The sequence below is a fragment of the Chiloscyllium punctatum genome, chromosome 52 (assembly GCF_047496795.1).
Source record: "Chiloscyllium punctatum isolate Juve2018m chromosome 52, sChiPun1.3, whole genome shotgun sequence".
NCBI classification, from domain to species: domain Eukaryota; kingdom Metazoa; phylum Chordata; class Chondrichthyes; order Orectolobiformes; family Hemiscylliidae; genus Chiloscyllium; species Chiloscyllium punctatum.
In genome coordinates this window covers 35,786,963-35,859,051 of record NC_092790.1, presented here as the reverse complement: position 1 = coordinate 35,859,051, position 72,089 = coordinate 35,786,963, and the positions used below count along the sequence as shown (strand labels likewise).

At 46.4% G+C, this 72,089-nt stretch overlaps 1 long non-coding RNA gene across 1 annotated transcript; it reads left to right on the top strand.

The window, feature by feature from the left end:
• The first annotated feature begins 35,711 nt into the window (after positions 1 to 35,711).
• LOC140470859 (uncharacterized) lies at positions 35,712 to 59,969 on the top strand. Its single transcript, XR_011956762.1, has 3 exons — positions 35,712 to 35,847; positions 50,556 to 50,683; positions 59,721 to 59,969. It is a non-coding gene; the product is annotated as an uncharacterized lncRNA (long non-coding RNA).
• Positions 59,970 to 72,089: the final 12,120 nt, after the last annotated feature.

Genomic DNA, 72,089 nt, shown 5'->3' with positions numbered 1-72,089 from the left:
CTGCAGCTAAAATGTTCACAGATGGAAAGACAAAAGCGGTTTCATGATGAAAACACACAGTGCCTTTTCTTTTTGCTTTCCCTGTTCGCCTCCTGGTGAGGATTCAGTTTTCTCACTGTTGCAGCAAGTGGAGTTTTCCTCGTCCCATTAATCGTGGGGTCAGCCTTCCCGAAGCAGGGAATGAAGTATGGAGCTGGCAATTGATCAAGTGTTGTCCCATACTTAATGCAGAGGACCTTTAAACAAAGCACTGCGAATGCTGGAAACCTGAATTAGAAACGGAAATTGACAGAGAAACTCGGCAGACTTGGCAGCATCTGTGGAGTGAAACAGGTTTAATGTTTCAGATCGACAGAACCAGACGAGTTATGCATTTTATTCTTTTAATGTCAGAGTAATTGTCAGTTTTATTTAGCAAATCAACATATTAAACAGAATATTATATTAGCCGAGAAATGTCAACTTTCTGAATGTCAACCGACCTTTCCGGGTGTAATGCTGATTCCGTTGCCTTCAGCTGGTGAAACGCTGATCTTCAATTGTTCTTTTTTATTCCACTTTCTGTCAGTGAGCAGCCATTTTAAATGGAGAGTTTCTATTTTCAGGATCTCCCTCAATATGTTTCTCTACTCGTCTATCATTTCCTCTGTGTATCCACCTCACTCTCTCCCACATGCCCCCACTCTCTGCCTATCCATATCCCTTATTTTCCATTTCTGCTCTTTGAAAAGTCTGACATTCGGAGATAGTTTGAGAGTAGACCTTCTAAGCACAATTGCCGAAAGTGTTTGGTGCATTAGGCAGAAGGAAATGGGTCTGTGTGGGTTACTCTATGGAGGGACAGCATTGGGCCGAAGGGCCTGTTTCCACACGACAGTGAATATAACCACAATGTTCAAAACTTATTCGTGGCGTAGGACGCCAATCAATGGGATAGGAATCACTGTCCATCCCTATTTACTCCAGAGATTGAGATGTTGAGTTACTTTACAGAACCCTGGAAGAACTCAAGGTACAGCCATTATACTGTTCGGGAGGGAGTTCCAGGATCCAGACCCAAAAGCACTGTAGGAGCAGCGAGATATTTCCAACTCAGAAAGGCGTGGTCCTAGATGGGTGATTTGTGGTTACAGTTCTCTCATGTATCTGTTGCTCTTGTCCTTCTAGAAAGATGCGAACAATCACTGGGTTGGTCTGGGTCGGTGTTCTGTGAGGAAGCAGGAGTTAGCTTTCAAGATAACTCACAAGAAGAGAAATAAATCTTCATTTCCTGAGTGGGAATTGTATCCCGGACTGGGCATTACAAACTCAGACTCCGAACCAGTGACCCTACTGAAGCTGACAGTAACACTTGTGACCTGATCTGTCCAGACTCTGTGTATGATCTTCACGTTATCATCATCTTCAGCAGCAATGTTTCTCTCTCTAAGTTTCCAAACAATTCATATTGCCGCCCTGGTTTCAATGTGAAGAAAGTGGAGCTGTGCTAACCTGATTTACTGCAGGAAGGTACAGAACAGTTTGATACTAACAGCGGCTCGTTTTGAGGCGTTGATCTGCGGTGATGGGGCGGCCCCAATAAATCCTTCGTTCAAATCGTCTGATTCCAAATTCCATGTTGGAAATGACCAGAGGTTTCTCGCTGAATTTGTTCAGGATCTTGACTGGAAGTGACATTAAATCCAAGTATGAAAGTACATTTCAGTGGAGTGCATCATAAGATACCGCCGTGACTGTGAATAAAATGCTGGAGACGTCCAGCAGAAGAACAGGCGACACAGAAGCAGGTACCTGAGGACAAATGTATTTGCTTTGCCATTGAAAGGCCCTGTTACACAAAGTGGATTATCTTTGCTGGTTGATCACCTTATGAATGTTGTTTCCCAGATCTCCATGTTTACATCACATATGGAAAGGTGTCCAGCGTGTGTGTGTGCATCCGGCTAGTGAAGCAATAGATAAAACATCTGACTTTGAATCAGACGATTGTAGGTTTACATCCTACATGTCTCGAGTGTAACGTGTTAGTTCAGCCAATTACATGTTGTCAGTTGCTATTTCCTTCGGTTCTTCCGAGCTGCAGGGATTGGATCAGTGTGTATTCAAATGGAATGTTGTTTTTGGGTCCATTACAGCTCAATGTCAGACAGGTGTATGGCTGGTCCTGTTTTGTCAGGTTCTGAGGATCTGAATGGTTTGGATCAGTGTGTTGTCGAATTTAAAACTTGCATTTAGGTCTATTGTCCATTTTAAATTCCAGCTCAGCTCCACATCTCTCATTGCCTGTCAAACTGGCGAGTGTTCCACCTTAAGCTGCCTTTGTCAGAGAAGCTGTTGTGTGGACCAGAGAGAGGAAGTGAAGCACAAGGAGCTGGTATGATCCTGAGACATCTGTTCCTCCCGGGATATGTTTCTGTGTGTCTCTCTCTGTGGGTGAAAATGGTCCTCAAGGTGGTTACAACACAGTGTGACCATGTCAAACCTCAGTCCCATTGTCGTGTCGTTTAAATTCACAGTGAGAATCGCGTTGATATTTGCTCTGGAAACATCAGTACACAAAACATTTTGTGCCAAAACTAGAAACTGGGACTGGAATACATGGATGACCGATGAGCTACAATGTACGATTGGCCGAATGGTCCCTTCCCACTCTGTGGAAGCTCGAAGGCAAGGAGGACCTAGTCTGCAGCAAGACTGATCAGAAATGAAAAGGCAAAAGTGTTTTCATTCTGAATAAATGCAGGGGCGCCTTCTGCCTTCCCTTGGAGTCTAGTAGCCAGCATTTGGCGCTCTCGCCGCCGTGACACGGGTTCTATTCCCGGTCAAGGAATGCGGGCTTTGTTCTGCACACACATCGTGGTAAGAATATTTCTGACCACTTTTCCAAAGTTGGCAGATCATCGGTTTTGTGCCAACCGTTTTAAAGTTTAACAAAAAACCAAGAAATGCAGATGTTGGAAATCTGAACCAAAAATAAGAATTGACGTGGATACTGAATAGTCCTGGCAACATCTTCAGTACGGGCCCCCGTTCATGCTGACAGTATCCAAAGCGACCTGAATTGTACACACCCTTGCGCCTGTCCATCCCTTCATAACCACCTTCGGCAACAAAGTTTCTCTCTTCAATTTTGCAAACGCTTCATATTATCGCCTTGGGTTTCAAAGTAAAGAAAGTGGAGCTGTGGTAATCTGATGTTGGTCAGTCGGTGTAATGCAGGAATGTACAGAACAGGTTGACGCGGGCAGAGACCTGTTTTGAGGCGTGAGGTTGCAGTGAAGGGATTCCACCAATAAAAGGCGCTGTTCATCTCGTCTGATTCCCCATCCCGGGATTCAAATTAACAGAGGTTTCTCGCTGGACTGGTTCAGGATCTTGACTGGAAGAGGCCATGACGCAAGGTAAGAAAAGATATTTCACTGGAGTGAATCAAAACATCGCGGAGTGACTGTGAATAAAATGATGGCAACTTCCAGCAGAGGCGCAGGCGATCCTGAAGCAGGTACCTGAGGGTAAATATGTTTCCTTGGGCATTGAAAGACATTGCTTCACGGAGTGGGACATCCGATGGGAAACAGTGACGATAATTATTTTTACTGATTGTTCACCTTGTGATTACTGTTTCCCCCGATGTCCATGTTTCCATTTCATATCGACTCCCTGTCGGACCTCCGGCTGCCGCTGGGACACTGACATCATGGATAATGGCTCTGACTTTTGGTGGTTCGAATCCTTCCTGATTTGTGTGCAATGTGCTGCAGGGATTGGATCAGTGGGTCTCGAATTTGGGAGTATTTGTACCTCAATGTGCGACAGATTTTGAGGAGCTGCAGACTTTGGATCAGTGTTTTTTCAAATTTGAAAGTTGCATGTGAGACAATTGTCTATTTTAAATTCCAGCTCATCGCAATGTCTCTCATTGTCTGTAAAACTGGCTTTAGTTACACCTAAAGCTGCCTTTTGTCGGAGAATCTTGCGTGAGTGTGCGTGTGTGTGTGTGTGTGTGTGTGCGGGGGGGGCGGGGGGGGGGGTGGGGGTTTGTTCTTAAGTAGGTGGAGAGTGGAACTGAAGCACAAGGAGCTGGTATCATCCCAAAACCTCTGCCCTCCTCCCCCCCACCTCCGGGCATGTGTGTCTGTTAGTCACTCTATGGGTGAAAATGTGAATGGGTTGCTCGACGGGATTTCACTTCAGTATGACGGTGTATAACTCACTCCCCATTGTGGTATCGTTTAAGGTCATATGGATAATTTTTTCTGAATTTTGCTTTGAAAACATCAGAACACACAAGGTATCATGTCAAAGCTGGACACTGGATCGAAAACAGATGGCTATCTGATGATCCATACTGCACGACGGGCCGAATGGCATTTTCCTCGTGTGTTAAAAAAACCCTCAAAGACACCGAGAAACTAATGTCTGTGCGTGTCCCTCCCTCGCTGTGTGTGTGTGTGTGTGTGTCCCTCCCTCGCTGTGTGTGTCCCTCACTCGATGTGTGTGTGCCTCTTCCTCGTTGTGTGTGCGTGTCCCTCCCTCGCTGTGTGCGTGTGTCTCTTCCTCGTTGTGTGTGCGTATCCATTTCTTGATGTATGTTTGCATGTCCCTCCCTTGCTGTGTCTGTGTGTTCCCCTTCGCTGTGTGTCTGTGCGTGTCCCTCACTCACTGTGTGTGTGTCTGTGTGTGCGTGTCGCTCCCTCGCTGTGTGTGTGCTTTTCCCTCCCTCGCTGTGTGCGTGTGTCCCTCCCTCATGTGTGTGTCCCTCACTCGCTGTGTGTGTGCATGTCCTCCCCTCACTGTGTGTGCGTGTCCTTCCCTCGCTGTGTCTGTGTGTTCCCCTTCGCTGTGTGTCTGTGCGTGTCCCTCACTCACTTTGTGTGTGTCTGTGTGTGTGCGTCCTTCCCTCACTCAGTGTGTGTCCCTCCCTCGCTGTGTGTGTGCTTGTCCCTCCCTCGCTGTGTGCGTGTGTCCCTCCCTCATGTGTGTGTCCCTCACTCGCTGTGTGTGTGCATGTCCTCCCCTCACTGTGTGTGCGTGTCCTTCCCTCGCTGTGTCTGTGTGTGTGTGCGTATGCATGCCCCCCCTTTGCTGTGTGTGTCCGTGTCCCTCCCTCGCTGTATGTGTATGTGTGTGTCCCTCCCTCGCTGTGTGCGTGTCCCTCCCTCGCTGCATGTGTGCGTGTCCCTCTTTTGCTTCGTGTGTGCGTGCCCCTCCCTCACTGTGTGTGTCCCTTCCTTGCTGTGTGAGTCCCCTCCCTTGATTTGCGTGTGTGTGTCCTTCCCTCGCTGTGTGTCTGCATGTATCCCCCTCACTGTGTGTGTGTGTGTGTGTGTGCGTGTGTGTGTGTGCGTGTGTGCATGTGTGTTCGCGCGCGTCCTTCCCTCGCTGTGTGTGTGCTTGTCCCTCCCTCGCTGTGTGTGTGTGTGCGCGCACGTCCTTCCCTCGCTGTGTGTGTGTGTCCCTCCCTCACTGTGTGTGATTGTCCCTACCTCACTGTGTGTGTGTGTGTCCCTCCCTCACTGTGGGTCTGTGGGTATCCCCCTCACTCTGTGTGTGTGTGTGTGTGTGTGTGTGTGTGTGTGTGTGTGTGTGTGTGTCTCCCACGTGTGTGTGTGTGTGTGTGTGTGTCTCCCTCGCTCTGTGTTTGTGGTCCCACTCTCGCTGTCTGTGTGTGTGCGTGTTCTTCCCTCACTGTGTATGTGTGAGTTACCCCCTTGCTCTGTGTGTGTGTGTGTCTTTTGCTGTGCGTGTGTGTGTGTGGCCCTCCCTTGCTGTGTGTGCATGTGTATCCTCCTCGATGTATGTGCGTGTGTCCCTCTCTTGCTCTGTGTGTGTGTGTGTGTGTTTGTGTTTGTCCATGTTCCTCACTGGCTGTTTGTGTGCGTGCCCCTCTCTCGCTGTGTGTCTGTAATTTTGTGCTTTCGCATGTGCGTGTTCGTCCCTCGCTGTGTGTACGTGTCCCCCTCTTGCTGTGAGTATGTGTGTTGCTCTTGCAGTGTATGTGAGTGTCCTTCCCTTGCACTGTGTGTGCGTGTGTGTGTGTTGTGTGTGTGTGTATGCATGTGTGGCCCTCCCTCACTGTGTGTCACTCCCACAGTGTGTGTGTGTGTGTGTGTGTGTGCGCGTGTGCCTCTAGCTGTGTGTGCGCGTGTCACTCCCTTGCTCTGTGAGTGTGTGTCCGTTCCTTGTGTGTGTGTGTGTGTGTGTGTGTGTGTGTGTCTGTCTGTCTGTCTGTCTGTCTCCCTTGCTCTTTGTGCATATCCCCATCATTGTGTATCTGCCACGCCCCTCGGTGTGTGAGTGCCTGTCCCCCCTTGCTATGAGCGTGTGTCCCTCCCTCGCCATGTCTGTGCATGTCCCCTCTCACTGTGTTTGCGTGCCCCCTCTCAATTTCTGTTCACATGCCTTCCCCCTCGCCATGTGTCTGCTTGTCCCTCCTTCCCCGTGTGTGTGCGTGTCCCTCCCTTGCTGTTTCTGTGTGTGTCGCTCTCTCGCTCTGTGTGTTTGTGTATACCCCTCCTCGTGTGTGTGTGTCCGTCCCTTGTGTGTGTGAGTGCGTGACCACCTTGCTGTGTGCGCGTGTCCCACGCTTGCCATGTCTGTGTGTCCTCTCTCACTGTGTGTGTGTGCCCCCTCTCAATTTCCGTGCACATGCCCTCCCCCTTGACATGTGTGTGTGTGTGTGTGTCCCTACTTCGCGGTGTGTGCGTGTCCCTCCCTTGCAGTGTATGTGCGTGTCCCTCCCTCGCTGTATGTTTGTGTGTATTCCCCTCAGCATAATTCTGCGTGTTTGTCCCTTCCTCCTGTGTGTGCACGTCTCTCCCTTGCTCTGTGTTTGTGTGTTTATGTGTGTGTGCGTGCCCCTCCTTTGCTTTGCATGTGTATGTCCCCGTCCCTTGCTGTGTGTGTGTGTGTGTCTGTGTGTGTGTGTGTGTGTGTGTGTGTCCCTCCCTCGCTGAGTGTCTGCCTGTATTCCCCTCACAGTGTGTTTGCATGTCCCTCCTTCGCTTTGCGTGTATATCCCTCCCTCGGTGTGTGTTGCATATATCCCCCTCACTGTGTTTACATGTGCATATCCCGCCCTCGCTTTGCGTGTGTGTGCCCCCTCTCAATTTGTGTGTACATGCCCTACCCCTCGCGGTGTGTGTATGCGTGTCCCTCCCTCGCTGTGTGTGAGCGTGTCCCTCACTCGCTGTGTGTGGGCGTGTCCCTCACTCGCTGTGTATGTGCGTGTCCCCTCCCTCACTGCGTGTGCATGTCCTTCCCTCACTGTGTCTGTGTTGTGTGTGTATGTTGTCCCTTCGCTGCGTGTCTGTGCGTGTCCCTCCCTCGCTGTGTGTGTGTGTGTTTGTCCCTCCCTCGCTCTGTGTGTCCCTCACTCGATGTGTGTGTTCCTCTTCCTCGTTGTGTGTGCATGTCCCTCCCTCACTGTGTGTGCGCACGTCTCTTCCTCGTGTGTGCGTATCCCTTTCTTGCTGTCTGTGTGCATGTCCCTCCCTTGCTGTGTCTGTGTGTTCCCCTTCGCTGTGTGTCTGTGCGTGTCCCTCACTCACTGTGTGTGTGTCTGTGTGTGTGCGTCCTTCCATTGCTGTGTGTGTGTGTGTCCCTCCCTCGCTGTGTGCGTGTGTCCCTCCCTCATGTGTGTATCCCTCACTCTGTGTGTGTGCATGTCCTCCCCTCACTGTGTGTGCATATCCTTCCCTCGCTGTGTCTGTGTGTGTGTGCGTATGCATGCCCCCCTTTGCTGTGTGTGTCTGTGTCCCTCCCTCGCTGTGTGTGTATGTGTGTGTCCCTCCCTCGCTGTGTTTGTGTCCCTTCCTTGCTGTGTGAGTCCCCTCCCTCGATTTGCGTGTGTGTGTCCTTCCCTCGCTGTATGTCTGCGTGTATCCCCCTCACTGTGTGTGTGTGTGTGTGTGTGTGTGTGTGTATGTGTGTGTGTGTGTGTGCGTGTGTGCGTGCGCGTCCTTCCTTCGCTGTGTGTGATTGTCCCTTCCTCACTGTGTGTCTGCGGGTATCCCCCTCACTGTGTGTGTGTGTGTGTGTGTGTGTGTGTGTGCATGTCCTTCCCTCGCTGTGTATCTGCATGTATCCCCCTCACTGTGTGTGTGTGTGTGTGTGTGTGTGTGTGTCCCTCCCTCGTGTGTGTGTGTCCCTCCCTCGAGTGTGTGTGGTGTCCCTCTCTCGTGTGTGTGTGTGTGTGGCCCTCCCTGGCTGTGTGTGTGTGTGTGTGTGTGTGTCTCCCTCTCGCTGTATATGTCTGTGTTTGTGTGCTTCTTCATGCGCATGTCGCTCCCCCACTGTATGTGTGTGTCCCTACATAGCTGTCTGTGTGTGTGTGTGTGTGTGTGTGCGTGCCCCTCCCTAGCTGTGTGTGTGCGTGTCCCTCCCTCGCTGTGTGTGCATGTCCCTCTCTTGCTGTGTGTGTCTGTGTTTGTGTACTTTCTCATGCACATGTTGCTCCTTCGCTATCGGTGTGTGTGCGTGTCCCTCCATCACTGTGTGTGTGTGTGAGTTTCCCCCCTTGCTCTGTGTGTGTGTCCCTGTTGCTGTGCGTGTGTGTTCGTGTCCCTCCCTTGTTGTGTGTGTGCGTGTCCCCCTCGTGTGTGCGTGTGTCCCCCCTCGCTGTGTGTGCGTGTGTCCCTCCCTCGCTCTGCATGTGCGTGTTCCTCCCTCTCTGCGTGTCTCAGCAAGTCCCTCCCTTGCTGTGTGTGTCCCTTGCTCACTGTGTGTGAGTGTGTATGTATGTCACACACTCAGTGTGTGTTTTTGTGTGTCCCCCTTCGCTGCGTGTCCCTCACTGGTTGCGTGTGTGTCACTCCCTCGCGTTGTGTGTATGTGTCTCTCTCTCGCTCTGTGTGTGCATCTCCCTCCCTCGCTGTGAGTATGCATGTCCCCCCTCGCTGTGTGTATGTGCGCGTGTCCTTCCTTTTGCTGTGTATGTGTGTGTCCCTCCCTCGCTCTATGTGTGTGCGCATGTCCCTCTCTCACTGTGTGTGTAAGTGTGTCTCTCTCCCATGCTGTGAGTGTGCGGGTCCTCCTCGCTGTGTGTGTGTGTGCGTATCCCCCTTCGCTGTATCTGTGTGTGTGTGTGTGTGTGTGTGTCCGTCCCTACCTCGCTGTGTGTGTGTGTGTCCCTCTCTCGCTGTGTATGTGTGAGTTTCCCCTACTTGCTCTGTGTGTGTGAGTGTGTGGGTGTGTGTCCCTCTTGCTATGCGTGTGTGTGTGTGGCCCTGCCTCGCTGCGGGTGCGTGTATCTGTGTGTGTGCGCGCGTGTGTCCTCCCCCTCGCTGTGTGTGTGCGTATGCCTCCCTTGCTGTGCGTGTCCCTTCCTCACTTTGCGTATGTGTTTCCATCCCGTGTGTGCATCTCCGTCCCTTGCTCTGTGTTTGTGTATGTGTGCGTGTCCCTCCCTCGCTTTGCGTGTGAATACATCCCTTGTGTTTGTGTGTGCACGTCCCTCCTTTGCTCTGTGTTTCTGTGTGTGCATGTGTGTGCGTGAACCCCTCTCGCTTTATGTGTCCGACCCTTGAGTGTGTGAGTGCGTGTCCCCCCTTGCTTTGTGCGCGTGTCCCACCCTTGCCATGTCTGGGTGTGTCCCCTCTCGCTGTGTGTGTGCCCCCTCTCAATTTCTGTGCACATGCCCTCCCCCTTGACATGTGTGTGTCACTTCCTTCACTGCATGTGTGTGTGTATCCCTCCCTCGCTGTGTCTGCGGGTAACCCCCTCACTGTGTATGTTTGTATGTCTCTCCCTCGCTGTGAGTTTGTGTCCCTCCCTCGCTGTGTGTGCACAAGTCCGTCCCTTGCTCTATGTTTATGTGTTTGTGTGTGTGTGTATCTGTGTGTGTCCCTCCCTCACTTTGCGTGTGTGTGTCTGTTCCTTGTGTGCATGTGTGCGTGTGTGCATGTCCCTCCCTTGCTCTGTGTTTGTGTGTGTGTATGTATCTGTGCGTCTCACTTTCTCACTTTGCGTGTATGTATCCATCCCTTGTGTGTGTTAGTGTGTGAGCACCTAGCTGTGTGCCAGTGTCCCACCTTTGCCGTGTCTGTGTGTGTTCCCTCTCACTGTGTGTGCGTGCCCCCTCTCAATTTCCATGCACATGCCCTCCCCCTCGACATGTGTGTGCTTGTCCCTCCTTCGCGGTGTGCACGTGTCCCTCCCTTGCAGTGTATGTGCGTGTCCGTCCCTCACTATGTGTGTGCGTGTATTCCCCTCACTATAAGTGTGTGTGTTTGTCCCTTTCTCACTGTGTGTGCGCGTCTCTCCCTTGCTCTGTGTTTGTGTGTGTGTGTGTCTGTGTGTGTGTCCCTCCTTCGCTTTGCATGTGTGTCCCAGTCCCTCGCTGTGTGTGTCCCTCCCTCGCCGTGTATCTGCATGTATCCCCCTCACTGTGTGTATGTGCGTGTTCCTCCATCGCTATGTGTGCATGTGTCTCCACCTCGCCCTGTGTGTGTGTGTGTGTGTGTGTGTGTGTGTGTGTGTGTTTGCGTGTGACCCTCCCTCGCTGTGTGTGCATATCCCGCCCTAGCTGTGTGTGCGCGTATCCCTCCCTTGCTGTGTGTGTGTGTGTGTGTCCATCTTGCTGTGCGCATGCGTGCATGGCCCTCCCTTGCTTTGTGTGCATGTGTCTCCCCCTTGCTGTGTTAGTGAGTGTCCCTCTCTTGCTCTTTGTGTGTGTGCCCCTCCCTCGCTGTGTAAGCATGTCCCTCTCTTGCTCTGTGTGTGTGTCCCCCTTGCTGTGAGTATGTGTGTCCCTCTTGCAGTGTGTGTGCATGTCACTCCCTCGCTCTTTGTGTGTGTGTGTGCGTCCCTTGTCTGTGTGTGTGTGTGTGTGAGTGAGTGTATGTGTGTCCCTCCATTGCACTTTGTGTATATCCCCCTCACTGTATGTACGCTTCTCCCCTCGCTGTGTGTGTGTGTGTGTGTCCCCCTCCCTTGCTCTTTGTGTGTATCCCCCTCGCTGTGTGAGTGCATGACCCCCTTGCTGTGTGTGCATGTGTCCCTCCCTCGCCGTGTCTGTGCGTGTCCCCTCTCACTTTGTGTGCATGTCCCCTCTCAATTCCTGTACACATGCCCTCCCCCTCGCCGTGTGTGTGCTTGTCCCTCCTTCCGTGTGTGTGTGTGTGTGTGTGCGTGCACGCACATATGTGTGTGTGTCCATCCCTTGCTGTGTATGAGTATGTCCCTCCCTCGCTGTGTGTGTTTGTGTATGTTCCTCCTTTGCTGTGTGTGCATGTCCTTCCCTCGCTATGTTTGCGGGTCCCTCCCTCGCTCTGAGTGTTTGTATGTGTGTGTGCATGCGTGTGTGTGTGTCCCTCCCTCGCTGTGTGTTTGTGCATGTCCCTCCCTTGCTGAGTGTGCCTCTCGCTCGCTGCGTGCATGTGTCCCTTCCTCGCTGTGTGTGCGTGTTCTTCCCTCTGTGCGTGTGCGTGTCCCTCTCTTGCTCCATGTGTGTGTGTGTGTGTGTGTGTGTGTGTGTGTGTGTGTGCATGCATGTCCCTCCCTTGCTCTGTGTTTGTGTATGCGTGCGTGTCCCTCCTTCGCTTTGTCTGTGTGCGTCCCTGTCCCTCGCTGTGAGTCCCTCCCTCATCGTGTGTCTGCATGTATCCCCGTCACTGTGTGTATGTGCATGTCCCTGCCTCGCTTTGCGTGTGTGTGTCCCCCTCTCAATTTGTGTGCACATGCCCTCCCCCTCACGGTGTGTGTGTGCTTGTCCCTCCTTCGCTGTGTGTCCCTCCCTCGCTATGTGTGCGCATGTCGCTCCCTTGCTGTGTGTGTGCGTGTCCCTCCCTCACACTGTGTGTGTGTGTGTGTTCCCCCCTTGGTGGGTGTGTACGTGTCCCTCTCTTGCTCTGTGTGTGTGTGTGTCCCCCTCCTCACTGCGTGTGTGTGTGTGTCCCTCCCCTGCTCTGTGTGTGTGTGTGCGTGCTTGGCCCTCCCTTGTTGTGTGAGCATGTGTTCCCCCCCCCCGGCTGTGTGCACGCATGTTCCTCTCTTGCTCTCTGTGTCCCTCCCTCGCTGTGTATGCATGTCCCTCCCTGACTGTGTGTGTGTCTCCCTCTCTCGCTGTGTGTGTCTGTGTTTGTTTGCTTCCTCATGCGCGTGTCCCTCCCCCGCTGTGTGTGTGTGCGTGTGTTTGTCCCTCCCTCCCTCGCTGTGTGTGTCTGTGTTTGTGTGCTTCCTAATGCACATTTTGCTCTCTCGCTGTCTGTGTGTGTCAGCGTGTCCCTCCCTTGCTGTGTGTGTGTGCGTGTTCTTCCCTCACTGTGTATGTGTGAGTTACCCCCTTGCTCTGTGTGTGTGTGTGTCTTTTGCTGTGCGTGTGTGTGTGTGTGTGGCCCTCCCTCGCTGTGTGTGCATGTGTATCCTCCTTGATGTATGTGCGTGTGTCCCTCTCTTGCTCTGTGTGTGTGTGTGTGTGTGTGTGTGTGTGTTTGTGTTTCTCCATGTCCCTCACTGGCTGTTTGTGTGCGTGCCCCTCTATCGCTGTGTGTCTGTAATTTTGTGCTTGCGCATATGCGTGTTCTTCCCTCGCTGTGTGTACGTGTCCCCCTCTTGCTGTGCGTATGTGTGTCCCTCTTGCTTTGTATGTGAGTGTCCTTCCCTCGCGCTGTGTGTGTGTGTATGTGTGTGTCCCTCCCTCACTGCGTCTCACTCCCACAGTGTGTGTGTGTGTGTGTGAGTGTGCGTGTCCCTCCGTTGCTTTGTGCGTGTGTGTGCCTCTAGCTGTGTGTGCGCGTCTCACTCCCTTGCTCTGTGAGTGTGTGTCCGTCCTGTGTGTGTGTGTGTGTGTGTCTGTCTGTCTCCCTTACTCTTTGTGCATATGCCATCATTGTGTATCTGCCACGCCCCTCGGCGTGTGAGTGCCTGTCCCCCCTTGCCATGAGCGTGTGTCCCTCCCTCACCATGTCTGTGCGTGTCCCCTCTCACTGTGTGTGCGTGCCCCCTCTCAATTTCTGTTCACATGCCCTCCCCCTCGCAGTGTGTCTGCTTGTCCCTCCTTCCCCGTGTGTGTGCGTGTCCCTCCCTTGCTGTTTCTGTGCGTGTCGCTCTCTCGCTCTGTGTGTTTGTGTATACCCCTCCCTCGTGTGTGTGTGTCCGTCCCTTGTGTGTGTGAGTGCGTAACCACCTTGCTGTGTGCTCGTATCCCACCCTTGCCGTGTCTGTGTGTGTCCTCTCTCGCTGTGTATGTGTGCCCCCTCTCAATTTCCGGCCATATGCCCTCCCCCTCGACATGTGTGTGTTTGTCCCTCCTTCGCAGTGTGTGCGTGTCCCTCCCTTGCAGTGTATGTGCGTGTCCCTCCCTCACTGTATGTTTGCGCGTATTCCCCTCAGCATAATTCTGTGTGTTTGTCCCTTCCTCCTGTGTGTGCACGTCTCTCCCTTGCTCTGTGCTTGTGTGTGTGTGTATGTGTGCGTGTCCCTCCTTCACTTTGCATGTGTGTGTCCCCGTCCCTTGCTCTGTGTGTGTGTGTGTGTGTGTGTGTGTGTGTGTCCCTCTCTTGCTGAGTGTCTGCCTGTATTCCCCTCATTGTGTGTTTGCATGTCCCTCCTTCGCTTTGCGTGTGTATCCCTCCCTCGCTGTGTGTCGCATGTATCCCCCTCACTGTGTGTATTTGTTCGTGTCCCTCCCTCACTTTGCGTGTGTGTGTCCCCTCTCAATTTGTGTGTACATTCCCTCCCCCTCGCGGTGTGTGTGAGCCTGTCCCTCCCTCGCTGTGTGTTTGCGTGTCCCTCCCTCTCTCTGTGTTTGCGTGTCCCTCCCTCGCTGTGTGTGGGCATGTCCCACCTACGCTGTGTATGTGCATGTCCCCCCCCTCACTGTGTGTGTCCCTTCACTGCGTGTCTGTGCGTGTCCCTCCCTCGCTTTGTGTGTGTGTGTGTATCCCTCACTCGATGTGTGTGTGTCCCTCACTCGATGTATTTGTGACTCTTCCTCGTTGTGTGTGCATGTCCCTCCCTCACTGTGTGTGTGCACGTCTCTTCCTCGTGTGTGCGTATCCCTTTCTTGCTGTGTGTGTGCGTGTCCCTCCCTTGCTGTGTCTGTGTGTTCCCCTTCGCTGTGTGTCTGTGCGTGTCCCTCACTCACTGTGTGTGTGTCTGTGTGTGCGCGTCCTTCCCTCACTCTGTGTGTGTCCCTCCCTCGCTGTGTGTGTGTGTCCCTCCCTCGCTGTGTGCGTGTGTCCCTCCCTCATGTGAGTGTCCCTCACTCGCTGTGTGTGTGCATGTCCTCCCCTCACTGTGTGTGCGTGTCCTTCCCTCGCTGTGTCTGTGTGTGTGTGCGTATGCATGCCCCCCCCTTTGCTGTGTGTGTCCGTGTCCCTCCCTCGCTGTATGTGTATGTGTGTGTCTCTCCCTCGCTGTGTGCATGTCCCTCCCTTGCTTCGAGTGTGCGTGCCCCTCCCTCACTGTGTGTGTGTCCCTTCCTTGCTGTGTGAGTCCCCTCCCTCGATTTGCGTGTGTGTCCTTCCCTCGCTGTATGTCTACAGTATCCCCCTCACTGTGTGTGTGTATGTGTGTGTGTGTGTGCGTGCGTCCTTCCCTCGCTGTGTGTGTGCGTGTGTCCCTCGCTGTGTGTGTGCTTGTCCCTCCCTCGCTGTGTGTGTGTGTGTGTGTCCCTTCCTTGCTGTGTGAGTCCCCTCCCTCGATTTGCGTGTGTGTGTCGTTTCCTCGCTGTATGTCTGCGTGTATCCCCCTGACTCTGTGTGTGTGTGTGTGTGTGTGTGTGTGTGCGTGTGTGTGCGCGCGCGTCCTTCCCACGCTGTGTGTGTGCGTGTCCCTCCCTCGCTGTGTGTGATTGTCCCTCCCTCACCGTGTGTGTGTGTGTCCCTCCCTCGCTGTGTGTGATTGTCCCTCCCTCACTGTGTGTCTGCGGGTATCCCCCTCACTGTGTGTGTGTGTGTCCTTCCTTCGCTGTGTGTCTGTGTGTATCCCCCTCACTGTGTGTGTGTATGTCCTTCCCTCGCTGTGTGTCTGCGGGTATCTCCCTCATTGTTTGCGTGTCACTGCCTTGCTGTGTGTGTCCAAAATTTGCACTATCAGTGAACTGGCCATCATAAATTGACTGTAGTATTCAGGAATGTGTGGTTTAAGTAAGTTCACCACGAGAAATGCAGGGTTTAATGTACAGGTGGAGGGTTCGGTCTGGGTCAGATGCTCTTCAGAGGGTTGGAATGGACCGGTTGGGCCGAATGGCCTGTTTGCACACGATGGCGATTCTATTCAGGTTATTGTCCAGCCCTGTCAACCATCCCCGTCTCTTACACCTGACCTTATCCCCAATATTCTCCTTAACACTGTAAACTCCTCCAGACTCTAAAACACCCCTTGCCTATGTAAGCTTCTCCAGTCCTTACAAAGATCGATATGTCTGTCATCTCTTCCGGCTTTTAGAACCCTCCCTATAACTATTCCCATTTGGTACAGCACTCCCAATCATTGTTCCCTCTTGAAACTCCCATGAACATTTGTATCTCTGAAAACTCATCTGGACTGTCTCAACTTCCCTTTGACAGTTACGTGCTGAGACCTGCTCTATATCAGTGAAGTAATTAAGTCTTGGCAACACTCACTGTTATAACCTCCCTCCAGCCTTACAGCACCGAGGATCTGTAGAAGCTCTGTTCAAACCGACAGCCATCTCTGTGTCTGTAATCTCCTCCACTCCCCATAATACATTCCCTCTGAGCTCCTCTGTAGTCCACTAAACACTCCCTAACACTGTCTGTATCAGTGTAACCTTCTCCAAAAACACAACCTTCCCTATCTGTGTAAATCCCTACACCAGTCCCTATCCCTCTCAGCTCCGTCTCACAATACAACCCTCCATGTCTGTGTATTCACCTTCAGTCCCTACTCACCTCCCTATCTGTGTAACCTTCTCCATGCATTTTTGCTTCAGTCTCTTCAACTCTCCCTGTCAGTGTAACCTCTTCCAGACGCGAAAACTCTCCTCTTTTTGACTTACTCAGACCACACAACCCTCACTATCTATAACCTACTCCTGTCTGAGAAACCTACCTCTGCAAATTGCTCAAACTCTTCAAGTCTCCGTAAGCTCCTGCAGCTCTTACATCCCTCCCGATCTACCAAATCTCTTCCAGTCCCTAAACACCAACAGTCTGTGGAGACCCGACCACCATCCCTATCAGTGTAATCCTCACAGATCTCTGCAGTATTCCTGATCTGTCAAACTCACTCCATGCCTGTGCCTCTCCCAATCCAGTCCCTACAAACCCACTATCTATTTAACACCCTCCTGTCACTATCACCCCCATGTCAATGTAAGCTCCTCCTGTGTCTTCACCATCTACCCATCTCCATAACCTTGTCCAGCTCTTACACCACTATCTGTTTAAACGTCACCTTCCTCTACAACTTCCTCCTGTTTGTGCTATGCTCCCTTATCTGTGAAACTGTTTCTGACCAAAATTGTTATCCCAGTCTCTGAAATGAAATCCAGATTCCACAGACTCCATAACCCCCAGAACCTAAGCCTTCCTATGTCTATAAACATCTTCAGTCACGACTCCCCTGCATATCTCAGTTTGTTCTTCCAGTCAATACAAATATCTTTATCTCTGTAATCTGCTCAGCTCCCTAAAACAGTCCCTGTCTGTGATCCAGCCCTGGCCTACAATCATCCTTATCCCTGTAAACTTCTCTATCCCTCCCAACTTTCCCATCTCCATGAACCCCTGTCAGCCCTACAGCTCTCCACATTTCTGTAACCTCCTGTGGGTCTATGGTCCTCCCTCCCTGTGAAACCACCTCCAGTCCCCACATCCCTCCCAGTCTGGGTCCTCTGCTCCAGATCAGACCATTGCTGTCTCTGTAAACACCTGCACTCCTGACAACTCTTCCCATTTGTGTAACCTCGTTCAGACCCCATACTCTCCAGCTTCCTGAATCCTCTTCCTGCATTGCAACCAAAACCACATGTTTTTGTTAAATCCTCCAGTGCTTACCCCCTCCCCAACTCAGTAACCTATTGCAGTCTTAAGAAAGCACCTAAACTATGAAACCTCTCATTTCCCTACAATCCTCCCTCTTCAAATGCCTTCATCACCATGAAACCTCACAATTTCTGAAACCTCCTTTTGGCACTGCAACCCTCCTAATGTCTGCAAAATCCTCCTGTCCTGATATCCCTCCCTATCTCTGTAACTCCCTCCACCCTCCAGTGTCATTTTGGGGAACATGGCAGAGGAGAGAAGGTTTGTAGCGTCTGGACCATGTTATGGAGGTAGAATTCTGGGAATTACAGATTTAGTCTTATGTCAGTGGTCTGCAGATTATTGGCGAGGACTCTAAAGACAGGATTTATGACTACTTGGAAAACCATAGTTAAATTAGCTACAGTCAGTATGGGTTTGTGTTGGGCAGGTCATGCCTCACAAACCTGACTGAATTCTTTGAGGATATGACAGAATATGTTGACGGCCCATTCAGAAAAGAAGGAAAATTGGGATATAGGGAAATCTGTCTGTCTGGATACAGTATCGGATGGCCTAGAGACGACAGAGGGTGGCAGCAAATGGACAGTATTGAGCCTGGAGCTCAGTGACCTGTGGGTTTTTTTAACAATCAGCTCTGGAACTCTGCTCTCTGTGATTTTTATAAATGACTTGGATGTGGATGTTGGAGAGTGGGTTAGTAGGTTTGCCAATAACGTGAAGGTTGGTGGAGTGGTGGGGAATGTGGAGAGCTGTTGTAGGTTGCAATGGGACATTGACAGGACACAGAGCTGGGCTGGAAGTGGCAGATGGAGTCCAATCTGGAAAAGTGTGAAGTGATTCATTCTGGAAGGTCGAACCTGAATACAGAATACAGGGTGAAAGGCAGAATACTTGGCAGTGTGGAGGAACAGAGATCACGGGGTCCGTGTCCATAGATCTCTCAAAATCACCACGCACGTTGGTAGGGTTGTTAAAAATGCATATGTTGTGTTGGCTCCCCTGAGAAGCGGATTGACTGTAAGAGCCGTGAGGTTTTACTGCATCTTTATAGCGTCCTGGTGAGACCACACTTGGAATATTGTGTTCAGTTCTGGTACCCTGTTTACAGGAAGGATGTGCAAGTTTTAGAGAGTGTACATAGGAGATATACCAGGATGCTGCCTGTAATGGAGGGCAGTTCTTACGGAGAAAGGTTGAGGGAGCTAAGGCTTTTTTCATTGGAGAAGGAGGCGGGGTGACTTTGTGGAGGTGAACAAGATGATGAGAGGCACAGAGTGAGTGAATAGTCAGAGCATTTTCCTCCTGTGGCATAAATGGTTATTACAGGGTGGCATAATTTTAAGGTGAATGGAGGATGGATAAGAGGATAGAGAATGGTAGGTGGTTGGATGGACTGCCAATGGTGGTAGTAAAATTAGACACATCTGGGACATTTAATAGATTCTTGGACAGAAACATGGATAAGAGTAAAATGAAGGGTATGTAGGTTAGTTTGATCTTACAGTCGGATAAAAGGTTGGCATGAAATCATGGCTGAAGGGTCTTGGGCTGAACTGTTCTGTGTTCTGTGTTCTGTCTGGTAAACTGGGTAATAAGCTCAGATCAGTGTAAAAAGGATATGGCATTCAGGAGGAGCTAGTGAACTACATACAAAATTAGCTTGATGGTAGGAGACAGAGGGTGGTGGGAGACATGTTGTTTTTCTGACTGGAGACATGTGACCAGCGGGGTGGTGGGTCCACTGTTGTTTGTCATTTGGATAAATGGTTTGGATGGGAATATTGGTTTCCTGGTAAGTAATTGTTTTCAGTGACACTGAAATTGGTGGGAAAGTGGACAGTGAAGAAGGTTATCTATGATACAACAAGATGAACAGTACTGCTGGGATAGTGAGCTGAAGAATAGCAGATGGAGTTTAATTAGATAAAGGTGAGGTGTTCCATTTTGGTGAAACAAACCAGGGTGGGACCTGTACAGTTAATGTTCGGGCCCTGGGTAGTGTTTTCAGTCAGAGATCCAGTGACCCAGGTACACAGTAAGTGCTGCCACAGGTAGACAGGCTGGTGAAGCAGGCATTTGGGATGGTTACCTTCATTGGAGAGAGCATTAAGAGTAAGAGTTGGGATGTCATGTTGTATCTGTAAAAGACATTGATGGGGCCACCATTAAAACATTGTTGATCAGTAGGAAGAACTCATCTAGTTCACTAACCTCCTTTAGGGAATGACATTAAATATTCTTACCTGGTCTGGCCGACATGTGACTCCAGACCCACAGCAATATGGCTGACTCTGAGCTGCCCTCTCAGTAATTAGCAGTGGGGTCAAAGAACGTTGTTCCAGGCAGCGACACCCACATTCCATGAATGAATAATGAAAAATACCTATGTCCCTCCGTACCTCTGCAAATCCCTCCAGCTGCAGCAATCCGTCCTGGCTTTGTAACACCCTGACCACTCTCTGTAACACTCTCACCAACTCCATCACCTTCACCTCTCCCTGTTCCTATCGTGTCAATGAACCCTGATCGTGGCTCCCCTTCCCACAGACCTCTTCTTTCGAGCAGACTCATTGCAATCCATTAACATTTACTCCTAACACACACACACACTTCAGGATTTTAAGTACTTTTTGGTGATCTTCTCATAATCTAGTATGATTCCTTTTGTCCCAAGTGAGCGATCAGTGGGAATTTCTTGGTGAGGTTTTTACTGTTTCAATCGAATGTCCTTTTGTTGAGTATTTTGCATTGTCCCTTCAAATGTTTTCCACTGTTCATTGACAGGCACATATTTCAGTCTGTTTAACCTGTTTACCTTGGTCAGTTCTCCTCTCAAACTTATGTCATTGGCTATTTTTGTTTCTAAAGTAGCTTGTCCTTTCTGTGATTCACTTTAAAACTTTATATTTATTTAAACTGCACTGTATCACAATTTCCCGAAGAATCTCTCCAGGTGACATTACTCATTCACTAAGTTTCATTACACGGTCGCTCTGTGATAGTTATGTCCCTAGCCAGTTGCACAATGTGTTTTTCAAAGAAACACTGGAAAAAAAAACCGAACTCCTTCCAATATCAATGTTGTCCGTGTGAATGTCCCAGATTACACAAATATTGACGTTTTCCAAAATTATCACAATGCCTTTCTTAAAAAATTCCAATGAGTTCCTGTGTAATACAGTGATGAGCAATGGAATGCTGTTCGGTGACTAAATCTGTTCTGCTGCTTGTGTCCTTGCCAAGTAGTAGCCAGAATGTACATTCAGACTGACTCTACTTCATGATCTGAGGCCAAATGCTTTCTCTGTAATCCCTTTGTTATCCATTATTGTAAGCGTTGCCCATTTTGCCTGAGTTTGCACAAGATTACGAACCACTGAATATTTTATTCACCCTGTATCCATGTCTCCCTGGTGTCGAAATCTCTTTTATCTCTGAGTCACAAATCCATCGACCTTATTGCAGCAACGTTGTCTATTCAAAAAAACCACAATATACTCTCTTCCACAATTATATGTCACAAATCTATTCACTGATGTACAGTTTTAGTTAAACTCTGTCCCAACCTGTTCCTTTCTGCTTGTCTTCAGACACATTCCCATGCTGTTCCATTGCTTCACCTTTTCCCTTTGGATTTGGAAAGCTCCTTTCACCTGAACCCTGTCTCTGCATCCTCTCTGTCAGTTTAATGCCCTGTCCATAAACCTACCGACATGATTGGTCAGGACACTGGTCCCAGCGCGGTTCCAGTGGGACCATCCTAATAGATTTTTTTTTAAACCAGGTATGGGATGTGTGAATCTCTGGCTGACCAGCCTTTCTTGCCCACTCCCAGAAGCCCTTGAGCTGAGTAACTTGCTCGGCCATTTCAGAGGATAATTGAGAAGCAAACACTTTGCTGTGGGGATGTCGTGCAGACCACGTGAGGATGGGCAGATGTCCTTCTCGAAAGGACAAGTGTTTGGATTTGTTGTACATCAGTAATGGTTTCATACTTATTTGTGGATTGTTAATTATTCTTTTTAAAATTATTGATTTCAAATGTCTCCTTTTCAGATGGCGGGATTCAATCCTGCCTCCCCTGAACATTAGCTGAGGTTTTGGATACATTCTCTCGCAATAATACCACTAGGCCATTACTTCACCTGCTCACTGGGTGCTCATCCCTGAGCACTGATACCAGGGCATCATGAAGCTAAACCCATTCTTCCGACACAATTGTGTGATCCTGACATCTTCCAGCAATCTGGGACTATTACTTAATATCGCTCCATTTTCCAGATCTCTGTGGGACTCAGTGCCATTCTCCATGTGTAACCCTCACTGCATCTGTTTAATTTCCCATTCTGTCTATTTCTCTGTCTCCTGTGGGTATTCAGGAAAGTCCTGGCTCAATAGCCTTCCCAGCTGCTGGGTGGATCGTCCATCACCTCATTGAACACAGTTGGTCTGCCAGAGAGAGACAAAGGGAAAGGAGATCTGGAGCCTTCAATAAATTCTGTAGTGAGGTAAGGTCACCCACAGTGCACAGAGCAAAGAACAATGAGACGGCTCCAAACATCTGTGAACACAACATGACATAGATACAGTGCTGGAGGGGAGTACAGTACACACACACACACCCCAGGCTCAATCACCACCCCAATGTAAGTTCTGTTATATTAAAACTCACTACTCTGCAACAGTGTATCTATGGCATGTCTTGTGGTCCAGTGTCTTCATAATTTTTAATTCCTATAACAGATCCTATCGCTGTAACCTCTCCCCTTTCCGATCGTCCCTCCACATATTTGAATTGTGCTGCATTCCAGACTACCATCCCTATCCCTGTAACTTGGTTCAGTGTCTCCAACATGCCTTATCTCGGTAGTCTCCTCCTCCAATAAGGTAAAAACAAGGACTGCAGATGCTGGAAACCAGAGTCTAGATTAGAGTTGGGCTGGAAAAGCACGGCAGGTCAGGCAGCATCTGAGGAGCAGGAAAATCGGTGTTTCGGACAAAAGCCCTTCATCAGGAACAGAGGCCATGAGCCTGCAGAGTGGGGAGATAAATGAGAGAGGGGTGGGGATGGGCAGAAAGTAGCATAGAGTACAATAGGTGAATGGGGTGGGGATGGGGGTGATAGGTCAGAGTGGAGGATGGGGGAAGGTAGCAAAGAGTACAATAGGTGAATGGGGGTTGGGATGGGGGTGATAGGTCAGAGCCGAGGGTGGAATGGATAGGTGGGAAGGGAGATAGGCCATTAGGACAGGTCATGAGGGCGGGGCTGAGCTGGAAGGCTGGAGGTGGGTGAGTTGAGGAAACTGGTGAAGTCCACATTGATGCCCTGGGGTTGAAGTGTTCTGAGGCGGAAGGTGAGGCGTTCTTCCTCCAGGCGTCGGGTGGTGAGGATGTGGGGGTGGAGGAAGCCCAGGACCTGCATGTCCTTGGCAGAGTGGAAGGGGGAGTTGAAATGTTGGGTCACAGGGCGGTGGGGTTGATTGGTGCGGGTGTACCAGAGATGTTCCCTAAAGTGCTCTGCTAGGAAGCGTCCAGTCACCCCAATGTAGAGGGGACCACATCTGGAGCAACGGATACAATAAATGATATTGGTGGATGTGCAGGTAAAACTTTGGATGTGGAAGGCTCCTTTGGGGCCTTGGATGGTCGTGAGGGGAGAGGTGTGGGCGCAGGTTTTGCAATTCCTGCATGGCAGGAGAAGGTGCCAGAAAGGGAGGGTGGGTTGTTGGGGGGCATGGAACTGACCAGGCAGTCATGCAGGGAATGGTCTTTGCGGAAAGTGGAGAGGGGTGGGGAGGGAAATATATCCCTGGTAGTGGGGTCTTTTTGGAGGTGGTGGAAATGGCGGCGGATAATTTGGTTTATGCAAAGGTTGGTAGGGTGGAAGGTGAGCACCAGGGGCGTTCTGTCCTTGTTTCGGTTGGAGGGGTGGGGTTTGAAGGCAGAATTGCGGGATGTGGACGAGATGCTTTGGAGGGCATCTTTTACCATGTGGGAAGGGAAATTCCGATCTCTAAAGAAGGAGGCCATCTGGTGTGTTCTGTGGTGGAACTCGCCCTCCTGGGAGCAGGTACGGCAGAGGATTTGGGAATAGTGGTTAGGAATTTTGTAGGCGGTAGGGTGGGAAGATATGTAATCTCGGTACCTGTGGGAGTCAGTAGGTTTGTAAAAAATGTCAGTATCAAGTCAATTGTCATTAATGGGGATGGAGAGGTCCAGGAAGGGGAGGGAAATATCAGAGATGGTCCAGGTAAATTTAAGGTCAGGGTGGAAAGTGTTTGTGAAGTTGATGAATTGTTCAAACTCCTCGAGGGAGCACGAGGTGGTGCCAATGCAGTCATCAATGTTGCAGAGGAAGACGTGGGGAGTGGTCCTGGTGTAACTACAGAAGATGGTCTGTTCTACATAGCCAACAAAGAGACAGGTATAGCTGGGACACTTACGGTGCCCATGGCTACCCCTTTGGTCTGGAGGAAGTGGGAGGATTTGAAGGAAAAATTGTTAAGGGTGAGGACAAGTTCAGCTAAACGAATGAGAGTGTCGGTGGAAGGGTACTGTTGTGGCTTGGAGGTCCTGGTTATGGTGGATGGAGATGTAGAGGGATTGGATATCCATTGTGAAGATGAGGCATTGGGGGCTGGGGAAACGGAAGTCTTGGAGGAGTGGAGGTTGTGAGTGGTGTCTCGAACGAATGTGGGTAGTTCTTGGATTGTGGGATAGGACAATGTTGAGGTAGGCAGACATGAGTTCGGTGGGGTAGGAGAATGCTGAGAGAATGGGTCGGCCAAGGTGACCTGGCTTGTGGATCTTGGGAAGGAGGTAGAACCGGGCAGTGGGGGATCCCGGACAATGAGTTTGGAAGCTGTGGCTGGGAGATCTCCTCCTGAGGTGATGAGGTTCTGTATGCTCTGGGAGATGACGGTTTGGTGATTAGAGGTGGGTCATGGTAGAGGGGGTGTTCAGAGGAGGTGTCTTCAAGTTGACATCATGGCTTCAGCAGTATGGAGGTCAGTGCACCAGACTAGCACAGCACCCCCTGCTGGTTTGATGGTGAGGTCGGTATTGGAGCAGAGGAAGTGGAGGGCTGCACATTGTGAGGGTGAGAGGTTGGAGTGGGGGAGGGGGTTGATAGGTTGAGGCGGTTAATGTCTCGGTGGAAGTTGGAAATGAAGAAATCGAAGGCAGGTAATAGGCCAGCGCGGGGTGTCCAGGTGAATAGAGTGTATTGGAGGGCAGCAAAGGGGCCCTCAGAAAATAGGCGGGAGTCTTCATTGTAAAAGTAAGCTCTGAGGCGGAGGTGGTGGAAGAAGCGTTCGATGTCACGGAGTGTATTAAATTCATTCATGTGTGGACGGAGGGGGATAGAGGTGAGGCCTTTGCTGAGGACTGATCATTCGTCCTCAGTGAGAGGGAGGTCAGGGGGAATGGTGAAAACTCGGCAGGACTGCGAGCTTGGACCAAGCGTAGGAGTGGAGCTGGGGGAGGCGACGGAGCCTGTAACTGGAGTGGGTGTGGTGTTAGGGGGAATGGGGATGGAGTCATGAGCAGGGGTGGTGTTCCCCTCAGTGTTCTGGGGGCAGGGATTGTGACGGTGGGACTTGGGGGTGGTGTCAGCAGAATGCAGATGAGTGGTGTTGGTTGGGGCGGAAGTGGTGGCAAACACGGCAGTGGGTGGGCGTGGAAGTCACTGAGTGTGTGACATCAGCGATGATGTGAGGGGCGGAAGTGATGTCACTTGTGGTGTATAAGGAATTGTGAGGGACTGAAATGGCATTTACTTTATTTTAACCAATAATTTCCTGTCACAAATCTGTTTGACAATGTCGTATTTTAAATAAACTCAGTCCCTGACTGTTTCTTTTGGTCTTCATTCACATCTCCACGGTGTTCCAATATTTCAACCTTTCTCTTTGGACTTGGGAATTTCCATTCACCTCAGACCCTGTCCCCCTCCTCATCTGTGTCCATTTATAGCACACTGCATAATCTCGTAACAGAAGAGCCTATCCCAATAAAATAGCTCAGTCCTCCCTGAGTACTGGTAGTAGTGCTCACTGGTCAGGACCACTTCTGATGATACCATTGTATGATCCTGATACATTCCTGCACTCTGCTGATATCACTGTCTCTCTCCATGTGGTATCTCACACTGTGTGGGTCTAATTGCTGCCTCTGTCAGTGTCTCTCACTCTTGCAGCTACTCCAGATCCTGAGCCAACAGCATTCTCCACTCCAGAGGGAAGCAACTGCACAGGCCATGCATGGAGACTGGGAATTTCCAGATCTCTGTGGGACTCAGTGCCATTCTCCATGTGTAACCTTCATTGCATTAGTCTAATTTCCCATTCTGTCCACTTCTCTGTCTCCTGTAGGTATTCCTGATGTCCCTGACTCAGCAGAATTCCCAATTCCTGTCTCGTCCATCACCACATTGAAGACAGTTGTTCAGCCAGAGAGAGATGGAGAGTGAGATCTGGAGCCTTCAGTAAATCCTGCAGCCGGTAAGATCACTCACAGTAAACAGCACAGAGTGGAGTTAGTGGACTTTAATTCAGACCCTGAGGGGATGATGTTGGAACAATGCTGGGCAAGGAACATGAGAAAATTCTCAGGCTTCATTATCACCATCTTGTCTATAAATTCATCTGTTCCACAGAACCCTCCCTATGTCTGTCAGTTTCTCCATTTTCTGTTTCATCGATACCACTTCCCCTATCTCTATCAGCCCCTACAATCCTGCTTATCCCTGTAAGCTCCTCATATCAGTAAAACTCTCCAAGTTTCTGCCTTTGCATTTAATCCCGGGTTCTGTCACATCTCTCCTTAACTGAAGAAAAACAACTCTTCAGTTCCTTAAGCCATCCTGGTCAGTGTAGTCCTTTCCAGACCTGAAACACCTCCCTGTCTTTGTGACTTTTTTGAACTCCTACTACCTTCATGATCTCTGTGACCTTCCCGTCACAACAACAAAAAAGCTCTGTACCTTAGTAACCTCCTCCAGCTGTTAGACTCCTCCTTGTCTCTGGGCACAAAGCAGAGTGACCCTGCTTCTCTCATAAATTAGTTTCTGCATTTCTAATGATGACTATGAACTCTTCCTGTCTCTAAAATGCACTCAGTCTCTGTAAACTCTGCTGGTCCCGATTGATGTAATTTCCTTCGGTAACTACAAACCTTTATAGCTTTCGTCTATTCCAGACGCGACCACACAGTTTATTTTTATAACCTCTATGAGCGATAGAGTCGTAGAGATGTACAGCACAGAAACAGACCCTACGGTCCAACCCGTCCATGCCGACCAGATATCCCAACCCAATCTCGTCCCACCTGCCAGCACCCGGCCCATATTCCTCCAAACCCTTCCCATTCATACACCCATCCAAATGCCTCTTAAATGTTGCAATTGTACCATCCTCCACCACATCCTCTGGCAGCTCGTTCCATACACGTACCACCCTCTGCGTGAAAAAGTTGCTCCTTAGGTCTCTTTTATATCTTTCACCTCTCACCCTAAACCTATGCCCTCTAGTTCTGGACTCCCTGACACAAGAGAAAAGACTTTGTCTATTTATCCTATCCTATCCATGCCCCTCATAATTTTGTAAACCTTTGTAAGGTCACCCCTCAGCCTCCGACGCTCCAGGGAAAACCACCCCAGCCTGTTCAGCCTCTCCCTGTAGCTCAAAACCTCCAACCCTGGCAACATCCTTGTAAATCTTTTCTGAACCCTTTCAAGTTTTACAACATCTTTCCGATAGGAAGGAGACCAGAATTGCATACAATATTCCAACAGTGGCCAAACCAATGTACTGTACAGCCACAACATGACCTCCCATCTCCTGTACTTAATACTCCTACCAATAAAGGAAAGCATACCAAATGCCGCCTTCACTATCCTATCTACCTGCGACTCTACTTTCAAGGAGCTATGGACTTGCACTCCAAGGTCTCTTTGGTCAGCAATACTCCCTAGGACCTTACCATTACGTGGTAAAGTCCTGCTAAGACTTGCTTTCCCAAAATGCCACACATCGCATTTATCTCAAATAAACTCCATCTGCCAGTTAGCACATTGGCCCATCTGGTCCAGATCTTGTTGTCACCCTCTTCACTGTCCACTACACCTCCAATTTTGGTGTCATCTGTAAACTTACTAACTGTACCTCTTATGCTCGCATCCAAATCATTAATGTAAATGAAAAAAGTAGAGGGCCCAGCACTGATTCTTGTGGCACTCCACTGGTCACAGGCCTCCAGTCTGAAAAACAACCCTCCACCACCACTCTCTGTCTTCTACCTTTGAGCCAGTTCTGTATCCAAATGGCTACTTTTCCCTGTATTCCATGAGTTCTAACCTTGCTAATCAGTCTCCCATGGGGAACCTTGTCGAATGCCTCACTGAAGTCCATATAGATCACATCTATCATCTGCTCTCCTCAATATTCTTTGTTACTTCTTCAAAAAACTCAATCAAGTTTATGAGACATGATTTCCCACGCACAAAGCCATGTCGACTATTCCTAATCAGTCCTTGCCTTTCCAAATACATGTGCATTTTGTCCCTCAGGATTCCCTCCAACAACTTGCCCCCCACTGAGTTCAGGCTCACCGCTCTATCATTCCCTGGCTTGACCTTATCACCCTTCTTAAACAGTGGCACCACGTTTGCCAACCTCCAGTCTTCTGGCACCTCACCTGTGATTATTGATGATACAAATTTCTCAGCAAGAGGCCCAGTAATGAGTTCTCTAGCTTCCTACAGAGTTCTCGGGTACACTTGATCAGTTCCTGGGGGTTTATTCACCTTTTACCATTTCAAGACATCCAGCACTTCCTTCTCTGTATACCTGGATGTTTTGCAAGATGTCACCATCGATTTCCCTACAGTCTATATCTTCCATATGCATTTCCACAGTAAATACTGATGCAAAATATTCATTTAGTATATCCCCCATTTTCTGCGGCTCCACACAAAGGCCGCCTTACTGATCTTTGTGGGGCCCTATTCTCTCCCTAGTTACCCTTTTATCCTTAATATATTTGTAAAATCCCTTTGCATTCTTCTTAATTCTATTTGTCAGACCTATCTCATGTCCCCTTTTTGCCCTCCTGATTTCCCTCTTAAGTATATTCCTACTTCCTTTATACTCTTCTAAGGATTCACTCGATCTATCCTGTCTATACCTGACATATGCTTCCTGCTTTTTCTGAACCAAACAATCAATTTCTTTAGTCATCCAGAATTCGCAATATTTACCAACCTTCCCTTTCATCCTGACAGGAATATACGTTCTCTGGATTCTCATTATCTCATTTCTGAAGGCTTCTCATTTTTCAGCTGTCCCTTTCGCTGCGAACATCTGCCTCCAATCAGCTTTCAAAAGACCTTGCCTAATACCGTCAAAATTGGCCTTTCTCCAATTTAGAACATCAACTTTTAGATCTGGTCTATCCTTTTCCATCATGATTTTAAAACAAATAGAATTATGGTCGCTGTCCCCAAAGTGCTCCCCCACTGACACCTCAGTCACCTGCCCTGCCTTATTTCCCAAGAGTAGGTCAAGTTTTGCACCTTCTCTAGTCGGTGCATCCACAAACTGAATCAGAAAATTGTTTTGTACACACTTAAGAAATTCCTCTTCATCTAAACCTTTAACACTATGGCAGTCCCAGTCGATGTTTGGAAAGTGAAATACCCCAACCGTACCTACCCTATTATTCTTACAGATAGCTGAGATCTCCTTACAATTTTGTTTGACAATTTCCTTTTGACTTTTGGGGGGTCTGTAATCCAATCCTAATAAACTGATCATCCCTTTCTTATTTCTCAGTTCCACCCAAATAACTTCCCTGGTTGTATTTCTGGGAATATCCTTCCTCAACACAGCTGTAATGCTATCCCTTATCAAAAATGCCACTCCCCTCCTCTCTTGCCTCCCTTTCTATCCTTCCTGTAGCATTTGTAACGTGGAACATTAAGCTGCCAGTTCTGCCCATCCCTGAGCCATGTTTTTGTAATTGCTATGAGATCCCAGTCCCATGTGCCTAACCATGCCCTGAGTTAATCTGCCTTCCCTGTTAGGCCCCTTGCATTGAAATAAATGCAGCTTGATTTATTAGTCCTACCTTGTCCCTACCTGTCCTGAATGTTTGACTCACTTCTGTTCTCAGCTGTACCCGTCTCAGATCAAACTCCCAAATCCTCCCTGTGATTGTTATCACGTCCCATCCCTGCATTCCTCCAAATCCCTGTAAAGTCCTCCCATTCCTAAAACCCGCCCTGTATATGTCACCTGTCCCAGCTTCCACAACCCTCCCTATCTCTGTAAGACACCCCCCCCCACACACACCCCCGTCCCAGTTACTGTAGCCCGCTGTATCACTAAATGCCAGTAGTCACTATAATATCAGAGTAAGGTGTGAAAGCAGGAATACAGTAATGGGTTAAATGATCAGTCGTGATCATATTGAATGGTGGGACCCACTCTGGTCAAATGGCCGATACCTGGTCTTCTTTCCTGTGCTTCTCTATAAACTTACTATCTATATAACCTCCTTCAGTCCCCACAGCCCTCCCTATCTCCATAAACTCCTTCAGTCCCCACGACTCTTCCTATCTATGTAACCTGAATCATTCCCCACAAACCTCCCTAACTCCATAACCTCCAAAAGGCCCCACGACCCTCCCTATCTCCATAATCTCATTCTGACCCAACGACCCTCCCGTTCAGAGTAACCTCCTTCAATCCCCATGATCCTCCTGATCTGTGCAACCTCCTTCAGGCCCAACAGCCCTGCAGATCTCTTTGGCCCCTTTCAGGCCCCACATCACTCCCTATCTCCATAATGTCCTTCAGTCACCACTGCACTCTCTGTGTCCATAATCTCATACAGTCCCTACATCACTCCCTATCTCCATAATGTCCTTCAGGCCCCACGACCCTCCTTATTTCCAAAACATCTATTACCTGTTGAACCTGTAAGCTACCTTTGTCAGATTGATAAACATGAACTCCCATAACCCTTTCTGCTGCCAGTCTGAAACCAAATCGTGTTAACCTGACAGTAGGTCGTGAGCTGAAATATGTTTGAAAGTATATCTCAGTGAACAATAACTGGACCCTTAGAAACACTTTTCATAAAAAGAGAATGTGTTTTTTAACCTGTTGGATTTTATTTTTATTGGTTTGAATATAAATGGCAGAATAGATACGGGTGTAGGAGCGGCTGTACCGAGGATATGGTTTATTTGAATTTTCAGAAACCTTTACACAAGTTTCACTAAAGGCTAAAGAGTAACTTGGTAGAGAATAGGGCACCTTAACTGTCAGGAGGTGCGTGATATATTAGACAAAATAGTGTTGTTAGCATTTACTGTGGAGAAAGACAGGGAAGCTCGGGAACTTGGGGAAATAAATAGTGATGTCTCGAAAAAGATCCTCAACAGAGAAGAAAAAGTGCTGGAATCTTAAAACAAATAAAGGTAGATCAATCCTCAGTAGCTCATTAGGTCTATCCTTGAATATTCATTGGAAGTTAGGGAAGAGATTGCAGTGAGCCCAACAGAGATATTTATATTATCAACAGACACAATGAGTTACCGGAAGACTGGAGGGTGGCTAATGCTGTACCATCACTTAAGGTCTGCAGGGAAAAGCTAGGAAATCATAACCCAGTGAGCCAATGCTGGGTAAGTTGTTGGAGGAGATTCTGAGAGAAAGGAGCTACATATATTTGGAAAGGCAAGGGCTGATTAGAGATAGTCAGCATGGCTTTGTGAGTGGGAAACCGTGTTTCACAAACCGGATTGACTCTTTGATGAGTTGACCAAGCAATAGATGAAGGCAGAGCAGTCAGCGTTGTCTACATGAACTTCAGCAAAGCATTTGACAAGGTTCCAAGGGATGTCGAACATCAAGAGGAAGAAGGAAGCTAACTTAAGTTTGAGGAACCAAGGATCAGAAGCTCTAGAGAGTTATATGGGGCAGCACGTTGGCTCAATGGTTAGCACTGCTGCCTCACAGCACTCGGGATGCGATTTCAATTCCAGCCCCATGCAACTGTCTGTGTGGAGTTTGCACATTCTCCCCATGTCTGCGTGATTTTCCGACAGGTGCGCCGGTTTCCACCCACAGCCCAAAGATGTGCAGGTTAGGTGAATCAGCCATGCGTTGTTCAAGAAAGGGAATAGAGGTAATCCTGGGAATCACAGACCTGTCAGTCTTCTGTCTGTGATGTGCAGATTATTGGAGATGACTCTGAGATACAGGATTTATGATTCCTTGGAAAACCATAGTTTGATTAGAGGAAGTCATCATGATTTTGTAAGGGACAGGTCATGCCTCACAAATCTTATTGAATCCTTTGAGAATGTGACAAGACACATTTATGGCTCATTGAGAAAGTAGAGAGCATGGGATACAGGGAAACCTGCCTGTCTGGATACATAATTCCTGGCCCATAGAAGACAGAGGGTGATGACAGATGGAAAGCATTCAGCCTGGAACTCAGTGACCAGTGGTTTTCTGCAGGGAGAGGTCAAAAACTCTCTGCTCTTTGTGATTTCATGTACGACTTGGATGTGTGAGTGGAAGAGTGGGTAAGAAAGTTTGATAATGATTTGATAATGACACGAAGGTTGGTGGAGTGGTGAATAGTGTGGATGTCTGCTTGAGGTTGCAATGAGACATTGACAGGATGTAGAGCTGGGCTGAGAAGTGGCAGATGAAGTCAAATCGGGAAAAGTGTGAAGTGATGCATTCTGGAAGGTGAGACTTGAATGCAGAATACAGGGGTAAAGGCAGAATACTGAATAGTGTGGAGGAACAGATGGATCTTGGATTTCATGACCAGAGATCCATCAAATTTGCCACCAAGCTGATAGTGTTGTTAAGAAAGAATATGTTGTATTGGCTTTCATTAGCTGGGGGGATTGAGTTTTAAAGCCATGAGGTTATGCTGCAGCTCTATACAGCCCTGTTTCGATCCCAATTAGAATATTGTGTTCAGTTTTGATCCCTTCATTACAGGAAGGATGTGGAAGCTTTAGAGAGGGTAAAGAGGAGATTTACCAGGATTCTGCCTGGACTGGAGAGCATGTCTGATGAAGAAAGGTTGAGGGAGCTAAGGCTTTTCTCATTGGAGTGAAGAAGAGTGTGGTATGACTTGGTAGAGGTGAACAAGATGGTGTGAGGCAAAGATAGAGTGAACAGTGAGAGACCTCTTTATCCCATGGCATACATGGTACAAGGGGGCATAATTGTAAGGTGATTGGAGGATGGGTAAGGGGAGATCTCAGATGGAGGTTCTTTACACAGAGAGTGGTGGGTGATTGGAATGGGACACTTTAACAGACTCCTGGATCGGCAAAATGAAGGTTATCTAAATTAGTTTGAACTTACAGTCGTGTAAAAGTTGGGCATGGCACCATGGCCGATGGGTCTTGTGCTGTACTGTTCTGTGTTCTACGATCCGTATGGTAAACTGGGTAATAAGCTCAGATCAATGTAAAAGGATATGGCATTCAGGAGGAGCTAGTCAACTGGATACAAAATTATGCTTGATGGTAGGAGACAGAGGGTGATGGGAGACATGTTGTTTTTCTGACTGGAGACATGTGACCAGCGGTGAAGTGGGTCCCCTGTTGTTTGTCATTTGGATAAATGGTTTGGATGGGAATATTGGTTTTGTGTTAAGTGAGTTTTTTGAGTGACACTGGAATTGGTGGGAAAGTGGACAGTGAAGAAAGTTATCTATGATACAACAGGATGTACAGTACTGCTGGGATAGTGGGCTGAAGAATAGCAGATGGAGTTTAATTAGATAAATGTGAGGTGTTCCATTTTGGTGAAACAAACCAGGGCGGGACTTGTACAGTTAATGTTCGGGCCCTGGGTAGTGTTGTCAGTCAGAGACCCAGGGATGCAGGTACACAGTTCTTTGTAAGTGGTGTCACAGGTAGATAGGCTGTTGAAGCAGGCGTTTGGGATGGTTATCTTCTTTGGGCAGAGCATTGAAAGTAGAAGTTGGGATGTCACGTTGTGGCTGTACAGGACATTAATGAGGCCACCATAAAAGCATTGTTGACCAGTAGGAAGTACTCATCTGGTTCACTTACGTCCTTTAGAGAAGACCATCTGACATTATAACCTGGTCTGACCTGCACATCAGACCAGACCCACAGCAATATGGCTGACTCTGTGCTATACTCTGGGAAATTAGCAGTGGGGCAAAGAATGTTGGTCCAATCAGTGACACCCTCATCGCATGAATGAATAAATAAAAAATACATATGTCCCTTCCTACCTCTGCAAACCCCTCCAGCTGCAGCAATCCGTCCTGGCTTTGTAACACCGTTCAGACCCTGACCCCTCTCTGTAACACTCTCACCACCTCCAGCACCTTCAGCTCTCCCAGTTCCTTTTGTGACATAAAGCCTTGACAATTATTCCCTCTTCCATCTGACCTCCTCCTGCGAGCAGATCCTTTGCAATCCCTTTTAAACTTACTCCTAAAACATTCTCCCACTTCAGGATTTTAAGTACTTTTTGGTGATCCTCCAAGCCCGATAATCTAATATGATCCTTTTTACTTGAGTGAGGGACCGATGGGGATTTCTTGCTGAGGATTTGTCCGTTTCAATGGAATGTCCTTTTGTTGATGTTTTAAATTGCTCCTTCAAAAGTTTTCCACTGTTCATTTGGAGGCACATATTTCAGTCTGTTTAGCCTGTTTACCTTAGTCAGTTCTCCTCTCAAACTCATGTCATTGGCTATTTTTGTTTCTAGTTGTAGCTTGTCCTTTCTGTGATTCACTTTAAAACTTTATATTTCTTTAAACTGCACTTCTTCACAATTTCCATGAGGATCTCTCCAGGTGACATTACTCATTCACTAAGTTTCATCACACAACGGTCGCTCTGAGATAGTTACCTCCCTAGGCAGTTGCACAATTTGTTATTCAAAGAAACACTGGAAAAAAAAATCTCTGAACTCTTCCAATGTCATTGTTGTCAGTGTAACTGTCCCAGATTATGTGAATATTGAAGTTTCCCAAAATTATCACAATGTGTTTGTTAAAAAATTCCAATGAGTTTCTGGTTAATGCAGTGATGAGCAACGGAATGCTGTTCGGTGGCTAAAACTGTTCTGCTGCTTGTGACCTTGGCAAGTAGTAGCCAGGATTTACATTCAGACTGACTCTACTTCATGATCTGAGGCCAAATGCTTTTTCTGTGATGCCTTTTTTACCCATTATTGTTTTTGTTACCCATTTTGCCTGAGTTTCTGCAAGGTTGTGATCCATTGAATAGTTATGTCCAACTTTTGTTCACCCTGTAAACACGTCTCTCTGGTGTCTAAATCTTTTTTATCTCAGTGTCAGACATCCATCTACCTCATTGATAAGACTTCGTCCATTCAAAAAAAAATCATAATTTACTCTTTCCCACAATTTCCTGTCACAAATCTATTCACTGATGTACAGTTTTAGTTATACTCTGTCCCATCGTGTTCCTTTCTGATTGCCTTCAGACACATTCTCATGTTGCTCCCATACTTCACCTTTTCTCTCTGGATTTGGAAAGCTCCTTTCACCTGAACCCTGTCCCTACATCCTCTCTGTCAGTTTAAAGCCCTGTCCCTAAACCTACTGACATGATTGGCCAGGACACTGGTCCCAGCATGGTTCCAGTGGGACCATCCTATTGGATTTTTTCATAAATCAGGTATGGGATGTGGGTGTCTCTGGCAGACCAGCCTTTATTGCCCAGCCCTATCTGCCCATGAGCTGAGTAGCTTGCTCGGCCATTTTGGTGGGCAATTGAGAGGCAAACACTTTGCTGTGGGGATGTCGTGCAGACCACGTGAGGATGATCAGGTCTCGTTGTCGAAAGGGCAAGTGGGCAGCTCGGTGGCTCAGTGATTAGCACTCCTGCCTCACAACAGCAGGGTCCCAGGTTCGATTCCAGCAATGGGCGACTGTGTGGAGTTTGCACATTCTCCCTGTGTCTGCGTGAATTGCCCCCGGATGCTCGGGTTTCCTCTCACAGTCCAAGGACGTGCAGGTCAGGCGAATTGGCCATGCTACATTGCCCACAGTGTTAGGTGTATTAGGTCGAGGGAGATGGGTCTGAGTGGGTTACTCTTTGGAGGGATGGTGTGGACTAGTTGGGTCGAAAGGCCTGTTTCCACACTGTAGGGAATCGAATCTCAGGGATTGTGATTTTTGTACATCAGCAATGGTTTCATATTTGTTTATCGATTGTTCATTGCTATTTTTAAAATTATTGATTTTTAAATTCCACCATATCTTATGATGGGATTCAAACCTGCCTCCACTGAACATTAGCTGAGGTTTTGGATAAATGCCCTAACAATAATGTTACTAGGCCATCACTTCACCTGCTCACTGGTTGCTCATCCCTGAGCACCGACACATGAAGCTAAACCCATTCTTCCAACATGATTGTGTGATCCTGAAGTCTTCCAGCACTCTGCTGATATCACTCAGTCTCTCTCCATGTGGTATCCCTCACTGTCTGGGTCTAATTGCTGCCTCTGTCAGTGCCTCCCGCTCTTGCAGCTACTCTACATCCTGAGCTAACAGAATTCTCCACTCCAGAGAGACGCAACAGCACAGGCCAAGGATGGAGTTTGGGATTTTCCAGATATCTGTGGGGCTCATTTCCATTCTCCTTGTGTAACCCTCACTGCATCAGTCTAATTTCCCATTCTGTCTACCGCTATGTCTCCTGTAGGTAGTCAGGAAGTTGCTGACTCAATAGACTTCCCAACTGCTGTGTGTCTCATCCATCACCTCATTGTCTCTCTGGCTGACCAACCATCTTCAAAGGGAAGGGAGATCTGGAGCCTTCAATAACTCCTGCCGTGAGGTAAGATCACTCCCAGTGCACAGAGCAGAGAGCAATGAGAGGGCTCCAAACATCGCTAACAAGACATGATATAGATACAGTGCTGGATGGGGAGCACAGTATAGACACACCCCATGCTCAATCACCACGTCTACTTTAACTTATGTTGCACTGAGACAGCATCCGGAGTTCATAGTTATCAATCCAGTCCTGTGCTGTCTGAGTGAGCATCAGTACAACTGAGGGGAGAGTAGGCCTCCGACAAGAGGTTGGGAATGCTGCCTGGGATCTTTCTGTTCTGTGTTCTCCCTCCAACACTGTACTAAGACTCACTACTCTGCAACACTGTATCTGTGGCATGGTTTGTGCACAAGTGTCTTCAGTCATTTTTAACTCCTACAATAGTTCCTGTCCCTGGATCCTCCTCTCTTCCCGATAGTCCCTCCACATATTTGAAATGTACTGCATTCCAGACTACCATACCCATCACTGTAACTTGCTTCAGTGTCTACAACATGCCTTATTTTGGTACACTAATCCTCTTTAGCTGGATACAGAGTAATACAGCACGGAAACAGAACCTGTGGTCCAACTCCTCAATGCTGCCCATGTTACCTAAACTGAATGAGTCTCATTTGCCTGCCTTTGGCCCTTATCTCTTCAAACCTTCTCCTCTCCATGTACCTGCCCAAATGTCTTTTCCATGCTGTACAATTGTTCTTGTTTCTCCCATGTGCCTGAGGCAGTCTGTTCCGTCTCTGCACCATCCTCTGTGGATAATGTTCCCCCTCAGCTCCCTCTTTAAATCCTTGCACTCTCACCTCCCGTTTATACTCTCTAGTTTTGGACTCACCTACCCTTGGTTATTCAACATTCTTAGGGTCACCCCGTGGCCTCCTCTGCCCAAGGGAAATATTTAGGACAATGTTACAAATATCTCCAATGTATGTAACAAAGTGCTGGCCAATGTCGGCAAATGTGTCAAATGTCGCTTTCCCCACCCTGTCCACCTGTGATGCCATTTCCGAGGAACAATGTAACTTGCACTCCCTGGTCTCTCTCTCTCTCTGTTCAAAAACCCTGGCCAGAGCCCTTCCATTAACTGTGTTCGTCCTCCCTGGTTTGTCTTAACAAAATCCTGAATTAAACTCCATCTTTCCTTCCTTGGTCCACTGGCCCAGTTGGTCAGTATCCCCTTTGATAACCGTATTTACTGCCCACTACACCATTCATTTGATCATCAACAAACTTTCACACAATCACTCCTATATTTTCAACCAAATCGTTTATGTAGATGATGCACATCAGTGGACCCAGCCCTGATCCTTTCTTCAATAATGGAATCAAACCATATTCTTGTCATAGAGTCATACAACATGGAAACTGACCCTTCAGTTGATACCCACCATAATCTAAAACTAAACTCTTCCCAGCTGCCTGTTGCTGGCCCGTATCACTCCAACACTTCCCTATTCACCTGTTTATTCAAATATCTTTTAAATGTTGTCATTGTACCCACATCAACCCCTTTCTCAGGATGTTCATTCCACACTCAAACCACCCTCTGTGTAGCAAATTGCCCCATATCTTTTTTTGAACATCGCTCTCCTCTAACCTTAAAAATGTGCCCCCTCCTCTTGAGACTCCCCCATCCTGAGGAAAAGGCAACTACCATTAAATTGATCTATATACCTCATTTTATTTCATAAACCTTTATAGCATCATGTCTCAACCTCCAGGCTCCAGTGAAAAAAGACACAGCCTATCCAGCCATTTTTCCGAACTCAAGCCTTCCATACCCAGCAATCTCCTGGTAAATCTCTTCTGAACCCCCTGCAGCTTATTATTATCCTCCCTGTTAACTGGGCGACCAGAACTGGACAGAGTATTGCAGAACAGGCCTCGGAAATGTCTGTACAATCTCAACATGACGTCCCAAATCCTCCACTCAATGGACTGAGCAATAGTCAGGCATGCCAAGCACTGTTTTATCCATCCTGTGATGCAAACTTCAAGGATTATGTACTTGAACCCAAAGGTCCCTCTGCTCTAAAACATGAACCGAGGCCCTAACATTAATTGTATAAGCTCTACCCTTGTTTGTTTTACAAAATGCATTCCTTCGTATTTATTCAGATTGAATTCCATCTCTAGTTTTTCAGCCCATTCACTCCCTTCATCAAGATCCCTTTGTAATCTCAGAAAACCTCCTTCACTGTCCATGATGCCACCCTCCAGCCTGCCAGCCCATCACACGTGGCTGTCAGTAGTACACATACCTTTGCTAGGGGGCTCCACAATTTCTTCCCCAGCATCCCACAGTGTCCTGTGATACACTTAATCAGGTTCTGGAAATTGCCATAGCTTTGTGTTTTAAAACCTCCAGCACCACCTCTTCTATAACATGCACTCTTTTCAAGTCATAGAGATCTACAGCATAGAAACAGACCCCTTTGGTCCCCAACTCGTCCAGGCTTACCAGAAGATCTAAATAAATCCATTCCCTTTTCCAGCATTTGGCCCACATACGTCTACACCCTTACTATTCAGATGCCCATCCAGATACCTTTTAAATGTTGTAATTGTATCAGTCTCCATTATTTTCTCTCTCAGTTCATTCCATACACCCATCACCATGTGTGTGAAGAAGCTGTCCCTTCAGTCCCTCTGTAAACCATTCACCTCTAACCTTAAACCTATGCCCTCTATTTTTGGACTCCCCAACTTCTGGGAAAAGGCCTTGAATGCTTACCCTATCCATACCGCTCATGTTCATATCAGGACCTCTGTAAGATCATCCCTCAGTCTCCGATTCTCCAGTGACAGTAACCCCAGCTTATTCAGCAACAACCCGGGCAATATCTTGTTAATCTTTTCTGAGCCCTTTCAAGTTTCACAACATCCTTCCTGTAGCAGAGAGACTGGAATTGCAGAGAACTCCATTTGTGGTCTAATGTTTTACTCTTGTCCCCGAGTTCCCCAGTCTTTGTCCACAGTAATTTCTGAAGTGAAAAAATTGTTTAGGATCTTAGCAAATATCCTGCAGTTCCACACATCGATTGCCACATTGATCTTTAATGGACACTATTTTGTCCTGAGTTACTTATACACTCTTAATATACTGATACAATCACTTTTGGATTCCCCTTTCCTTCTCTGCTGAGGCTATTTCATTTAGCCTTTCTCCATTCCTGTTTTCTACTCAAAGTGTATTCCTAAAGTCCCTGTATATCCTCAGGGATTCCCTTGATCCAGCTGGCTATACCTGACATGTCCCCCCTTTTCCTTGACCAGACCCTCAATAGACAGCCAGTGTTTCCGAATGCTGTCAGCATTGACCTGCACACAAACAGGAAAATGCTGGCGCTGATCACTTAATTTATCTCACTTTCAAAATATTCTCACTTGCCAAACTTCACTTTCCCTGTAAATAATTCCGTTCCCAAATCACATTTTGTAAGTTCCTGGCGAAATCGATCAAGTTTGGTCAGGCTCCATTTTATAACTTGCACTTGTGGACCAGGCCTGTCCTTATCCAAAGCTATTTTCAAACTACAAGAACTGTGGTCACTTTGGCAAAATGCTTTCCCACTCACATCTCAGTCCCTTTCCCTACCTTAATTCCCAAGTGGAGGTCAGGTTTTGCCCCTTTCTCTTTTCAGTCCATTTACATATTGATTGGGAGTTTTCTGGAACACAATTACCAAATTCCTCCCTTGCAAACACTGAACACTGGCAGTCCCAGTCTCGGTTTGGAAAGTTGCAAAACCCCAACCATAACAGCCCTATTATTATGCTTGTTATTTAAGATGTCCCGACATATTTGTTCCTCAGTCTGCCACAGATTTTCGGGGTCAGCAGTCCGATCTTATCAAAGTGATGACCCATTCTTATTTCTCTGTTCCCCGAACACAGTTTCACTGGGTGATCCCACAGGAATATCCTCCCTAAGTACTGCTGTGATGAATCATGCAATCAGAACCCACTACCACACGTCCTCTCTTGCCTCCCCTCCCTGTAGCATCTCTACCTTGAAACAATGAACTGCCAGTCCTGCCCCTCCCTCAGCTGTGTTTCTGTAATAACTATAATATCCCAGTCCCATGTTCCAATCCATGCCCTGAGTTCATCTTCCTTAGCTGTCTGGCCCCTTGCATTGAAATAAATGCAGTTTACTCATCATTTTTCCCCCATTCCCTGCTATGTTCTTGCCTGCCTTGTCTGCTGAAATTGCTGTCTTTAACTCGTATACCAGCCTCAATCTTCTTTCTGGCCTTACGTTTATTTAAGGTCCAACACCCTGCCAGACCAGGTTATATCCTCTCAAGCATCTCTCGCAATTCACCCCACCAGGATATGGGTCCCTCTCCCACTCCCAGTTGAGGTGCCTTTCCCACCCTGTCTCCCTGTGCTGACACCTTCAGGGATCTATGGACTTGTCCACCAAGGTCCCTGTATTCCTCAGTTCTCCGCAAGGACCTACCGTTTATTATGTCTGTACTTCTCTTATCGTACCTCCCACAGAGTATTACCTCACTTCAATCAGAACTAAACTCTGCTTAGATTATCATCCGATCGACATCGGACAGCAGACAGAGACCATCCTCCTCACTGTGAACAACACCCTCCCCTTTCATGTCATCTGCAAACCGACTAATGATACCTTTTGCTTTCACATCCGAGTTATTAATGTTCAATGGTTCCTGTACAGTTCCCTGTGGTACACCCGGTGGTGAAAATATTCGATCCACCAATTTTGCATCCAATTTGCCAACTTGCCTTAGAACCCAGTCCTTTTGGACCAGCCTTCCGTGTTGGATCTTGTTTAAGGACTTATTCAAGTCCATGTAAACCACATCATCTGCACTGCCTCATCAATATACTTAAGCACCATTTCAAAAAAACTGAACTGAATTCCTCAGACAGTATCTTCCTCTGCCAAATGCGTGATGACTAAACCGAGTTGATCATTCAGTCACGATGACCCTCCATATCTCTGTTTGTTCTTCCAGTCGATACAAACCTCTTTATCTCTGTAATCTGCTCAGCTCCCTAAAACAGTCCCTGTCTGTGTAATCCAGCCCAGTCCTACAAACATCCTTATCCCTGTAAACTTCTCTATCCCTCCCAATATTCCCAACTCCATGAACCTGTCAGCCCTACAGTGCTCCACATTTCTGTAACCTCCTGTGGGTCTATGGTCCTCCCTCCTTGTGAAACCACCTCCAGTCCCCACATCCCTCCCAATCTGGGTCATCTGCTCCAGATCAGACCATTGCTGTCTCTGTAAACACCTGCACTCCTGACAACTCTTCCCATTTGTGTAACCTCCTTCAGACCCCATACTCTCAAGCTTCCTGCATCGCAACCAAAACCACATGTTTATGTAATATCCACTAGTGCTTAAACCTCCCCGACTCAGTAACCACTTGCAGTCCGAACAAAGCACCTAAACTGTGAAACCTCTCATTTCCCTACAATCCTCCCTCCGTCCTCAAATGCCTTCATCACCATGAAACCTCACAGTTACTGAAGCCTCCTTTTGGCATTGAAACCCTCCTAATGTCTGCAAAATCCTCCTGTCCTGATATCCCTCCCTGAGTCTGTAACCCCCACCACCCTCCAGTGCCCTTCTGGGGAACAAGGCAGAGTAGAGAAGATTTGTAGCGTCTGGACCATATTACAGTGGTAGAATTCTGGAAATTACAGATTTGGTCTAATGTATGTGGTGTGCAGATTATTGGCGAGGACTCTAAAGAAAGGATTTATGACTACTTGGAAAGCCATAGTTAAATTAGAGACAGCATGGGTTTGTGAGGGGCAGGTCATGCCTCACAAACCTTATTGAATTCTTTGAGGATATGACAGAATATTTTGATAGCTCATTCAGAAAAGAAGGAAAATTGGGATACAGGGAAATTTGTCTGTCTGAATACAGGATTGGATGGCCCAGAGAAGACAGAGGGTAGCAGCTGATGGACAATATTGAGCCTGGAGCTCAGTGACCAGTGGGGTTCTGTAACAATCAGCTCTGGGACTCTGCTCTCTGTGATTTTTATAAATGAGTTGGATGTGGATGTTGGAGAGTGGGTTAGTAAGTTTGCCAATAACATGAAGGTTGGTGGAGTGGTGGGGAATGTGGAGGGCTGTTGTCGGTTGCAATGGGACATTGACAGGACACAGAGCTGGGCTGGAAGTGACAGATGGAGTCCAATCCGGAAAAGTGTGAAGTGATTCATTCTGGAAGGTTGAACCTGAATATAGAATACAGGGTGAAAAGCAGAATACTTGGCATTGTGGAGGAACAGAGAGATCATGGCGTCCATGTCCATAGGTCCCTCAAAGTTGCCACGTACATTGATAGGGTTGATTAAAAAGGCATATGTTGTGTGGGCTTTTCTTAGCAAGGGGATCGATTTCAAGAGTCGTGAGGTTTTCCTGCATCTTTCTAGCGACCTGGTGAGACCACACTTGGAATATTGTGTTCAGTTCTCATCCCATCTTTACAGGAAGGATGTGCAAGTTTTAGAGAGCGTACACAGGAGATTTACTGGGATGCTGCCTGGAATGGAGGACAGTTCTTATGAAGAAAATTTGAGGGAGCTAAGGCTTTTCTCATTGGAGTGAAGAAGGGGGTGGGGTGACTTGGTAGAGGTGAACAAGATGATGAGAGGCACAGAGAGAGTGAATAGTCAGAGACTTTTTCTCCTATGGCATAAATGGCTGTTACATGGCGGCATAATTTTAAGGTCATTGGAGGATGGATAAAAGGATAGAGATGGCAGGTGGTCGGATGGACTACCAATGGTGGTAGTAAAATTAGACACATTCGGGACATCTAATAGACTCTTGGACAGATACATGGATAGAGTAATATGAAGGGTATGTAGGCTAGTTTGATTTTACAGTCGGATAAAATGTTAGCAGAGCAGCATGGCCGAAGGGTCTTGGGCTGAACTGTTCTGTGTTGTGTGTTCTGTCTGGTATACTGGGTAATAAGCTCAGATCAGTGTAAAAGGATATGGCATTCAGGAGGAGCTAGTGAACTGGATACAAAAATTTGCTTGATGGTTGTAGACAGAGGGTGATGGGAGACATGTTGTTTTTCTGACAGGAGGCATGTGACCAGCGGTGGAGTGGCTCCCCTGTTGTTTGTCATTTGGATAAATGGTTTGGATGGAAATATTGGTTTCCTGGTAAGTAATTATTTTGGGTGACACTGAAATTGGTGGGAAAGTGGACAGTGGAGAAGGTTATCTATGATACAACAGGATGAACAGTACTGCTGGGATAGTGGGCTGAAGAATAGCAGATGGAATTCAATTAGATAAAGGTGAGGTGTTCTATTTTGGTGAAACAAACCAGGGTGGGACCTGTATAGTTAATGTTCGGGCCCTGGGTAGTGTTGTCTGTCAGTGACCCAGGGATGCAGGTAGACAGTTCTTTGAATGTGGTGTCCCAGGTAGACAGGCTGGTGAAGCAGGCGTTTGGGACGGTTACCTTCATTGGGGAGAGCATTAAGAGTAAGAGTTGGGATTTCATGTTGTATCTGTATAAGACATTGGTGGGACCATCATTAAAACATTGTTGATCAGTCGGAAGAACTCCTCTTGTTCACTTACGTCCTTTAGAGAAGACCATCTGACATTCTAACCTGGTCTGGCCTGCACGTGACACCAGACCCACAGCAATATGGCTGACTCTGAGCTACCCTCTGGGTAATTAGCAGTTGGGTCAAAGAATGTTAGTCCAGTTAGTGACAACCACATCCCAGGAATGAATAAATAAAAATCCATATGTCCCTCCCTACCTCTGCAAACCCCTCCAGCTACAGCAATCTGTCCTGGCTTTGTAACACCGTTCAGGCCCTGACCACTCCCTGTAACACTCTCACCACCTCCAGCACCTTCACCTCTCCCTGTTCCTATCGTGTCAATAAACCCTGACCATGGTTCCCCTTCCCACTGCCCTCCTCCTGCTAGTATACCCTTTGCAATCTATTTAAAATTTACTCCTAAAACACTCTCTCACTTCAGGATTTTACGTACTTTTTGGTGATCCTCTCAGCCTCATAATCTAGTATGATCCCTTTTGTCCTGTGTGCGGGACCAGTGGGGATTTCTTGCTGAGGTTTATACTGTTTCAATGGAATGTCCTTCTGTTGAGTGTTTTACACTGTTCCTTCAAATGTTTTCTGCTGTCGATTTACAGACACATGTCTCAGTCTGTTTAGCCTGTTTACCTTGGTCAATTCTCCTCTCACACACATGTAATTGGCTTTTTTGTTTCTAGTTGTAACTTGTCCTCTGTGAATCCCTTTAAAACTTTATATTTCTTTAAACTGCACTTTATCACAATTTCCTGAAGGATCTCTGCAGGTGACATGACTCATTCACTAAGTTTCATTACACGGTCGCTCTGCGATGGTTATGTCCCTGAACAGTTGCACAATTCGTTTTTCAAAGAAACACTGAAAGAAAATATAACCGAAGTCCTATTCCAATATCAATGTTGACCGTGTGTTGTCCCAGATTATACGAATATTGAAGTTTTCCAAAATTATCACAATGCCTTTTTTAAAAAATTCCAACGAGTCCCTGTGTAATGCAATGATGACCAATGGTATACTGTTCAGTGGCTAAAACTGTTCTGCTGCTTGTGTCCTTGGCAAGTAGTAATTTACATTCAGACTGACTCTACTTCATGATCTGCAGCCAAATGCTTTCTCTGTAATGCCTTTGGTATCCATTATTTTTAGTGTTACCCAATTTTTCCTGAGTTTCCGCAAGATTGGGAATCATTGAAAATTTTTGTTCACCCTATATCCATGTCTCCCTGGTGTCTAAATCTTTTATCTCTGTGTCACAAATCCATCTACCTTATTACAGTGACGTTGTCCATTTAAAAAAAAACTTACTCTTTCCCACAATTTTCTGTCACAAATCTATTCGCTGATGTACAATTTTAGTTAAACTCTGTCCCATCCTGTTCCTTTCTGATTGCCTTCAGCCACATTCCCATGCTGTTCCATTGTTTCGCCTTTTCTCTTAGGATTTGGAAAGCTCCTTTCACCTGAACCATGTCCCAGCATCCTCTCTGTCAGTTTAAAGCCCTGTCCATAAACCTACTGACATGATTGGCCAGGACACTGCTCCCACCACGGTTCCAGTGGGACCATCCAAATGGGTTATTTATTAAATCAGGTATGGGATGTGGGTGTCTCTGGCTGACCAGCCTTTCTTGCCCAGTCCTAGCTGCCCTTGAACTGAGTAACTTGCTTGGCCTTTGAAGAGGGTAATTGGGAGGCAAATACTTTGCTGTGGCCAAGTCGTGCAGAAAACGTGATGGTAGACAGATGTCCTTTTCTGAATGACATAGCAGCCTGGGATACATTTCCCTGGGCACTGGGGATTTCTCCACCTTTATGCCTGTGAAAACATTTAATACCTCCTCCTTATTGATCTTAACATATTCTGGAACCTCAGCATCCCAACTGAAATCCCCGGCGACAGTGTCTTTCACTTGTGTGAACACAGATGGGAAGTATTCATTGAAGACCTCACCTGCTTCCTCTGGCTCCATGCACAGATTGTCCCTTTGCTTTCTCACAGGCCTCCCTCTTTCGTTGGGAATCCTCTTACTCTCACGATGCTGATAAAATACTTGTGGCTTTTCCGCAATCGTATCTGCCAAATATATTTCATGACCATTGCTTGTCCCTCATTTTCCACAATCTGCTTGCACTCTTTATACTTGTGAAGGGCTTCACCTGATTTTATTGCACTGTATTTCCTTTATCAAACTCACGACATCACTTGATTAGTATTCCCTGGACTTGCTGCCTTTACTATTCACTCTTCAAGGAGCACACTGCCCCTGCGTTCTCAATGCATCACTTTAAAATACTCCACTTTCCTAACATGGACCCAACTGCAGGGAGTTCCTCCCAGTCTATGTTTGCCAGATCCTCTGTAATGATCGTGATACTGATAGGAGGCACAGTTGTGAGGGGGACAGACAGGAGACTGTGTGACTCCAGAAGAGACTCCAGAATGGTGTGCTGCCTCCCAGGTACCAGGGTCAAGGATGTCTCTGAGTCGTTATTGAACATTATGAAAGGGGAGGGTGAACATCCAGAGGTCATTGTGAACATTGGTCCACATGACAGAGGTAGACAGATGGATGGGGTCCTGTGAAATGAGTACAGGGAGTCAGGTGGGAAGTTAAAAAAGCAGGATATTGACCTTAATGATCTCCAGATTACTCCCAGTGCCAAGTGCCAGTGAGGATAGAAATAGAAAGGTAGGATGGATGGATGTGTGGCTGAGGAGCTGGTATAGTGGGCAGGGTTTTCAGTTCTTGGGTCATTGGGATCTCTTCTGGGGTAGAGGGGACCGGTACAAAGGGGATAGTTTGCACTTGAAGCAAAGGGGCACAAGTATCCCAGGGAGGAGATTAGCTAGTGTTACCCAGGTGGATTTAAACTAGTTTGGCAGGGAGTTGAGACTCTGAGTGAGAGAGGGACCATCGAAAAGTCAGGGGAAATACATCAGCCATCAAGAGCAAGTTACCTATTCAGGATATCCAGGGGCACAGTCGAGGGACGGAAAGATATCTGGTTTAAAGGGCATTTATTTCAACACACGAGGCCTGACTGGTAAGGCAGACGAGCTCAGAGCATGGATTAGCTCTGGGGACTGGGATATTGTAGCCATATCCGAAACATGGCTGAGAGAAGGGCAGGACTGGCAGCTCAGTGTTCCAGGATACAGAAACTACAGGCGGGACAGAAGGAGAAGTAAGTGAGGAGGGGGAGTTGTCCTTTTGATTCGGAAGGAAATAACAACTGTTCATCAAGACAATTCTGATAAGCAGTCATCAAATGAGGCCATAAATTGAATAGTTAGAAACAAAGAGGGGATGGTCAGTCTGCTGGGATCGTGTTCTAGACCCTCAAATAGCCAGCGGGTCCGAGAGGAGCAAATGTGTCGTGAGTTTGCAGGTACCTATACAAATAATAGAGTAGTATTGGATGGAGATTTTAACTGCCCCTGGATTGACTGGGTCACCCAGAGTGTAAAAGGCCCGCACTGGGTGGAATTTGTAAATGTGTTCAAGAAAGTTTCCTCAATCAAGACGTAGAGGGCTCTATGGTACTCAGGCGGGTGCAACACTGGACCCCTCCTCAGAAAACCAGGTCAGGCAAGTGACTGAAGTACCAGTCGGAGAGCACATTGCGTCCAGTCACCACAACTGTCTTTGTTTTAACATAGTTGTGGGAAAAGATCAGGCAGGTTGACAGATTTAGGTCTTAAACTGGAACTGGGCCAATATTGGGGCCATTCAGCAGGATCGAGCAGGGGTTGATTGGGTGAAGGTAAAACTCACACAACACTAGGGTATATTCCAGATGGTTTACAGAGGAACCTCGATTATCTGAACGAGATGGGCGGGCACTATTTCGTTTGGTTAATTGATTATTCAGTTAATCGATTCAATACCTTTCCTCTGGGGCTCGGAGTTTTCAGTCCAGTCTGCTCCCTGTTCAGGTGACTAGGCAGCAGCAAGCCATGAGTGAGCCCCCACACCCTGACAGACCCCCAAAACACACCCCGCTCACCTCCAAACCCATCCAACACCGCCCCCACCCGACTCTCAACGTCACCGACCCAACAGCAAATCCTGCCCCCAAAACCATCTGATCCCACCATCCACCCGCCACCTGCTCCCACCTCCCAGACACATCCTACATCACCCTCAGCCCGTCCCCAAATCCGTTCAACACCGCCCCCCCGCCCATCACATCCATCGTCCAATCCATGTCCATGCCCATGCCCCCGTAAGTGTTACCTAGGTAAGTGGAGAGTGAAGAAGGTGTTTGGTATGCTTTCCTTTATTGGTTAGAGCATTGATTATAGGAGTTTGGAGGTCATGTTGCAGCTGTACAGCACACTGGTTAGGGCACTTTTGCGATATTGCATGCAGTTCTGGTCTTTTTCCTATTAGAAGGATGTTGTGAAACTTGAAAGTGTTTAGAAAAGTTTTACAAGGATGTTGCCAGGGTTGGAGGATTTGAGATATCGGGAGAGGCAGAAACGACTGAGACTGTTTTCTCTGGAGCGTCAGAGGCTAAGGGGTCACATTCCTGAGGTTTATAAAATCATGAAGGGCATGGATAGGATAAACAGACAAGGTCTTTTCCCTGGGGAAGTGGTGACCAGAAATGGAGGGCGTAGGTTTAGGGTGAGAGATGAAAGATTTAAAAGGGACCTAAGCGGCAACCTTTTCACGCAGAGTGTGGTTATGTAGGGAATGTACTGCCAGAGGAAGTGATGGAGTCTGGTACAATTCCAGCATTCAAAAGGCATCTGAATTGGTATATGAACAAAAAGGGTTTATTGGGATATGGGCCAAGTGCTGGCAGATGGGACGAGATTAGGAAAGGATATCTGGTCGGCGTGGCCGAGTTGGACCGAAGGGTCCGTTTATGTGCTGTACGTCTCTAGGTCTCTCTGGCTCTAAATGTTTTCCACTGTTCATTTACAGCCTGATATTTCAGTCTGTTTCCCCTGTTTACCTTGGTCAGTTCTCTCTCAATATCATATAATGGACTTTGTTACTGATGCTCGGGTGTGATTTATGGTCACTTTAAAATGTCATAATCTCTTTGAATTCCGGTATAATTTCTTGGAGGATCTCGGTGTGATATTACTCATTCACTCAGCTTCATCACCCAATGGTCGATCTGAGATAGTTACATCCCTAGCTATTTGCACAATATGTTATTCAAAGAAACACTGACAAAAACATTCAAGGAGGATCTCGGATAATATCACTCTTGCCAATGTGTCTGTCCCTGATTATACAAAGATTGAAGTCTCCAAAAATTATCACACCACCTTTGATACAATTTCTAATGAATTCCTGTTTAATGCAGGGATGAGCAATGAAATACTGCAAGGCAGCATCTCCGAGACACCCGCATCAATTAACCAAACCGCCCCGTGGCCCAACCTTTCAACTCCCCCTCCCACTCTGCCGAGGACATGGAGGTCCTGGGCCTCCTTCACCGCCGCTCCCTCACCACCAGACGCCTGGAAGAAGAACGCCTCATCTTCCGCCTCGGAACACTCTAACCCCAGGACATCAATGTGGACTTCAACAGCTTCCTCATTTTCCGTTTCCCCACCTCATCCTAGTTTCGAACTTCCAGCTCAGCACTGTCCCCTTGACTTGTCCGGACTTGTCCGACCTGCCTAGCTCCTTTTCCACCTATCCACTCCACCCTCTCCTCCCTGACCTTCATCCCCTCCCCCACTCACCCATTGTGCTCTATGCTACTCTCTCCCCACCCCTACCCTCCTCTAGCTTATCTCTCCACGCGTCAGGCTCACTGCCTTTATTCCTGATGAAGGGCTTTTGCCCGAAACGTCGATTTCTCTGCTCATTGGATGCTGCCTGAATTGCTGTGCTCTTCCAGCACCACTAATCCAGAATTTGGTTTCCAGCATCTGCAGTCATTTTTTTTACCAGCATAAAAACTGTTCTCCTGCTTGTGTTGTTGACACATAGCACCCAGAATTTGCATTCAGGGTGATTCAGCTGCATAATCTGAAGCTAAATGCTTTCTCTGTAATGCCTTTGTTATCCATTAGTGTCAGGGTTCCCATCTTGCTTTTCCATTCTCCAGAGATCCTGTAAGGTGGTTTACTGTTGAATACTTATGTTCCACCTTTTATTCACCCTGTAATCACGTCTGTCTGGTGACTAAGTCTCATTTATCTCTGTGTCCCAAGTCTATTACATTATTGTAGATACTTTGTCCATTCCAAATCAAAACAACATTATAATTTCCTCTTCCCCACAATGTCCTGTCACAAACCAATTCATTGATGTACAGTTTTAGTTAAACTCTGTCCCTTCCTGTTCCTTTCTGCTTGTCTTCAGCCACATTCCCATGCTGTTCTGAGGCTTCACCTTTTCTCTCTGGATTTGGAAAGCTCCTTTCACCTGAACTCTGTCCCTGCATCCTCTCTGTCAGTTTAAAGCCCTGTCCATAAACCTACCGTCATGATTGGCCAGGACACTGCTCCCAGCAGTGTTGATTTTAAATCACTCATGGGATGTTGCTGTCTCTGGCTGGTCAGCATCGCATGCCCACCCTGACCAGCCTTAGAGCTGAGTGACTTGCCAGATCATGACAGTGGGCATTTGAGCGTCAATCCCATTGCCCTGGGTCTGGATTCATGTGTAGGCCAGACTGACAGCCGAAAACAGATTTGCTTACTGAAAGGGTATTATTAAGCGGTTAGATGTGTATCCCTGACTCTGTCATTAAATTCTGGATGAACGGTCTAGTGAGAGTACTACGAGGCCATTGCCTGGTCCACTGATAGCTCCCTCATCCCTGAGTACTGATCCCAGTTCACCTTCTTCCTCACCGTGATTTGATCCTGATACCTTCCTGCTCTCTGGTGATATCACACAGTCTCTCTCCATGTGGTGTCTGTCACTGTGAGGGTCTAATTGATGCCGGTGACTGCACCTTTTGCAACTATTCCAAATCCTGAGCCAACAGAATTCTCCACTCCAGGGAGATGAGGCAACACAGACCAGGGATGGAGACTGGGATTTTCCAGATCTCAGTGGGACTTGGTGCCATTCTCCATGTGTAACCCTCACTGCATCAGTTTAATTTCCCATTCTGTCTGTTTCTCTATCTCCTGTAGATACTCAGGATGCTCTTGACTCAATAGAATTCCCAATTCCTGTCTCGTCCATCACCACACTGAAGACAGTTGGTCAGCCCGAGAGATGGAGAGTGAGATCTGGAGCCTGCAGTAAATCCTGCAGTGAGGTAAGATCACTCACAGTGAACAGAGCAGAGTGTATTTAAGGGATTGAACTTTGGTCCGGAAGACGTGACACAGATACAGTGTTGAAGGGTAAACACAGAGCATGATGGTCCCAGGCTCAAACCCCACCTCTTGTTAATTTTCATCTCTGCTGTACTGAGCCTTCCTATGTCAATACAGTAAGTTGAACGTTATCAATTCAGGCCTATGCTGTCTTAGTGAGGATCAGTACAACAGAGGGGAAAGCAGGCCTCCCTCAAGGAGATGGTATTGAAACCTGGGATCTCTCTGTTCTATATTCTCCCTCTCACACTCTCTCTTCTCATGTGATAGAGTCAGACAGCAAGGAAACATGCCTTTCGGTCTAACTTGTATGTGCCAATGTCTTGAATGCTTGTAATTCCCAGAAATTTTCCTATTTCTGTAACCTCCACCCCTCCCAAATTCCCGCTGTATATTTGAAATCTCCTCCAATGCTGACAACTCTCCCTGTATGTAAATTGCTCCAATGTCAATAACATGCCCAATCTCAATGATCTCATCCTGCGCTCAGTGCAATAATTCCCATTTCTGTAGTTTTTCACAATACTTCCAGTAACGCCGTCTCTGTAAAATCCTCCAGCCTGGAGCAAAATACCCACCTGTGTACTTTCCTCAAGCCCCAAGAAAACATGATATCACTGTAACCTTCTGCATGTCCGATCACACTCCTGTCTCCTGGCCTATAGCACCACATGACCACAGTAACCTTCTCCCAACCCTACCGACCTCCTTACCGATATGAACACCTCCAGACCCTATTCAAGCCACAGCAGCACTCCACATCTCTGTTTGCTCGTCCACTCCCTACAGTCCTCCCAGCACCTCAAACACTCTCTCTCTTTGTGTAATTCTGCAATTTAGGCAGCACGGTGGCGCAGTGGTGAGCGATGGTGCCTCACACTGCCAGGGACCCAGGTTTGATTCCAGCGTTAGGTGACTGTCTGTCAATGTAGAGTTTTCACCTTCTCCCTGTGTCTGCGTGGGTTTCCTCCGCGTGCTCCAGTTTCCTCCCACAGTCCAAAGATGTGCAGGTCAGGTGAATCGGCCATGCTAAATTGTCCATCGTGTTAGGTGCATTGTCGGAGAGAAGTGGGTCTGGGTGAATTACTCTTTGGTGAGTTGGTGTGGACTTGTTGGGCCGAAGTACCTGTTCTCATGCTGTATGGAATCTAATCTAAACTCTCCCTCTGCGTTCCATATTACTGCCCCTAAATATATCCATCTATCCATAATCAGCCCCAACCCCTTCAAACCTCCGAGTCTCTGTGAACTCCCACACTCCAACATCCCTCCTTAACTGTGTAACCTTTTCCATTCCTGAAACACTCTGAAAATGTGAACATCCTACAAACCTCACTATCTGCGTAATCCTCCCAGGACACTGTAAAACTACCGATCTGTGAAACCAGCTCCAATGCTTGTGACTCTCCCGATCAGTTTCTATAAGACTTACTATCAATGTAACCTTCTCCCATCGCTATCACCCGCCCTGTCAATGTAAACTCCTTCGATCCCCCCCATCAATCTAATCATCTCCATAACCTTCTCCAGCTCTTACACCCCTATCTGTGTAAACGTTACACTCCCCTACAACCATCCCGAAAGCAAAAACCTCCTCCAGTGTCTGTAATCCTCCCTATCTGTGTTTGTGTCTCCAGGATCTATTGCTGTTCCTGTCTCTGTAAGCTCTGACAGATTGTACAGCTTGCCAGTCCATATTCTTTCCAGAATCTCAGCATCTGACATCAACAAAAGTCTTCATTAACTACAGCCTTCCATATAGAACATAGAACATAGAACATAGAACAATACAGCGCAGTACAGGCCCTTCGGCCCTCGATGTTGCGCCGATCAAAGCCCACCTAACCTACACTAACCCACTATCCTCCATATACCTATCCAATGCCCGCTTAAATACCCATAAAGAGGGAGAGTCCACTACTGCTACTGGCAGGGCATTCCATGATCTTACGACTCGCTGAGTGAAGAACCTACCCCTAACATCAGTCCTATATCTACCCCCCCTTAATTTAAAGCTATGCCCCCTTGTAATAGCTGACTCCATACGCGGAAAAAGGTTCTCACTGTCAACCCTATCTAACCCCCTAATCATCTTGTACACCTCTATCAAATCACCCCTAAACCTTCTTTTCTCCAAAGAAAACAACCCCAAGTGCCTCAGCCTTTCCTCATAGGATCTTCCTACCATACCAGGCAACATCCTGGTAAACCTCCTCTGCACCCGTTCCAGTGCCTCCACATCCTTCCTATAGTATGGCGACCAAAACTGCACACAATATTCCAGAAGCGGCCGCACCAGAGTCTTATACAACTGCAGCATGACCTCAGGACTCCGGAACTCAATTCCTCTACCAATAAAAGCCAGTACGCCATATGCCTTCTTCACTGCACTATTTACCTGGGTGGCAACTTTCAGAGATCTGTGTACATGGACACCAAGATCCCTCTGCTCTTCCACACTACCAAGTAGTCTACCATTAGCCCAGTAATCCATCTTTTTATTACTCTTACCAAAGTGAATCACTTCACACTTAGCTACATTGAACTCCATTTGCCACCTTTCTGCCCAGCTCTGCAGCTTCTCTATATCCCGCTGTAACCTGCCATATCCTTCCTCACTGTCTACAACTCCTCCGACTTTCGTATCATCCGCAAACTTGCTCACCCAACCTTCTAACCCTTCCTCCAGGTCATTTATAAAAATGACAAACAGCAATGGTCCCAAAACAGATCCCTGCGGAACACCACTAGTGACGGCACTCCAAGATGAATCTTTGCCATCAACTACTACCCTCTGTCTTCTTCCAGAGAGCCAATTCCTAATCCAAACCTCCAACTCACCCTCAATGCCATATCTCTGTATTTTCTGCAGTAGCCTACCATGGGGGACCTTATCAAACGCCTTACTAAAATCCATATATACTACATCTACCGCTTTCCCCTCATCTACCTCCTTCGTCACCTTCTCAAAGAATTCAATAAGGTTTGTGAGGCACGACCTGCCCTTCACAAAACCATGCTGACTATCCTTGATCACATCATTCTTATCCAGATGTGCATAAATCCTATCCCTTATAATTCTCTCTAAGACTTTGCCCACAACAGAAGTGAGACTCACTGGCCTATAGTTACTAGGATTATCCCTACTCCCCTTCTTGAACAAGGGAACCACGTTTGCTAGCCTCCAGTCCTCTGGCACTACTCCTGTAGACAAAGAGGACACAAAAATCAAGGCCAATGGCTCTGCAATCTCCTCCCTTGCTTCCCAGAGAATCCTAGGATAAATGCAATCAGGCCCAGGGGACTTATCTATTTTCACCCTTGCCAGAATTTCCAACACCTCTTCTCTACATATCTCAAAGCCATCCATTCTACTTATTCGTGCCTCAGTATTCATATCGACAACAATGTCCTGTTCCTGAGTGAATACTGACGAAAAGTATTCATTCAGCGCCTCCCCAATCTCTTCAGCCTCCACACGCAACTTCCCATTACTATCCTTGATTGGACCTATTCCTTCCCTAGTCATTCTTTTATTCCTAACATACCTATAGAAAGCCTTAGGGTTTTCCCTAATCCTACCAACTAAGGACCTTTCATGTCCCCTCCTTGCTGCTCTTAGCTCTCTCTTCAGGTCCTTCCGGGCTACCTTATAACTCTCAATCGCCCCTATTGAACCTTCACGCCTCATCTTTACAAAGGCCGCCCTCTTCCATTTAACAAGGGATTCCAACTCCTTATTAAACCACGGCTCCTTCACACGACCCTTTCCTCCCTGCCTGATAGGTACGTACTTATCAAGGACACTCAATAGTTGCTCCTTGAACAAGTTCCACATATCAATTACGCTCTTGCCTTGGAATCTACTTTTCCAATCCACACATCCTAAGTCATGCCTCAACGCATCATAATTTCCCTGCCCCCAGCTATAACTCTTGCCCTGTAGTACACACTTATCCCTCCCCATCACGAGACTAAAAATCACCGAATTGTGGTCACTGTCCCCAAAGTGCTCACCTACCTCTAGTTCTAATACCTGGCCTGGTTCGTTACCCAGAACCAAATCCAGTATGGCCTCACCTCTTGTTGGCTTATCTACATATTGTGTCAGGAAACTCTCCTGCACACATTGCACAAATACTGACCCATCTAACGAACTTGAGCTATAGCTTTCCCAATCAATATCAGGAAAGTTAAAGTCTCCCATAACAATCACCCTATTACTGTCACTCTTCTCCTGAATCATCTTCGCAATCCTTTCTTCAACGATTCTAGGACTATTAGGAGGCCTGTAAAAGACTCCTAACAGGGTGACCTCACCTCTCCTATTCCTAACCTCAACCCAAACTACCTCAGATGGCAAATCTTCATCCATCTTCCTTTCCACCGCTGTAATACTATCTTTGACAAGCAAAGCCACACCCCCCCCTCTTTTACCCCCACCTCTGACCCTACTAAAACATTTAAACCCTGGAACCTGCAACAGCCAATCCTGTCCCTGATCTAGCCATGTCTCCGTAATAGCCACAACATCGAAGTCCCAGGTACCAACCCACGCTGCGAGTTCACCTACCTTATTTCGTATACTTCTGGCATTAAAGTATACACACTTCAAGCCACTCTTCTGTTTACAGGCACGATCCTTTAAGATTGATACCATATTCCTACCCTCCCTACACTCCAGGTCCTGCACCCTAAAGTTACAGTCTGTGTTCCCATGCCCCTGCAGAGTTAGTTTAAACCCCCCCCAAGAGCACTAGCAAACCTCCCCCCAAGGATACTGGTGCCCCTCAGGTTCAGGTGCAGACCATCCTGTCTATAGAGGTCACACCTTCCCCAGAAAGAACCCCAGTTATCCAAATACCGAAATCCCTCCCTCCTGCACCATCCCTGTAGCCACGCATTTAACTCTTCTCTCTCCCTATTCCTCGACTCTCTATCACGTGGCACGGGTAACAAACCAGAGACAACAACTCTGTTCGTTCTAACTCTGAGCTTCCAACCTAGCTCCCTAAAAGCCTGTCTAACATCCTCAGCACTCCTACCTATGTCATTGGTGCCAATATGGACCACGACTTCAGGCTGCTCCCCCTCCCCCTTAAGGACCCGGAAAACACGATCAGAGACATCACGTACCCTTGCACCTGGGAGGCAACATACCAAACGTGAGTCCCTCTCGTTCCCACAAAACCGCCTATCTGTGCCCCGAACTATCGAGTCCCCAATTATTATTGCTCTGCTCTTCTCCACCCTTCCCTTCTGAGTAGCGGGGACAGGCTCCGTGCCAGAGGCCTGAGCCCCGTTACTTACCCCTGGTAAGTCGTCCCCCCCACAAGTATCCAAAACGGTATACTTGTTCTTGAGGGGAACGACCACAGGGGGTCCCTGCACTGGCTGCTTCCTCCCAGTCCCCCTCACTGTCACCCATCTATCTGCCATCTCTGTTCTTTCCTCAATCCTATACAACTCTCTTATTCTCTGTAAGTAGCACAATTCCATAAAATACCCCATGCCTGCGTAAACTGACCCAATCCAACAGTGAGAAGCCTCCCTGTCCTTTCGATCACCTGTAGTCCCTTCAGATCTCCCTGTATCTTCTCTGACTCCATTGAATACAGCCTATCCCATGTTATAACTCCTCTAACTCATATATTACTCCCCATCACTGTGATATTCTTCAGTTACTGCAATTCTCATTCTTTATCTCCAGAGCTTCCAATCCCCCTGATCAATGTAAGGTTTTGATCCTCTGCAGCATGTTTATCAGCTGGAGCAGCCTCCAACTAATCAACGCATCCTGTTGCTGTAACCTCCTCAAATTCTACAGCTCACTGTCTTTGTAATATCTTCCAGTATCTGCAACCCTCTCGATTTTTGTAACCCACTCCAGAACAGCACTCTACATCTCTGTGTAACTGATGGGAATGCTGTAAACCTGCCTTCACAGTCCTCAGTAACTCTCTGAACTCCTGCAGCTCGACTACCCTCAGTATCTCTGGCTCCTCCAATCCCTACACTTCTCCCTGGCTGTGTGAACTGATCCAGCCCCTTCAAACCTCCCTATCTCACTCACTCCTGAAGCTCCAACCTTTGTCCATGTCACTGTAATTCGAGCACCAACAATCCTCCCAGTCTCTATAAACTCCTGCAGCTCCAACTACAACCCCTACCTGTGTACTCTCCAGTCCCTCCAATCCTCCCTTTCTCTATCAACTCCTGTAGCTCCAATACTACCCCATCTGTCTACTCTCCAGTGCCTTTAACACTCCCTTTCTCGAAAAACTTCTGTAGCTCCAACTACTACTGTGTGCAATCTCAAATCCCTATATTCCTCCCAATCTCTGTAAATCCTTCAGAACTGATAATCCTTGACATCTTTCAGCCAGCCAACCATCTGATCTCTAACCACGAACACTGATCTCAAACCACCGAACTCTGTAACATCCTCCAGTCTCTACAGCCCAGCTTTTCTCTATTGGCTTCTCTGGTAACTGTATTCCCCTTCATCTCCGGTTACAGATCCTTGCTCAGTGAAACAATGTCTCAGTACCAAATCTGTAAGAACACAAGAATCTTTGGTGTATCAATATATTTGTCTCATTTTCTAAATTTTAACGACTGCAAGTTCAACCTTCTTCACCTCTTCTTCTCAATATTCCTCCATTTTGAAGATCAGCCTGGTGAACCTTCTCTGGGCTGCCTCCAATGCAAGGATATTTTCCCTCCAGATAGGGGACCAAACCTGTTCACCGTATTCTCAGTGTGGACCGACTGGAGTCCTCTATATTTATTACAAGCCTTCCCTATTTTTATTCTCCATTCCCTTTGAAATCAATTCCATTTACATTCTCTATGTCCTTCTGTCCCTGTATGCTACCTTTCTGAGATTTATACACCAGGATTCCCAGGTTAGGCCATAGCGTAGCTTTCTGCAGTTGATCTGAAACCAAGAGCTGACAGCAATAATCACGAAAGTACTGGAATGTATGTTAAACGATATGCCAGAAATACTAACTGCACACTTAGAAACTTATGGAATAAGCGCAGTCCGTAAGACCATCATGTAAAGGGGTACAATTAGACCATTCAATCCATCAGGTCTATTCCACTATTCGATTGTGTATGAATTGTTTCTTAACCCCACTCTCTCACTCCCTGTAACCCTTGATCTCCTTATTCATCTAGAACCTGCTTATCTCTGAGTAAGATACACTGAATCACTTCGCATCCACAGTCCCATGAGGCAGTGAGTTCCACAGATCCATCACCCTCTGGCTGAATAAATTCCTCCACATCTCTGTTCTAAAGGCTCCTCCCTTCACTCTGAAGCTGTGCCCTTGGCCCCGAGTCTCTCCTGCTCGTGGAAACATCTTGCCCACGTCCACTCCATCCAGGCCCCTCAGTATTCTGTAAGTTTGAATGAGATTCTGCCGCCGCCTCTGAAACTTCATCAAGTGCAGACCCAGAGACTTTACCTGCTCCTCCTATGACACGAATGTCATCCCTGAAATCTTTCTTGGAAACCCATTTCTCGTACCCCTTCACATCTTTTGTTTAGACTCTTAATGAATAAAGTGTTGAGTGTAGTCCCAACACTGACCCCTGCGGAGCTCCCCCATCACCAGTTCCCATGGTGAAAAAGACTCCTTTCTTCACACTCTCTGCCTTGTGCCAATCAGACAAATCCTCTATCCATGTTCAACATGTTGTTGTGAAACGGAAATGTCATTTCACACCCACTGCTGGATTTATTTTTCTGTCTGGCTGTAAACAGCAGAGTTTCCCCATTACCTTCCCATCTGTAATTCCCTGGAGAAGGTGGTGGGGAGCTGCCTTCCTGACCCATTGCAGTCCTTTGGGTGTAGGGACAGACACAGTGCTGGGAGGATGGAGCATGGCTTGGAGGGCACCTTGGAAATGCTGGTATTCCCGTGCACCTGGAGCTCCTGTCCTTCCAGGGTATAGTGGTTCCGGGTTTGTAAAGTGCCGTTGAAAGGGCCTTCCTGAGTGACCTCAGTGCTACTTGTAGATCTTTTATTCGTCCATTCATTCATGCACATGTGCTTTGTTGGCTTGGCCAGCATTTATTATTGATTTGGAGTTGTCCCTGAGAAGGTGGTGGTGAGCTGCCTTCCTGAACCACTGCACCAGCCGATAGAACTGTTGTTATCCGTGTAGCCTCCAGCAGGCGCTACAACACTCCTCATGTCTCTAACTACACACAGACAATGCAGCTCTCCCTTTTATATCTGGCATCCTCCCCGATTTATAACTCTTATAGTTCCTCACACTATCTCACCTCTTCCATTCCCATCTGTGCCTGAGATCTCTAAAATTTCTTTATTCTTGTTTAAATTTCTGATCACCTAAAATCTCTCCCTTTTAAAATTTGTAACCCCTTCAGCTTCTGTAACTCTCCATATAACTGTAATCAATGACAGCACAGGTTCCCTTCCTTAAATCTCGATAATTACAATGGTTGCGTGTGGTAAATCGGAACTTTTCATCCTCCTTATCTATCTCGGGACTTCCAGCCCCCACAATCCCACTATTTGGAATGCTCCCATTTTCTTCAAATCCTCATGTCCTGAGGGTCCTTGAACACCACCAGTGCTCCAAAAGTTTATACTCCCCCCAGTTACTGCAAGTCTTCTAACTCTGTAATATCCAACAGTCTCCAGTACCATACAACACTTGCTGGCTCTCAATTTGTATTTGTTGAAGTCTACACATCTCTGTAAGCAGCACAGAAAAAGTACTTTTGACTCTGCATAGCTCCGTCATGAACAAACTACTATCTCTATTTCCTTCGCCTTCTTCAGTGTCTGCAACTCTCACTGTATCTTCCAATAACCTGCTTTCGACACTGCAGGTCTGCCATGCTCCACAGATAACCTGTTCCAGCCCATATAGCTCACTCAATCACTGTAACACCCTCTGCTCTGTCTAATCCTCCTCTTCCCCACTGTCTTCCAGGCACATCAGCGATTCTGTAAGGCAGCAGTGCGGAATGGGATGTTATAAATCTTAGCTGAGGCTTGAGGCCTACCATTACCTGGGAGTCACAAAGGGAGAGAACCTGAGAGAGTGCAGCACAGAGCGGGAGAACATTAATCAGTAGCGAGGATCGAGGCCGACTAGGACTCGGAGTTGGAGAAGCAGCAGAGCAGGAGGCTCGAAATCAGCACCGAGTCACAGAGGGAGTGACCATGTGAGGGAGCAACGTGGAGCAGGAGCGTGAGGCTCACTCACACTTGGGAGTTACAGAGGCAGCAAAGTGGGAGGATATAAATCATCATTGAGGATCATGGCCTAATTGTGCCTGGGAGTCACAGAGACAGTGACCCTGTGAGGGAGCAGAGTGGAGTGGGAGCTGGAGGGTTACACGTCCCTGGGAGTCACAGAGACGGTGACCCTGTGAGGGAGCAGAGTGGAGTGGGAGCTGGAGGATTACATGTACCTGGGAGTCAGAGAGATAACCTTCTGCTGCTGGGACGGGCCTGCACTGAGTTTGGAAGAAGTACAAGAGCCTTCACAGAAAAGGCTGTAAATTCATTGGCAGATAATACACCGTTATTAGCGCCTGTCAGTGAATTGGTAGAAGTTAGCAAATTTGTTTTTTCAACTTCTGAAATAAGGACTGAACTCAGAAATAAGAGGGAGAAGTGAAATTCTGAGCCAATATATTATATATTACCCTCAGTAAGCCACAGTTGTATAAGGGAGTTAACCAGATTGTTATTTTTTCCCTGATGTTAATTTAATTCTAAGTAATTAATTAAGTTACTCTCGACATGTTTCATTTTAAGACATGACAAGACATGTTTGTTCGATGGAAAATCTGTTCTGTTACGTTGGGAAGTCATAGCCCCTGCTCGTGTCCTAGATGAACACTGGGTCATGGAACTCAGATAGTAACTAGAGACTCTATGGGGCATCTGTGATACTGAGAGTTAGGTGGATAGCTCACACAGAGAGCAGATCAAACTGCAGACATGACAGCCAAGAAGAAGAAAGGGAATAGGGGACTAGACTATCCATCTAACTAGTACAGCCTGGACCGTATGTGACTTCACTTTCTCAATCAGCGTACCATGGGGAACCCTATCAAACGCCTTACTAAAGTCCATGTATATGACATCTAATGACAGTCACTCAACAAGAAACTTTGTCACTTCCTCAAAGAATTCTGTTAAGTTGGCAAGACATGACATTCCCTGCTCAAAACTATGTTGCCCATCACTGATGAGCACATTTTCTTCCAACTGGGAATACATCCTATTCCTCAGTATTTCTCCAGCAGCTTCCATACCACTAACGTCAGGGTCGCCATTCTTAAACAAGGGAACACCATTAGCAATTTCCCAGTACTACGGGATTTCACCCGTGTTCAAAGATGCTGCAAAGATATCTGCTATGGTCCCACCTGTTTCCTCTCTCATCCAAGATCCCATCCGGACCTGGGAACCTGGTACCTTAATGTCTTTTAGAATAACCAACACTTCCTTATTTCAGCTTGACCTAGAGGAATCAAGCATCCATACCTAATCTCAACATTTCTTCTTGGTGAATAGTGATATCACGTGCTCATTAATAATCTCACCCATTTCTTCTGACTCCATGCATAACTTTCCTCCTTTGTCCTTGAGTGGTCCAACCCTTCCTCTAGTTACCCTCTTACTATTGATATATGAATTAAAGTCTTTGGGATTTTCCAAAATCATGTTTGCTAAATATATCTCATGACCCCTTTTAGCCCTCTTAATTCCTTGTTTCATATTGGTCCTACATTCCCGATTTTCTGCCCAAGCTTTGTCTGTCTTCAGTCGTCTAGACCTTATGTACACTTCCTTTTTCCACTAAGCTAGTCTCACAGTTTCACCTGTTATCCATGGTTCCCTAAACTTGCCATTCCTACCCCTCATTTCCACAGAAGCATATCTGACCTCAACTCTAATCAACCTCTCTTTAAAAGCTTCCCACGTATCAAATGTGGATTTACCTTCAAACAACTGCTCCCAATCTATATTCCTCAACTTCTGCTGAATTTTGGTATAGTTGGCCTTCCCCCAATTTAGCACTCTTCCTTTAGGACAACTGTTGTCTTTGTCCTTGCGTATTCTATAACGTATGGACTAGTGATCAATAGTCCCAAAGTTATCCCCAACTGAAACTTCAACCACCTGGCCAGGCTCATTCCCCAGCATCAGGACAAAAATGGCTCTTTCCTGAGTTGGACTGTTTACATACTGCTCAAAAATCCCTCCTGGCTGCTCCTTACAAATTCTGCTCCATCCAGTCCTCTAATATTAAGTGAACCCCAGTCAATGTTGCGAAAATAAAATCGCCTTTCACCACCACCATGTTGCTCCCACATCTTTCCATGATTGTTTCCATATTTGTACTTTCATCTCACGCTCACTGTTGGGAGGCCCCAATATTGTTTCTGCATCCTTCCTATTTCTGAGCTCTACCCTTATTGCCTCACTGTTTGAGTCCTCCATAGTGCCCTCCTTCAGCACAGCTGTGGTATCCTCTTTGACCAGTAATGCAACTCCTATACCCCTTTTACCCCCTTGTTTATCCCACCTGAAGCATTGATATCTTGGGATATTTACTTGCCAATCATGCCCTTCCCTCAACCAAGTATCATTAATAGCAATAATATCAACTCCAAGGTACTAATCCAAGCCCTGTGTTTATCTGCACATACTACACTTCTTGCATTAAAACAAATGCACCTCAGATAACCTGTCCCTTTGTGTTCATCATCTACTCCCTGCCGACTCTTCCACTTACTCACGCTGTCTTCATTATCTATTTCCTTACAGGCTGCAGTTGTTATTTCCTTAATATCGACTCAGCTCCTCATTTGGTTCCCATCCCTCTACAACATTAGTTTGAACCCTCTGAAGCAGCATTAGTGAAAGTACCCCGAACGACATTATTTCCATTCCAGCTCAGGTGTAGGCTGTCCAATTTGTAATAGTCCCTCCTCCCAGATAACCAGTCCCAATGTCCCAAAAATTAGAACTCCTCCCTCCTGCACCATCTCTCATTCCTACTCTGACTAGCACGTGGCATTAGTAGCCATCCTGAGCTTACAACCTCTGAGGTCCTACTTCTTAACTTGACTCCTAACTGCCTAAATTCTGTTTGTAGGACCTCATCCTGATTTTTAAAATCTATATCATTGGTGCCTACATGCACCATGAAAACTGGATATTCACCCTTCCCCTTCAGGATGTTCTGCAGTCGATCCAAGGCATTACTGTCCCTTGCACCTGGAAGGCAACATACCATTCTGGAGTCTTGACTTCGAACAGAAAAATGCTTATCTACTCCTTTTACAATTGAATCCCCTTTGACTTAGCCCTTCCAGTATTTTTCCCGCCCTTCTGAACAGCAGGTCCAACCACGGTGCATTTAACGGGGCTACTGCTGTCTTCTCCTGGTGAGCCATCTCTCCAAACAGTATCCAAAGCAGTATACCTGCTAAGGAGAGAGGTGTCCGCAGGGGACACCTGCAGTGCCTTCCTGCTCTTTCTCCGCTTTTGGTCACCAATTCCCTTTCTCCTTCAGCAATCCTAATCTCTGATGTGATCAGTTCACTGAATGTGCTATCTACAACCTCCTCCGCATTGTATGCGCTCCAAGGTGAGTCCATCGCCGCTCCAGAGCCATCATCGCGTCTATGCGTTCTTCATAAGAAGTGTCTTTGGTGCGAGGATCAGGGATGTCTCCGAGCATGCTCGGGGCATACTGAAGGGGAGGCTGAACAGCCAGTGGCTATGGTACACATTGGTACCAATGACATTGGCAGGAAACGTGACAAGATCCTGCAAGGAGAGTGCAGGGATATGGACACACATCCTGCACGTGAACAGGGACAGCAGCTGTGTCCCTGAGCTCCCACAATGAGCAAATGGAGCATAACATGGCTCTGAGATCTCCTATCATTTTCACTCTAAAGCATAACTTGGTCTTAAATTAGATAAACGGAAAAGGAAAGGGTTTTCTTTAACTAATCACAGGATTAAAAAAAAAGAAGAGAAGCACCTTATCCACGCAGTACAGAGTTCTTTTGCTTTGGTTAGATGAGGAGTTCGGGGTGGGAGACATTACACGTGTAGTATCTCACGTTCAATCGCTGGCAAAATATGTCAGATCACTTACCCTCCCAGTGCACAATTCGTCCTCTCCCACTCCGCTCCTCGCTCTCACCGCTGCTGCAAATGGAGGCCTGATGCTCCAGGTAAGTCTGTTTTTAGTGGGAAATTAACCTTCCCAGAAACCCCCTGGTCCGAGCCCCTCACCCCCACCCCCCACCTCTCTCTAACTCCTCCCAAAAGATAATGCACAAAACATGCAAACATGTCTTTTATTCATGGATTGGCAAAGTGAACAAATGACAATTATGGACCAAACAAAAATAATTTAATGGATATTTGCTGTGGTTCTTGAATTACAAAATATTTGGATTTTTAATAAGAAAATAAATTCAGGTTTTTTTTTCAGATCTGAGTTGGATACGTTTTGATCAGTATGTGATCATCATTTGTGTCAAAACCAGAAGTTACTGGGAATGCTCAGAAGTACTGGCAGTATCTGTGGTGCGAAAGCAGAATCCATATATGGTAGTAGACTGGCTCTGGCCAGGTTAATACGCTCATAGTGTTCAGGGATGTGTAGGTTAGGTGTATTAGTCAGGGATAAATATAGAGTATGAGAATAGGCTAACGGGTCTGGGTGGGTTAATCTTTGGAGGGTCAGTGTGGGCATATTGGCCCAAATGGCCGTTTTCCACAATATAGGGATTCGACGATTCTACGCATTCTTCATAAAAAGTGTCTTTGGTGCGAGGATCAGGGATGTCTCAGAGAATGCTCAGGGCATACTGAAGGGGAGGGTTTACAGCCAGTGGTACACATTGGTATCAATAACATTGGCAGGAAATGTGACAAGATCCTGCAAGGAGAGTGCAGGGAGATTGGCCTGAGTGGAAACGCAGGATATCCAGTGTTGTAATCTTGGGTTACTCCTCGTGCTAGGTGGAAGTGGGATAAGGAAGATGAAGAGAGAAAACATTAATATGTGGTTGAAGAACTGGTTCAGGAAGAGGGTTTCAGGTTTATGGATCATTGCGATTTTGTCCAGGGCAGGTGGGACCTGTAAAAAAAAGACAGGGTCCATTTTAACTGGAGGGACACCAACATCCTGGCAGGGAGGTTTGATGATGCATCTTGAGTGGAGTTAAATGAATAATGCAGGAGACTGAAAACCAGAGCAGCAGGACAGCAAGTGAGCTGAAATTAGAGTTTAATAGAATAGACAGGCAGGGCCAGTCTAATGACTATGCTGAGGAAAATAATCATAGCAATTTTAAAAATGTGAGTGGAAATGATAGGTTCAGTATTATCGGAGATCAAAAAATAAGAATGGAATGTGTGGAGTGCACCAAACGTATTCAAGGAGATAAACCAATCCAATAGAACTTACGTAAATACCTTGTACCTGAATGCATGGAATATTTGGAAAAAATGACAGCACAAACAGAGTTATAACGATACGGCCTGGTGGGGCCTACAGAAAGGTGGTTACAGGAAGGTCAGTGTTGGGAAGTGAAATGTCCAAGTGTACTCATTACTCAGACAAGAACGTACAGCAGGTTGAGTTGCTGCATTGATTAAGAATGATATCAAGGCTGCATTGAAATGACATTAGCGCGAGGGACCAAAATGACAAATCAATTTGGATCCAAATAAAGCACATGGAAGCAAACCTGCTTCTAGGAGTAATTTCATGCCACAATACTCCCATCCTCCAAACATACTTTCAAAAACCAGGGAATACCAATGGCTTGTGAGAAGGGCACAAGAGTGAGCAATCTGTGTATGCATATTGGCTTAATTACTCAATTTGGCAAGGGTAGCCTCAAATAAGGATGCGCAGAATGTATGAGGGATTATTACTGAGAACAACAAACCAGAAAACTGGCTTTTAGATTTGGTGTGAATAATAAGGAAGGAGTGATAAATCATCTTATAGTCGAGGATCCTCTAGAAAGAGTGACCGTAACATGCTGGAGTTTCACATTCAGATTCAAAGATACAAGGGTTTTAGTATCAGGCAGTGATAATTATGTGGAAGGATTGGCCTGAGTGGACTCGAAAAAATAACATTGAAGGGCAGAACATTTGAAGAACAATGGCAAATACTTAGGAAGATAGTACAAACACATCATTTAAAGTTTATTCCTGAGTGGAAGAGGAATTGTGAGAAAAGATAAAACGTCATTCACACCTTAACAAAGAAGATTATGATAAGATGAAAGTGATGTCCTGGTGGTATTATCGCCAACTGCTGATTCAGCGATCAAGATCATATTCTAGGAACTCAGATTCAAATGCCACCATTGCAAATGCTGGAATCTAAATTCAACATCAATCTGCAATTAAGCTTTACAGATTAATGGTGAGATCACTTTCACTTCAAAATTATCTCTCCTTTGTATTGAGCACTCGAGTAAGGGGAAGAGCTGCTCTCTGTTCAAACTGTCCATAAACCTCATGCTCTTAAATACCTCAATCAGGAACCCCTTCAACCTCCTCTGCTTTAAAAACATCTAACCCCTCATCATAGTTTGAGTATTCTCTCGTCTTGTTACTTCTGAAATGTATCACCTCACATTTATCAGTCAAATCTCATCAGCCATTGAACTAGCCACCTGAACAAACCATTTATATCATCTTTAAACTAACATGTTCCTCCTCACTGTGAACCACCCACCTAACCTTTGTGTCATCCATAACATTATTTATCATTCCCCCCAAAATCCATCCCTCACATTCTCATCATCATCACTTATGAAGCTCACAGATAAGACTTGTCTTATGTCTTCTGTTCTTCAGATGTTGTTCAAACGAGAAGAATTAAGAATTTCAGTCTCTTGTTCTTCCTATTTTTGGTGAATTTACAGCAGTGGAGGTCCTTTTATGAGAGAGCCACAGATTTGCTTTGGACATGCAGCTGAATTCTCCTTTTATCCTATTATTCTCTGTATGTTTCATTCATAATGCTTGCATGTGTTTAATATTGGACTAGGTCGGGCTTACTTCATTTGCAACATTTGTATTTTACGTGGACCTGGATAATTTTCTTTGTAATATTCCCTGCAATACTCAGAGCTGAAGGAATTTTTCATCTGCAGGATGGGCACAGGCTCATATGATTGCTTGAAAGAGCTGGAGAGATGAGGCTAAAGATTAAATTAAATGCTGCACATATACACACGGTAGTAGATCAAATCATATCGCCAAGTCTACCCTGCATTTGAAACAAATTATTAGAACATATGCCCACTCTTCTTTAAATTGTAAAAAAAAGTTTTAATACGTGTTCTTACAGCAGTATGGATTTTACAGCTGCTCGTGGGATTGCATGCATAGCTAAAGATTAATTATAGTTTTTTATTCAATTTAATATAGTTCATATAGTTTATTAATATAAGATTATTTTTCCAATTTGTTTTATTAAAATTCAAAAACAAACCAAAAAAACAAGCAAAATAATTTTTTTCTCGAACGAACATTGTTTTAACGAGCTTTTCAAGGGGAGGGGGGGATTTACAAAACAAACTAGAAAAGTCTATATATGTTTCAAAAGTCATCGTCTTTAGTTTTAAATGCGAAAGTTTTTTTTTGTTTCAAAAACTATTTTTAAATAGGAAGATGTGCCTTTATTCTGGAGAGTCCGACACGCGTTCAGCTCTGGAGAAGACCTTTTTCTTCGAGAAATTTATTGAAGAGGAATATTTTTTGTTGGGTTAGTTTTCCAAATGGTTGATATTATTTATTTTTTATATGTTTGATAAGTATACGGATGTATTTTCTATTTTAATGTCATGAAAAATTCTGTTTATAGGCATAATAATATTAAGGCCAGATATATAAGTTAGAGAGGGAGATATCTGGAAGTTGTTATGCAACAAAATCAGTCAGATAGCTGGGTGACTGTCAGGACAAGTAAGAAGGTAGTTCAACAATCTCCGGTGGCTATTCCTTTATCAAACAGATGTCCAGCTTTTGGAATTGATGAAGGGGTTAGTCTCTCTGAGGAAAATGGAAGAGCCATCGGTTATTGGAATGTTGGAAAAATTCTTATGCCTAGGCAGCAATTGAGAAGATTTTGTATATTTATTGGGACAGGGATCTCTCCTTTCAAGGGCATAAACAGGAGATTCTGTGGCAGTGAGTGAAAATTTAGGATAGTTTATTGGTTTCGCCGTACTAGGATTAAGAACGTCTCCGAAGGTCTCAAGCATATTGTTAAAGGTGTGATTTAGAAGCCAGAAATTATTGTATATATTGGTATGAATGACATTTTTAGGGAAAAGATTAAAACAGTCCGGAGGGAATTACAGAGGTGATGTAGAGGATTAAAAAGAAAACCTTAAAATAGCAATTTCTGGTTTGCTCCCAATGATAAATTCAAGCGGGGAAGGGAAAATAAAGGTTAAAGGAGAAAAATCAATGCATGAAGAGCTGCTGTGTTGTTGACCGATTCAGATTTTTGGGAGATTGGAAAGTCTTTTGGAATAGAAAAGGCCTGTTCCAAAAGGATTGATCTAATCTAAACGGGAAAGCCACCGATATCTTCACAGGGAGATTTGCTCATCCTATAAAGGCAGACTTTATATTGACAGAGGATGCAAGTGGAGGTACTCTAAGTAGCAGTGTAAATTGTTGGATGGCTGGAGAAATCTCTGAATATGATGAGAACATGCCAGTTAGAAAAGAAAGATGAGAGAATCAGATTATATAGTAATTCTGAAGAACTAAAATGCATTTACTTTAGTGCAATGGGATTTACAGAGAAGGCTAATCTCCTCAGCGCATGTTTCAGAACATGGGATTGGGATATCAAAGCTATTATAGGAACTTGGGTGAAAGATGTTCAAGATCTTTCAATAAGAACAGGCAAGACGGTAAAAGAGGAGGAGGTGTGGTCTTTTTAGCCAAGTATAGTATAATGCTGGCTCTGAGAACTTTTGCTGAGGACTCGTCTACTGATGTAGTGTGGGCTGAGGTTAGAAACAGGAGAGGAGAGGTCACACTGCTTGAAGATTTTTTTTGTAGCCTCTGCAGAGTTCCAGGGAGGTGGAAGTGAGGATTATCAAAATCATTCTGAGTAGGAGTGAAAGAAACAGTGCGGTCGTTATGGGGGACTTTAACTTTCCTAACATTGACTGGAAATGCTATAACTCTCGTACATCGGATGGATCAGTTATTGACCAACGTGTACAGGAGAGTTTCCTGACATAGTATGTCGAAGAGCCGACAAGAGGGGAGGCCACAATGGATCTGGTGCTTGGCAGTGAGCCAGGCCAAGTGTTTGATTTAGTTGTAGTTGAACACTTTGGAGAGAGTGACCATAATTCAGTTGTGTTTAGTTTAGCGATGGAAAGGGATAGATACATGCCACAGGTCAAGAGTTATCGATGGGTAAGGGCAATTATAATGTGATTAGACAAGAATTAGGATGCATAGAATGGGGTAGCAAAATACAGGGGATGCAGACAGTGGAAATGTGGAGCTGGTTTCAGGAACAGTTATTGTGTGTCCTTGATAGGTCTGTCCCTGTCATACAGGGAAGAAGTGATAAGGTAAGGGAACCATGGTTTACAACAGAAATTGCATCTTTTGTTCAGAAGAAGAAGGAGGCTTATGTGTTGATGAGGCAAGATGGTTCAGATGAGGCGATGGATAGTTACAGATCAGCTCGGAAGGATTTAAAGAGAGAGTTAAGAAGAGAATAGAGAGGACACTAGCAGTCTTTAGCAAATAGAATAGAGGAGAACCCTAAAGCTTTCTAGAGGTATGTGAGGAATAAAAGGATGATTAAGGTGGGAATATGGCCAGTCAAAGACAGAAGCGGGAAGTTGAGTGTGGACCTTGTGGCGATCAGAGAGTTGCTAATTGGACATTTCTTATCGGTTTTCACTCAGGAAAAGGAGAAGATTGTCGAGGAGAAGAATGAAGTATGAGATATTAGACTAGAAAGAATCGAGGTTAGTTACGAACAGGTGTTATCAATTCTGGAAGGAGTGAAAATAGAGAAACCCCCTGGACTGAATGGGATTTATCCAAGGATTCTCTGGGAAGCTACGGAGGAGATAGCAGAGCCTTTGGCTTTGATATTTGAGTCATCATTGCCTACAGGTTTGATACCAGAGGACTGGAGGATTGCAAATGTTGTGCCCTTGTTCACGAAGGGTAGTAGAGATGACCCAAGCAATTATAGACCAATGAGCCTTGCTTCTGTTGTAGGAAATGTTTTGGAAAGGATTATAAGTGATAAGATTTAAATCATCTAGTAAGCAACAATTTGATTTCAGATAGTCAATATGGTTTCATCAAAAGCAGGTCATTTCTCACAAATCTTATTGATTTTTGTTTGAGAAGGTGACCAACCATGTAGGTGAGGGTAGGGCAGTTGACGTGGTATACATGGACTTCAGTAAAGCCTTTGATAACGTTCCACATGGTAGGCTGTTGGAGAAAATGCAGAGGCGTGGAATCGACGGTGATTTAGCAGTTTGGATTTGAAACTAGCTTTCTGAAAGAAGGCAGCGAGTGGTGGTTGATAGAAAATATTCAGCCTGGAGTCCGTTTACTAGTGGTGTGCCACAAGGGTCTGATTTGGGACCACTAATGTTTGTCATTTTTATAAATGACTTAGACGCAGGCACAGGTGAATGAATTAGTAAATTTGCAGACAACACTAAAGTCAGTGAAGTTGTGGGCAGTTTGGAAGAATGTTACAGGTTGCAGGGGACTTGGATAAACAGCAGAATTGGTCTGAGAGGTGGCAAATGGAGTTCAATCCAGCTAAATGTGAGGTGATGCACTTTGGGAAGAATAACAGAAAGGCAGAGTACTGGGTTAATGGAAAGATTCTTGGTAGTGTGGATGTGCAGAGTGATCTTGGAGTCCATGTAAATAGATCCCTGAAAGTTGCCACCCAGGTTGATAGTGCTGTGAAGGCGGCATACGGTTTGTTAGGTTTCATTCGTAGTGGGATTGAGTTCTGGAGCCGCAATATCATGCTGCAACTATACAGAACGCTGGTGCGGCGATATTGGAATATTGTGTATAGTTTTGGTAGCCCCATTACAAAAAGGATGTGGATGTCTTGGAAAAGGTGCAGAGGAGATGTACCAGGATGCTGCCAGATCTGGAGGGAAGGTCGCATGAGGAAAGGCTGAGAGACTTGGGTCTGTTCTCATTGGAAAAAAGAATGCTAAGAGGGAATTTGTTAGAGACATACAAGATGATCAGAGGATGAGATGGGTAGACAGTTAAAGTCTTTTTGCTAGGATGTTGACGCCAGCATATATGAGGGGACATAGCTACAAATTGAGGGGTGATAGATTTCAGACAGATGTCAGAGACAGGTTTGTTTCACAGAGCGACGTAAGGGCTTGGAATGCCTGACCTGCTAATGTAATCAACTCAGCCACATTAGGGGGATTTAAGCCATCCTTAGATAAGCACAGTGATGATTTTGGGATAGTGTAGGGAACGAGCTGAGAATACTTCAAAGGTCGGCGCATCATAGAGGGCCTAATGGCCGATTCTGCGCTGTATTGTTCTGTGTTCTATGCTTTTTGTTCTAAGAGTGGTAATTCAATCTTCCAGGTGTTAGATGCTATAGAAAGGACAGAAAAGGAGACATGGGGTGGAGGAGCAGTGGGGGGCAAGGCTGTCAGTTTTGATTAAGGAATAAATTATTGCTCTAACTAGGGGAGATATTACTAAAAATGTGTTCAGTTAAAATATATGGGTAGAAATTTAAGATAAGAAAGTAAAGAACACTTTGAAGAGATTGTGCGAAGTGCTCGTTTGTGACAAATCGTCCAGTGCAGATATATTGGTAGAAATTAAAAGTCAGAAAGAAAAGAACATGTTGATGGAATTGTACTCTATGCTCCCCAATAGTAAGGAAGAAATTAAGAACAAATATGTAGGGAGATCTCAGATATATGTAAACTTAATAAGATTGTAATAATGAGGGGATTTTAAATTTCCAAAACTTGACTGTTACTACCTTCGTGTTAAAGGTTTGGACGATGAAGAATTTGTCAAATGTTTTCAAGAAAATTTTCTTTATCAATATGTGGTTGCTCCAAATAGAGAAGGAACAAAATTAGACCTTATTTTGTGCAATATCAGGGCAAGTGACTAAAGTAAAAGTGGAGGAATATGATGGCTGTTGCGAACATAACTCTATTCATTTCAGAATGGTTATGGAAAAGGATAAGCCTTCCATTAATATTATCTTTTT